At 45.8% G+C, this 71,373-nt stretch overlaps 2 protein-coding genes across 2 annotated transcripts in view; one reads left to right on the plus strand and one right to left on the minus strand.

Annotated features, from left to right (window-relative positions):
• The first annotated feature begins 1,009 nt into the window (after positions 1-1,009).
• On the plus strand, positions 1,010-34,068 carry Erich6 (glutamate rich 6). Its single transcript, XM_078043560.1, has 14 exons — positions 1,010-1,687; positions 2,536-2,593; positions 10,850-10,941; positions 15,726-15,788; positions 16,520-16,575; positions 16,667-16,783; positions 19,062-19,160; positions 20,283-20,440; positions 20,806-20,879; positions 21,804-21,949; positions 27,245-27,330; positions 29,466-29,621; positions 31,418-31,646; positions 33,798-34,068. Exons 1-14 carry the CDS (start codon positions 1,210-1,212, stop codon positions 34,059-34,061), a joined length of 2,076 nt encoding a protein of 691 aa, XP_077899686.1. The 5' UTR covers positions 1,010-1,209; the 3' UTR covers positions 34,062-34,068.
• Positions 34,069-60,900: 26,832 nt separating this feature from the next.
• Positions 60,901-71,373, minus strand: part of Selenot (selenoprotein T) — a 21,802-nt gene continuing 11,329 nt past the window's right edge. The window contains exons 2-6 of the mRNA XM_013365024.4: positions 68,542-68,652; positions 67,808-67,934; positions 65,436-65,523; positions 63,589-63,742; positions 60,901-63,094 (exon numbers count right to left, since the gene is read on the minus strand). Coding sequence (XP_013220478.3) covers positions 63,618-63,742; positions 65,436-65,523; positions 67,808-67,934; positions 68,542-68,652 — 451 coding nt within the window. The 3' untranslated portion in view covers positions 60,901-63,094; positions 63,589-63,617. The remainder of the gene's footprint in view (positions 63,095-63,588; positions 63,743-65,435; positions 65,524-67,807; positions 67,935-68,541; positions 68,653-71,373) is intronic.

Here is a 71,373-nt window from a genome sequence, read left to right on the forward strand (position 1 = left end):
ACAGAAGAAAAGACTTCTCCCGGAGGAAGAAGGGGACCCAGAAGGTGGAATCCAGTTAGCGGGCAATGTGTTCCCCTTTTTATAGGTTTGGTAATGGAATGTAGGTTGGAGGGCCAGAGGGATGGGACACTAGTGGGCCGAAAGGGCTTTTGGGATGGGCTTATCACTTCTCTGGAATGGGCTATCTCCAAATCTGTTGGGGGCTGTTCATTAACACTTCTTCCAGGTGGACTTTGGCCTAGGGCCTTTTCGGAACTTTATTAACATTCCATGAGTTGTCCTGTTTTCCCTGAGTCATTCCCAGCATGGCCTCCATCTTAGATTTCACTCGATGTTAGACCCGATTTACCTAACTACACTGACTACCTAACTTTAAATCTGGCTTCACTACCCTTATGCCATGATAAAAGGAAACAAAACACAGACCCTTTGTAGTTTTACCTAAATACAAACTGCGCCCACTAAATGGCACATTCTGGATGCGCCTGCTTTGGGGCAGAGTCCTGCAGCATTAGAGGACTCCAAAACCCTCCCTCAAAGCCTAAGTCCTCCGACAGGGTCTCCAGCACTCCCAGGGCTGCACCTGTGTTCCCAGGGCTCCAGCGGAAAGGCTGAAGGTCACAGACCACTCTGCATCCCTTAATAGCCACAGGCATCCTGGGCACATCAGTGTTCCCAGTTTACACCCGGGGTCGCTGAGGCCAAGGTGGTGCTGGCTAGCCAGTCCAGCCGCCTGGAGCCTTCTCCACCGCCAGGATGGATAGGCACAGGCCGTAAGCACGAGAAGTTCTCTGCAAAATATAAGGGACGCCAAAAATCTCACCAATCAACCTAATATTTCAGGCACTATTTTAAAATATCCAAAGCGCAAACTGCAGCCCGAGGGCCGGCCCCTGTCTTGTGAGCAGGGTTTCACTGGACCTTCCCCCCTGTATCTGGCTACTGGGCAACCCACGCAGCGGGCGACACCCGGGGCCTCATGCGCGCCCCCGGCGGACGCCACCTCCGCCACCCTCCGCAAAATAAAATGAAGTATGGAGGCCGCCGCGGCGGGAGCGAAGGACCGCGCGGGGTCACCGCCGCGCCACCGCGCTGCGGTCCTGCCGCTTCCAGCCGGGGGCTCGCGGACGGCGCGGCCGTTGCCCGGGCGACGCGCACAGCAGCGCCACCCGCCGGAGGCGGCCACCGCGGTCCGGTCTCCAACGCGACATGGCCGACTTGCGCTCGCGTCGCGGACAGCGAAAGACGAAGGAGGATCCGGGGTCCAAGAGGGCCTCGACGGAGGAGAAGAAGCCGGAGGAGAAGCAGCCGGAGGAGGAGGAGCAGGGGGAGGAGGAGCAGGGGGAGGAGGAATGGGGGGAGGAGGAGGAGGTGGAGGAAGAGGAGGAGGAGGAAGAGGAGGAGCGGGAGGAGGGGGAAGAGGAGCGGCGGGGCGACGAGAGCAAGTCCTCCGAGTTCTGTGACGAGGACCTCTGGAAGGTCGTGGACCTCCTAGACACCGATGACGGCTTCCTGGCCTCGCACCCCCGTCTGGCCAGCGTGGAGAGCCCCAGCCTGGACGCCACGTCCACTCGCACCCAGCAGTTGAGCACCTCTGAGAGCCTGCGGTCCCCCCACAGCCCGACGCCGCCCAGTGAGGTCCGGACGCCAAGCCAGATCACGCTCTCCAGCACCTCCTCCAGGAAAAGTAACGCCCGAGCCGCCCTGCCCTGCCCCTGTCCAGTCCTGCCCCGACCCTGGCCCTGGCCCTGGCCCTGCCCCAGCCCTGGCACTGCCCTGGTCCTGCCTCGACCCTTGGCCCTAACCCTGCCCCAGCCCCGGCCCTACCCTGGCCCTCTCTGGCCCTGCCCCAGGCCCTGGACCGCCCCTGCCTCTGTTCCTGGGCCGCCCCTGGCCCTGGCCCTGGCCCTGGCCCTGGCCCTGGCCCCCGCATTGGCCTTGCCCTGCCCCTGCCCCTGCCCCTGGCCCTGGGCCACTCCTGCACCTGGCCCTAGTCCTGCCCCTGGGTGGTTCCTGCCCTTGGCCCTGGCCCTGTCCCAGCCCCTGCCTCTGTCCCTAGCCTCCCTCTGGTCGGGCCCTTGTCCCTAGCCCTGGGCCTCCCCTGCCCTTGTCCCTGGCTCTGCCACTGCCCCTGGCTCACCGAGGCCTCAGCCTCCTCCCCAACCGCTCTGCTTTCAAGCCCAAGCAGCGTTCCACAAAGCCAGCCGGCCCACCTGGGCCACAGGCGCCACTGTGGTGGGGACTGTAGCTCAAGATGAATAGCCCTGGGGCCTCTCTTCCTGAACCGGAGCCCCTCCAGGCATTGCCTTTGACAGAGGCAGAGCAGTTAGAGCAGGGTTTGCAAACCCCAAACTTGGCCTTTGGCCTGGGGTGCTTTGCTGGACCAGTCTGGAGTTCCCGGATGTTCCTCGTCCACCCCTGCCCTTGCTTGGAACGGCCCAGATACTGCCACCTCCCCACCTCCGAGAGGGAGAGTAAAATTGCCCTTTCACTGATTTAGAGAGTGGCTAAATTTTTAAATGTTTCATTCAACAGGTTTTCCTAAAATATTTGAAACATTTAAGAAAGACACGAGTGAAAGCAATATAGATAGGTAAGAAAATGTTTTCAATTTTCATATTTTTTAAGTCGATAATGTTTATCTTTTGGATAAACAGGTTAAGTAGAATAAAATAATCCAAGACACTTACAACTTATTTATTCAAAACTTCTTTCTTTTAATCTATAAAATTCGACACTTTTAAAGAGAAAGACAGTCCCTGCCTATCTGCAGCCTATTACCCATCCCTAGAGATGCCTTGTTCACTTGCCATTGTCAACAAAGTAAATATGTAATGTGTTCAAGAGTAAGTACTTTGAAACTTAGAACATCGATAGATCTCTCTCTCTCTCTCTCTCTCTCTCTCTCTCTCTGTTAGAGGCAAGAGTGACCAGGGACACCTTTGGTGGAAGAAAGTGGAGTTTATGGCCTCGCTTGTTCTCTTTCTCTCTTAGACTCACAGTGATTTAACTATATTAGGAACACAGGGAAACATCTCTGGGACATCTAAATCCTAAATCCCTAAAATGTGGCACCGAGGCCAAAGTCTTCAACTACTGCTCACCTGAGCTTCGCTTTCATTAAGCAGCCTTGAAATTCTTAAGTGTAAGGAAAATTGTTCAGTCCCACTATGTGTTTTTACTTACCCTTTTAGTTCAGTTTTTAAATGAAAGATAATATGTGCCTGGTTAAGAAATTAAAGCATAAACTGGGTCCCGTGGTGTACTTCTGTAATCCCACTGACTCAGAAGGCTGAGGCAGGAGGATCACAAGTTTGAGGCCAGTCTCAGCAACTCTGGAAGGTGCTAAGCAACTTACTGAGATCCTGTCTCAAAATAGAACATTAAAAGGGCTGGGATATGGCTCAGTTGTTAAGCACCCGTGAGTTCAATCCCTAGTACCATACCAAAAAAAAATAAAGTACACAAAGAAACAAAATTGAGCCTCTTGACACCCTTTCCACCCCAGTTCCACTGCTCAGCGTTAACATACTGCTAACAGTTTCAGTTTTGTTTCAGTTACAATTTTGAATAACATTTTTATTCCTTAATTTATCAATTTCTTTTTTTGGTGGTGGTGGTGGGGCTGGGGGTAACCAGGGATTAAACTCAGGAGCACTTGACCATTGAGCCACATCCCCAGTCCTATTTTGTATTTTATTTAGAGATAAGGTCTTACTGAGTTGCTTAGCACCTCATTTTTACTGAGGCTGGCTTTGAACTTGCAATCCTCATGCCTCAGCCTCCCAAGATGCTGGGATTATAGGTGTGCACCAAAGTGCCCAGCTGATTTATCCATTTCTGATATAACTATTGGCTTCCTTCCTCTCCATGTTCAGCACTTATATTATTTTTAGTTTTTTAGCACTTAGGACTTTTAAGTATTTAAATTTCTATTACTTAATCAGTTTCATATCTATTGACTATTATAAAAATTAGATCATTAATGAATTTCTGTTTCCCTCCCATCTCTCACTTCTTTTCTTATAATTAACAAGTTAAATATTATATAACAGAGTATATTAAAATACAAATTTATATGAAATTATATTACTTTGAAATTGTATTACTTTATTATGTTTTGTTAATTACAATTAACCCTTAGAGTTTTGGGGAACACCTTTATTCAAAAATTGAAAACCAATGAATAACTAGGCTTGGTGGCACACACCTGTAATCCCAGTGACCAGTGATCCCAGGATCACAAGTTTGGGGCCCGCCTCAGCAATTTCATGAGACTCTGTCTCAAAAAAAAAATAAATAAAGGGCTTGGGGTGGAGCTCAATGGTAGAGTACCTCTGGGTTCAATCCCCAGTACCAATAAATAAATAAATAATAAGTGAAAAGAAAAATAAAAATGAACAATACTCAATTTTATATTTAGAAAGCAAAGTGATTAGATCTGTGCACAAGGAAATGTGATCCTATGTCTGTACAACTTGTCTCCTAAAAAGGGAAGATTTCTTTCTCTTTTCTTTGTTAGTGCATTGCAGTAGTACATAATGGTGGGATCTGCTGTGACGTGTTCATGCATGCACACAATACAACAAGATAATTTGGCCAATATCACTCTTTGCACTTGCCCCTCCCTCCTCTCCTCTTACCCTAAAGCGGGGATAGGGGTGTCCTTTCCTCCATTCTACTGATTTCCCTTTATAATAATAAATATTTCATAAGACTCTTTCCACGATCATTTTTCTTTTCCTTTTTCTTCTCTAGCTTCTACATATGAGAGAAAATACACAATCAAGACCCTCTGAGTTTGGCTTTTTCAACATAATGTCTCAAGTTCCATCCATTTTCCTGCAAATGATAATAGTTTCATTTTTCTTTATGGCTGAGTAAAACTCCATTGGGTATATACACATTTTCTTCATCCATTCATCCACTGATGGACACCTGGGCTGGTTTCATGTTTTGGCTGCTGTGCATGTGGGTGTGCGTGGGTGTGGGTGTGTCACTGTAGCACGATGACCTTAATCTTTTAGTATAAACTCCAAGGGATGCTATAGCTGGGTCATTCGGGGGTTCCATGCCTAGTCTTTGGAGGAACCTCCATGCTGATTTCCACAGTGGTTGTACTGATTTACAATCCCACCAACCAGTGTAAAGGTCTTCCTTTTTCTCCGCATCTTCTGCAGCATTTATTATTATTTGTTTTTTTAAGTATTATATGATTTTTTATACCTTTATTTTATTTTTATGTGGTGCTAAGGATTGAACACAGTTCTTCACGCATGCCTGGCAAGCGCTGTACCACTGAGCCCCAGTCCAGCCCTGTTATTTGTATTCTTGATGACTGCCATTGTGACTGTGGTGAGATGAACTCTCAATGTAGTGTTGTTCTGTATTTCCCTAATTGCTAATGATGTTGAACGCTTTTTCACATATTTTTCGGCCATCTGTATTTTTTCTTTTGAGAAGTGTCTGTTTAATTCCTATGTCCATGTATAAGTGGGGTACTTTTATGTTGGGTTTTTTAATTCCTTATATATTTCAGATAATAGCCCTCTGTCAGCAAAGTCCCTAGCAAGACGTTCCGCTATTTTGTAAGGCTCTCTCTTCACTTCTTTGTTTTCTTTGCTGTGTACCAACTTGAAAAGTGAAATTCTCAACTCAGTTGTTTCTGGTTTATCTTTGTTTTGTTGTTTTCTTTTGGATGCTGTTGATTAAGCCTGAGGGCACTTAACCACTGAGCCATATTCCCAGCCCTTTTTAATTTTTTTATTTAAGATAGGGTCTTGCTAAGTTGCTGAGGCTGGCCTTGAACTAGGGATCCGCCTGCTTCAGCCTCCTAAGGCATGCTCCTGCATGTAATGAAGTTATTTACCTTCGGTTTTTCTGTGTTGGGCTCAACTCCCAACTTTTCTTGATTCCCATCTTACTTTCTTTCTTTTACTCCATTTCCTTTGCTGGAGAGATTTTTCAGGTGACTTTTTTTGTGTAGGTCTCCTGGGTAGTCAAATTTCTGAGTTCCTGTCTGCCTGGAAGTGTCTTCATTTTGCCCTTTTACTTTATTTACTAATGATACATCTTACCAGAAAAGAATCGCTTTAAACTGCTCTCCCTCAAAGTTCTGAGGATACTGCCTCCTTCCCTCTTGGTACAGAGTTGCTGATTCTCAAACCCAGCTGACCGTCCACGATCCACTCCCCGTGTGTCTTCTTCTCCTCAGAGCTCCTGCAGGACGTCGACCATAGCTCCTCCATATTCCCTGCTTTTCCTTCACATTTTCAAGATTTTTGATGCTTGCATGCTACTACTGTATAGCCCTTGTGCAGAATTTTTTAATTTTGTGATTCATATTTTTCATTTCCGAGAACCAGTTGGCATTCACAATAGTTTTTTTAATCTCTCAAAGGGCGCTATTGCAGTGTAGTAAAGTGCTCCTTTATTCTGTGCATTTCCCCTGTCTTCTCAGGGTGGGTTGTCCTTCACCTCAGGGCTAGTCCTTGAATCACTGGCAATCCTGGTTATCTGTGTACTGGAATGACTGGGAGGTGGCTGAAAGGACTCCTCCTGCAGCTGGGCGGTTCTGTCCCCTCACAAGAGCCCCTGGGCAGCTGGGTGGAGCACATCAGAGCCCCATTCAGGGTGGAGTGTCTGGGCAGAAAGCAGTCAGGCTGAGGAGCCCCACCATTGCTAGAGTTAGGACAAGAACGCTCACTTTCTGGTGGAAGTCCTTCTTTCCCGAGCCCGTGGGGCATGTCCTGCATGACCTTCTCTTCCAGGGCTAACACCTCCCCAGGAGACTGCTCAGTATTTGAGAAAGCTGCTCTTGGGTTCCTCTGGAAATGAGGGCTGCCAGCCGTCCTGCTGAAGAGGGAAGAAGGGGCCTGCCTGGACAAGGGCTCCAGGGTCACTCCTTAGACTGCTCTGAGGGCTGCCAGACCCCTGTGCTCTGGTTTGGTCGAGTTGAGCTGGAGGCTTCCTGTGCCCTCTGGAAAGACCCTTCATCACTAGTCTTGAGCTGCATGATTCTCTTTTGTGGTTTCCGTCACTCTGTAGCCACTTATTGCCTTTCTCTTAAGTACTTCTTCCATATTAGTTACCTACCAAAAATATCTAGTTTTCGGGGCGGGGGGGGAGTATCTGTTATTTTGGTAAAATCTTGGGAGGTAACGAGAAGTGTGTCCTCAGCTGTCATCTTGACTTGGGAGTCCTGTGACATCATTTCAAGTCCATGAGCATCTCTCTTTCCTAGGTCAGAATTTCAATTTCTCCTCATAAATATTCCTAAGAAGATGCTTTAAAATATTTTTTTTTCTGGAAGAAATCAAACTATCTCTGTTTGCTGATGGCATGATTCTATATCTTGAAGACCAAAAAACTTCACCAGAAGATGCCTAGCACTTACAAATGAATTCAGCAAAGTAGCAGAAGATAAGATCAATACCTGTAAATCAATAGCTTTCATATACTACAACAGTGATTCAGCTGAAGAAGAAATCAGAAAAGTCATCCCATTCACAATAACCTAAACAAAACAAAACAAAACAAATTAATCTAACCAAGGAGGAAACGTGCTTTACAATGAAGACCTTAGAAGACGAAAATCCACCCCATGTTCTTGGATAGGCAGAATCAAATATTGTCAAAATGGCCATGCTACCAAAAGCAATATACAGATTCAAAGCAATCTCCTTCAAAATACCAATGACATACCTTAACAGAACTGAGAAAAAAGCAATTCTTAAATTCATTTGGAAGAATAAGAAACCCAGAATAGACAAAACAATGTTAAGCAAGAAAAGCAAAACCAGAGGCATCGAAATACCTGATCTGAAATGACACTGCAGACCTGTAGTAACTGAACAGCAGGGTGTTGTCACCAAAACAGACAAGAAGACAAATGGAATGGGATAAAAGATACTGAGACAAAACCAAAAATCTATAGCCACCTGACATTTGACAAAGGTGCCAAAAATATATCTTGGAGAAAAGATGGCCTTTTAACAAATGGATCTGGGAAAACTAGATAGCTATTGGTAGAAAAATAAAACTAGACTCCTATCTCTCACCCTTCATAAAACTCAAAATAGATCAAAGACAGGAATTAGACCAGAAATTTTGCAACTGCCAGAAGAAAAGTTAGGGTCAACACTCAATCACATAGGTGCAGGCACAGACTTCCTTAACAAGACACCCAAAGTGCAAGAAATAAAACCAAGAATCAAGATATGGGATGCCATCAAACTAAAAACTCTTGCACAACAAAGGAAATAATTAAGAGCATGAAGAGAAAATAAGAGCATGAAGAGAGAGCCTACAGAATGGGAGAAAATCTTAGCCAGTTACTATTAAGGTGATTGATATCCAGAATATATAAAGAACTCAAAAAACTGAACACCCAAAAGAAACAACCCAATCAAGAAATGGGCTAAAGAACTAAATAGAAACTTCTGAAAAGAAGAAACAGGAATGGCCAAAAAATATATGAAAAAAATGTCTCACATCCCTAGCAATCAGGGAAATGCAGGTGGACACTACACTGAGATGTCATCTCACTCCAGTCAGAATGGCAGCCTTCAAGAACACAGATAACAGTGAATGCTGGTGAGGTTGGGGGTGCGGGGTGGATAGCTGCACTTGTACCTGGTTGGTGGGACTGCAGACTTGTGCAACCCGCCTGCGACGCAGTGTGGGGGTTCCCCCAAAACTGGGGATGGAACCACCATATGACCCAGCTGTCCCTTCCCAAAAGACCTAAAATCAGCATACTGCAACGGCCCAGCCACCTCGATTCTTATAGCAGCTCAACTTACAATAGCTAAACCATGGAATCAACCCAGACACCTGTCAGCAGATGAATGGATTAAGAAATTGTGATTATATATGTGTGTGTGTGTGTGTGTGTGTATATATATATATATATACACATCTTCTACTCAGCCATTAAAAAATTTTAAAAAATTGCTGGTAAATGGATGAAAGCAGAGAATAAGTATCATGCTACATGAAATACGCCAAACTCATTCGAAGGTCAAATGTTTTGTCTCATATATGGAAGGCAGCTAGAGTAAAATAAAGGAGAGGAGGAGGAAGGAGGCAGCATCATAAATGGAATGTCCGTGACATGCTAAGAAAGAGGCTGAGGGTGGATTGGGGAGGCACCAGGAGGCACATGAAGTCTTAAAACTCATGTCATGTCTATAAATACACAACAGGGAATCTCACCCTGGGTACAAGTGAAAAGAACCACTCGGATATAAATAAACAGATGAGAAAGGGAGTGTAGCAGGAGGGAGCAGGCAGCTTGTGAATGGTGTCACGTGCGGGCTTGTTGGGAGGAACCCGCTACTAAGTGCACCATCAAGCTCTGATTTAAAAATCACATGTTTCCAAAGTATTCTCTGGTGAATTTGATGAGATTATGAGTGTTTTGTTGTTTTTTCTTTTGTTTTTTTAAAGAAACGTGTCTTAAAAGAGCAACCTCTGAGGCTCAACCCTCTGGCTATTGGGGTTGGAAATGGGGCCACACTCAGGAGGCAGATGCCTGTGGAGAAACAGGTTCTGGGTAAGGGAGGTTCTCTTGCTGCCACGAGCCTCAGTGTCCGTGTCTCACAAAGCAAGGACAAGCAGCTGCTTGGGTTCTGTGATCGTGAGAATCCTGAGTGGTGCCGCCATCATCCTCTGTCCCCCATCTTCAGCAGAGCTCCAAGGACAATCTGGGGAGCTGGCTTACTGAAGGGGAAGAGCTCTGGGTGGATGATTGTTGCTGTTGCTGACTGTTGGGCTGGAAGGTGACAGACTCCACGCTCACTGCCGTCTGGGGACTCTGTCCACTGTGGCTGTCACATCCCCAGAGCCTGTTGCTCAGGGAGGCTAGGTAAACAGGATGCCCCCAGAGACTGCGCACGCAGGTGGCCTCCGCAGAGGAGGGCTTTGCCTGGCTTTGCACAATCAGCTCAGAAGGGAACAACAGAGCTCCTCCGGATACCTGTGCCCTGGAGCAAGCCACCAAAAGGAAGCCAGAAACAGACACTCAGCTTGGAAAGGTACACAGGCCACAGGCCGAACCTGACTGAGTTGTCTGGGAAAATGTTGTCTGAGTACTTACAAAGACCCACCAGTTATCTTGTAAAACTGAAAGTCAGAGAACAAGGAACCCAAATGGAGTATTGACAGTAGTCCCCAGTAAGAGTCACTGTAGGGAGCGCAAGGCACACACACACCTGCCTCCCTGCCTCCCTCCTGCGGGGCTCAACCGCAGACCCCACTACACACACACCTTTGCCCCCACCTTCCCTCCCATGGGGCTCAACCTTGGATCCCACTACACGCACACCTTTTCCCCCACCTTCCCTCCCGCAGGCTCAACCTTGGACCACACTACACGCACACCTGCCTCCCTGCCCCCGTCCTGCAGGGCTCAACTTTGGACCCCACTACGTGGAAGCAGAGCCTGCTCCTTATAGCACATGGGCCAACATCAGCCCTGCAAGAGGAGCCTGGGCAGTTTTGAGGCTACTGAAAATGAACACTCTGTGCTCACTTAAATCTGAGTGTTCCATGCCCGCAGCGGCTGCACAGTGACACAGTGCCACGCTCCTGCAGCGTAGCGCTGGTGTCCACGGGGACGAGGCAGCTCTTGAAGCCTGCAGGGTTAGGAAGGAAGACCCTCCAGAGAGTGGGCCCAACGACCCTGCGCCTGGCTCTGTGGAAGAGACTGGGAATGAAGGGAAGTATTTCAAATAAAATGGGAATCAGGCTCTGGGGACGTGAGGAGAGCCACAGTAGACAGAGTCCCCCAGCAGCTTCCCAGCGACCAGGTAGGTCTGCTTATACCTGACGTCTTATCTGATTTCAGAAGTATCTATAAAGGGTTGTACCCAGGAGTTCCAATGTCGGTACAAACAGAAGAGAGCTGGCTTCAGGACATGTTTGGTGTCAAGGATGCAGGTGAGCAGCTGGGTCTTTTTGCGATTGCCGGGAGGTGGGACTCAGTGGGAGACGCTGCAGGTGAGGATGGCCCACAGCTGGCCTTGAATCCCCTCTGCAGCAAGGACTCACACTGAGACATTGGCAAGTGACTCCACCTCAGAGTCTGTTCTTCATCTCTTAGTGACCATAACACTGTCACCCGATTGTTTCCTTGACCAAAGTGAGGTTAGGTACTCAGACACCTTGGCACTTACATTCAGTACATGGTAGCATCTGTTCACCAAAAGACAGTCTGTCGCCATGGTTTGCATGCATGCCTTCATCTTATCATAGAAATGACACACCTATGGGAAAATAGACCATGTAAACCCTGAAGTCCTGACTCACCTCGGGAGGACCCTGGGGCTCTCCCTTCACCTTCATGTCCAAGTCTCTTGTTGGGTCACTTATTCATCCAAGGCCCCTGATCAGCTGCCTGTGGCCGAGCCCCCACCACAGGGAAACGACTGCAAGCAGGATGACCCAATCCCCAATCCCCAGCTCCTGCTAAAGTGTGGGAGGCGGAGGATGCTGAGATGAAGAATTCACAAAATAAACACACAGGGACACAGCCCACTAAGAAGACCAGGTGGAGAGGGACGGGAGAGGCAGGTGGGAGCCCGTGTGCTCAGGGAGCGTCCAATGGAAATAGGGGCTGAGACATCTGTACAAAAACCTGAAGGAGGTGAAAAGGCCCTGTGGCCCTCTCTGAAGGAAGATGTTCCAGGCGGAGGGAACAGCAGGCACCTCCTTTTGGGAGAGGGAGGCTACATAGAGCCAGGAGGACCTCAGGGAGGGAGGCAGGGAGAGTGAGCACACTGTCCCCTTGTCTTACACAGTTAATTCTGATAGGCTTTGAAAGTGAGCTTGTAGGGAAAGCCTCATTCTTCTAAGTGGTCACGCTAGGTGTCATTGGACAATGAAGGAAAAGCCACCCTTGTTATAAAGTGGAAAGAACTTGCCTGAGCTGGGCTTGTGTCCAAGTGTTCTGTGAAGGTCGAACTCGAGCTCAATAAGTCTCCAAGCCTGGGGCTAAAGGAGCCTCTTGGGGGCTTCCATTAAAGGGTGAGAAGGGCAGACGGACGTGGGCAGCAGAATGTAAAATTCAGGAAAATCTCAGCTTATTCATGTTGAGAAAAAAAAAATGAGAAACCTTATTCAGGAGAGAATGAGGGTGGCCAAATTTGACCAGGGACAGCTGGGCTAGGGCCTCCCACCCAAGCGTGGAGCTTCTCAACAGCAGAGCCCAGGCCTGTCCTGAGGCCTTCTGGAGACGGCCCAGAGTGAGTGGGTGCTTGGCCCAGGCTTGCCCTCCACACCCTACTGCCTGCCCCTCAGCCACCCTGGAGTGTCTTTGGTGGCAGGGGTGGTGCAGGCCCCAGTGGCTGACCTCTGGAGGCATAGGTAGAACCCTCAGTGCTGTCCTCATGAGCACCAGCTTGCAGGGCACAGAAGCAGTGGAGGTGGCTACTCTATCTGGGCCTCAGAGGCCGCAGCTATGGGAACCTCAGCTTCCTGACCCTAGCCAAGAACTGCAGGAGGCAAGGCCACTCCCACAGAGGGTCTGGAAGGTGGGAGCTCCGCCTCAGTGGGCCTAGGAGGCACCTGCCCCCCGCAGGGTGGTTTCTTGTGTACTCCATCCAAGGGGACAAGACTCCAAGACTCCTGAGACTACGGGCTGAGGCAGAAGGGAGACAGCTGGCCCTGGACGGGGAGAGAGCTCTGTAGGAAGGGGCTGCCTGCAGGGATGGGCTGGATTCTAGGGCTTTCAGTTGGCTCCTGGTCCTCTCTAAAGTATTCTCTTTGGGTCCACTGTGGGTGCCTCAATCTCGAGGGAAGGGCCTGGGTCTAGGACCACCTGCCCAGTTCTGCCTGCTGAGAAGGAGCAGCTGCCTGTTGAGAGCCCACAGGTGGGCACACACCCTGCAACGGCAGGTCATGGCCAGACCTGCTGTTTCCCTGTCATTTGTCGTGAAGAGTCCTGGTGGGGTGTCCCGGTTTTAATAGCACCCTAGTTTCTGAGGCTGAGAGTGTGAGTGGGTGAGGGGTAGGAAGGCCCCTGTGCTCTCAGTAGCTGACCAGCTTGCGTCAAGGCCCCTGGAGTACATGAGGTGGAGAGGGGCTGCCTGTCTCACGTCCAGCCAGAGAAGATTGCTCCTAAGCCTGACCCTAGTGTTGGCCTTTGTGGGCATCCGTCTTACAGGGGACCTGTCACTCTTTATTCCTTCCCAATTCTCCCTTTTGGACTGGGGACATCCTTCCAATGCCAGCCCACTGTCATGTTTGGAAACATGCATATCCGAATTCCTAGGTGCCCAGCTGGGGAGCAGGCGGCCACTGCAGGGGTTGTATTCAGGTAGCACTCAGGTGAGACTCTGTGCCTAGACTGTGACATCCATGCAGGGGAGTCAAGGCCTGCCAGGCTGTGGGCTGGACTGACTTTATTCTGCATGTGAGGGCACGAGCATTAGGGTCAGGGGAAGAGGCTGGCTACTTACGTCCTCCCCAAATCCATATGTGCAAGCCAGTGTGGTAGTGTTTGGAGATCAAGCCTTTGGGAAGCCACTTAGTTCTCCTGAATGGGATTAGTGCTCTTATAGAAGAGGCCCCGAGGGTCGGGGTGTGACTCAGTGAAGCACTTGCTTAACACACATGGGACCCTGGATTTGATCCCCAGCATGGTTGGGAGGGAAGCCAAAGAGCTTCCTTCCCTCCTGTACCATGTGAGCAGGCAGCTGGGGGGCACCATCCAGCAACCAGGAAACAGGCCCGCAGCAAGCACTGACTCTGCTGGCCCTTGACCTTGGACTTCCTGACCTCCAAAACCAACAGTGACACATTTCTGTGTCATGTGCTTTGCTATGGCAGCCCAGATGGCCTAAGATGGCAGTGCACCTCTCCACTTCAGGGCACAGCATTCCTCAAATAGTGCTGTCTGTTACTTAGGCGATAAACCTTGTTGCTAGACTTTTCTTTCCTTCCAGTACTGAGGATGGAACCCAGGGGCACTCTACAACTGAGTTGCATCCCCAGTCCTTTTATTTTATTTTGAGACAGACTCTTGCTAAATTGCCTCAAATTCATGATCCCCCTGCCTCAGCCTCCAGAGTCACTGGGATTTCAGGCATGTGCCCCACACCCAGCCAGTTGCTGAACATTTTAAGGCTGGGTTTTGTTGTTTTATTGTGTGTGTGTGCTTGTTGTTTAGTTCTTCCCTGTGGCAAGCTATGTTTTCTAGTGGGAATCTCTGTGCATGAGTATCTTACACTATGTGGCGTTTCTGTGGGACAAACTGCCTCAGAACATAGGTAACCTTGGATCAGATACTCTCCCTACCCCAACCCAGATAGATCACCGCTGAGCCCTCTCCCTCTGTCAGCATCCCTCTGTGTGGACTGCTGGGACAGGGGTCTTCATGCCCCATGCCCCCCCAATGCCTCTGCACCCCGTCCTGGCTGCACCCCATCCTGGCCACACCCCCATGCCTCTGCACACCCATCCTAGCTGCACCTCTATGCCTCTGTACCCCCATCCTGGCTGTACCCCATCCTGCCTGCACCCCATCCTGGCTGCATCCCTGTGCCTCTGCACCCCATCCTGGCTACACCCCGTCCTGGCCACACCCCCATGCCTCTGCACCCCATTCTGGCTGCACCCTGTCCTGGCTATATCCCTGTGCCTCTGCACCGCTGTTCTGGATGCACTCCCATCCTGGCTGCATCCCGTCCTGGCAAAACCCCTGTCCTGGCCACAACCCCATGCCTCTGCATACCCATCCTGGCTGCACCCCATCCTGGCTGCACCCCTGTGCCTCTGCATCCCTGTCTTGGCCGCACCCCCATCCTGGCTGCATCCCCGTGCCTCTGCACCCCATCCTGGCTGCACTGTGTGCCTCTGCACCACATCCTGGCTGCACCCCCATGCCTCTGCACCCCATCATGGCTGCACCCCTGTGCTTCTGCACCCCTGTCCTGGCTACACCCTGTCCTGGCCACACTCCGGTCCTAGCTGAACCCCGTGCCTCTGCACCCCATCCTGGCTGCACCCTCGTCCTGGCTGCACCCCCTTGCCTCTGCACCCCTGTCCTGGCTGCAACCTGTCCTGGATGCACCCAGTCTTGGCCACATCCCTGTCCTGGCTGCACTCCCGTGCCTCTGCACCCCGTCCTGGCTTCACCCCTGTGCCTCTGCACCCCATCCTGGCTGCTGCACCCCCGTCCTGGCTGCACCCCTAACCCTCTGCACCCCCATCCTGGCTGCACCCCCATCCTGGCTGCACCCCCGTGATGGCCGCCCTAGACCTTCCAGACACTTGCTCACATTGCAGGCAGGTTGGCACCTTCCCTCCCTTCCTGGGTGCTGCTCTTGGGTCTGCAGAGGGCCCTGGTGGTTGAGCTCACTGAATGGACTGCATGTCCCCCCTGCTCCCTCCTACCTGGAAAGGCCTCATAGGGACAGGCTAATGAGACAGGTGGCATTCAGGGAAGCAAGAAGCAATAGGACGTGCCACACCTGCTAAAAAATAGGAACACATTACTCCTGCAGTGTCCCAGGACTAGAGAGCAGGGAGTGTCCGAGTGTGCCACACAGGGATGAGCCCTCTCTGTCGTCCCTACTAGACACGGGTTACCTGGGAAGACCAGAGAAAGGACAAAACAAAAGCAGTGCAGGTCACTGGCTTGTGGTCCCCCAAGGAGCCTGTCCTCTGTCACATTCCGCTGTACCTACCCCGGGGGCTGATGGTAACCATGCTCTCTTTTGAAGGGACAATGACAGGCCTTACAGCAAAGGAAGTGGCCTTAGGGCTTCTGGCTTCCAAGATTAGAGGTAATGGACATTTAGGTCACCCCTGCTGACAAGGTAGGTCACCAGGAGGGTTGGCCTTACCTGCACAGCACCCACCCTTAGAAAGCATCCCCGGAGAGATGCAGGAAGGCAGGAGAAGGAAGGGTGTGTGAGAGTGTGTGTGTGTGTGACTATGGGTGTGTGTGTGACTATGTGAGGGTGTGTGTGTGTGCGGGATGTGTGACTATGGGTGTGAGGGTATGTGTGTGACTGGGTGTGTGTGTGACTCTGAGGGTGTATGGGTGTGAGGGTGTGTGAGGTTGTGTGTATGACTATGTGACTATGGGTTTGAGGGTGTGTGACTATGGGTATGTGTGTGTGTCACTGTGTATGAGGGTGTGTGAGTATGGGTGTGTGTATGTGACTGTGTATGAGGGTGTGTGACTATGGGTGTGAGGTGTGTGTGTGAGGGTGTGTGTGACTATGAGTGTGAGGGTGTGTGTGACTACGGGTATGAGGGGTGTGTGACTGGGTGTGAGGATGTGTGACTATGGGTGTGAGGGTGTGTGTGACTGTAGGTGTGAGGGGGTGTGTATGTGACTATAGGTGTGAGGGTGTGGGTATGACTAAGGGTGTGAAGGTGTGTGTGTGAGGGTGTGTGTGTGATGGCGTGTGTGCAAACGTGGAAGCAGTGGCCTGGGAGGATGGGTGTGGGGTCCCCTGGAGTCCCCTGCGCAGGCTCGGCCCTCCCTCCTGACTCTCTGCTCCTGCAGACAGATGGGTCATCAATCCTGAGGAGCCCAAACTCAGTGTGCTGTGTGAGCTGGAGGTAAGAAGAGGCCTCACACCAACCAGCGCACTGTTCTCCCCAGAAAAGCAGCTTACTGAGTCTCCCTTTGTTCTCTCTTCCTAAAATTCAGTTTAAAGAAGACTTCATTCAGCTCTTTGAGCCTTCCCAGACAACACTGCCCAGCGTCGGGCCGCCGTCCATTCTGGCACACAAAAAAGATCATTCTGACTTAGACATTTACTTCAAGGTAATTCCAATGTGTATTTTAAGACTATTACTGTTAAAAGTGACGTAAACAGCCACACTATCATCTGCACAATTGGCAGTGAGCACACTAAAAATGAAGAAAGGCAGGAGCTCGTCCCTGGAACGGTGCTCAGGGAGGCTCCTTCATCCCCAGGGCTGCTGCCACAGCGCACCAGGAATTGAGCAGCTGGACTTTGTTCTTTTTGGTGCCAGGGGTTGAACCCACTTAACCCCTGAACCACATCCCCAGTCTTTTTATTTTTTGAGACAGGGTCTCACAGAGTTGCTTAAGACCTCACTAAGTTGCTGAAGCTGGCTTTGAACCCAAGATCCTCCTGTCTCAGCCTCCTGAGCCGCTGGGATTACAGGTGTGTGCCATCCCACCTGGCAAAAGGGAGTGACTTCCAACAAAAGAAGCACGGCCTCACAGTTCTGGAGGCCATGGTCTAAGACCGGGGTCTGGCCGGGGCCAGCACTGCAGGGAGATCCTTCCTCGATCCTCCTGCTTGGGACGGTGGCGTTGGAGGAGCAGCACCCAGCCGCTCCCTGCCTCCTCGCTGGGTTCTCTGTGGGCCTGCACCCTACTCCAGCAACCCCACCTTCACCTCCGGGAAGACAGATGAGCCCTGTGCACAGGCACCAGGGGTGGGGACTTCAACACACTCTTGGGAGGACACGATCTCACCCACAGCAGTGGCCTCAGAGCCTGGAAATAGAAGTGAATGCCGCCGTGTTTTGTCTGTGAAGTGATTGTGGGGCACACAGAGGCCACCCCAGCGATCCACCAGGCCAGCGCACCACCCTCCACCAGAGCAGTGAAGGAAGGGCCGGGAGGCAAGACTCTTCTAGGGCCACAGAGCTGCAGGCTGTCTCACTGACGAGAAGAGAGACCACTCCTGCACAGTGACCCACAGAGGGATGGACAGACCCTCTGTGGGTGCCTAGGGGGTTCTCACAGCCATCCGGACAGCGCACTGAATCTCACACCAACAAGAGGATGCCACACTGTCACCCAGCAGTGACATCCGTGAGCACTGGCTGCATGGTCTACCCAGGCTCCTAAACCCCTGTCACCCCACACTGTCTGGGGCTGAGATTCTCCACCTAACAGAACACCTTTTAATTTGGAACCAGTCTTATACCCAGAGTCACTTGAGCTGGAGTCACCCTGACATCCCTGAATGTGGCCTCTCCTCCTGGGTTCCTCCTCCACTCCTCAGGCAGCCCTGCAAGGTCTGGCCTCAACCCTGGGCAGTTCAGGGGCCTCGTCCCCTGCCACAGCCACCTCGGGTGTGATTCTGCCCCACTTCTGGTCTTTGTAAGCACCACACCCTGCTTCACGCACAGGCGAAGGGGTGAGGGATGGTGGACTGAGGAGGTCCCCAGCCATCCCCTGCTGTGGAACAGGTCATCTCGGGGCCACCCGTGTGGCTGTCCTGCTCCTGGCTGGCAGTGCCACTGTCCCTGTTGCAAGCCCTGTCTCTGAGAGCTGCCTGCAGCAGCCGTGGTGCTCACTATGGGCAGTGCTGTGGCCGGGGGTATGGACGTTCCTCTGGGCAGGTGGAGAGTCTCCTGTGGCCCTGGTGACCTCCCTCACCGCCCGGCCTGCCTGGGCATTCTTGCCAGTCTTAGAGGATGGCCCCCATGGCCCACGAGGCAACTGCCCTGGAGCCTCTGGGAGCCAACTGGCTGCAGTGCACACACCCCTGGCGGAGCCACCCGAGCCTCTAATCCATCTCTCAAGGGCGTCTCATCTCCCTAACCCCTCACGGCTGGGCAGGGGCAGACCATCCCAGGCTCCTTGGAGAGAGCATGACCAGGTGTGGAGCCCATGTAGCCATGGTGGGCTTTTCTTGCTCAGCATTGAGTGGAAAAGTTCATGTTGTTCAAGTGCCTAAAACCATCGCCCGGCATGGTGTGTGTTGGCCCCGCCTCCTGCGTGTACTCAGGTCATACTCTGTGAATCCCCTGCCTGCAAGGGACTCAATTCCCAAGGCACTGTGCACGCGGCCCAAGTCCTCATCAGCCCTTCTATAGATGTCACTCTTTAGAACACACAGACCTTGCTGGCCCCGTCCCGCTGGTGTGGGATCTCAGCCCCTGGGATGTCCCCCATCAAATCTTCCTGGGAGCCCCAGGTGTCTGGCCTGAGTTCCCAGGTGAGTGTGCACACCCGTGTTCTCTGCTGGCCCCTGGACACCCGCTGGGCTGCCCAGGGCCCCCACTGCTCTGAGCCTCAGGTTTCCTGCACACACTTCCTCTTCTCCCTCTCTCTGCAGGAGGAAGAGGAAGATCTTGCCCCCAAGTGTGAATTCTGTAACAGTGACCTCCACTCATTCCTCTCCAATGTGGACATTTCCTCTAACATGGAAGGATCTGTAAGTCCTGAGGCAGGCATGCTGAGGAAGTGGTGTCAGCTTAAGCCTGTTTTTAGAATATGTGGCCCTTTCTTCTGCCTCTTTCCTCCACGTTGTCCCTGGTGCAGGGATGTTAGCTGCTGGGGAAGTTCGGGTCTCAGCACCATGGCCCACCCTGTCCTCTTCACAGGACAGCTGAGTAGAAAGACCCAGGGTAGCAAGCGTTGGCCAAGACACAGAGAAGCCAGAACCCACATACGCTGCTGGGGGGCCGGGCGGCAGGAAACTGTGCAGCCCCTTCAGAACGTGGTCTGGCCAGTCCTCGAGAGGTTGAACCCACAGTCACCACAGGACAGTGATTCAGATCCTGGTTATACCTAAGAAAATGGGCGACTAGGTTCACACTAAAACATGTACATAGACATTAACAGCAATCCCTTGTGTGTGTGTGTGTGTGTGTGGTGCTGGAGAACCCAAGGTTTTCACACATGCTAGACACGTGCTCTACCACTGAGCCACACCCAAGGCCTTCTCATTTTTTATTTTGAGACAAGGTCTGCTAAGTTGTGGAGGCTGGCCTCAAACTTGAGATTCTCCTGACTCAGCCTCCTAAGTAGCTAGGGTCACACTAAACCTAGTTGGCATGCTTCTTAATAGTCAAAAAGTAGAAACAACTCAACTGTCCATCAACTAGTGAATGAATACATGACATGTGGTATATCTATCCAATGAAATGTTATTTAGCCAGAAACAGAAATAGGAAATCCTGAAACATGCTTCAACACAAACAGGCCCTGACAATATGGTGGCAAGTGGAAGAAGTACCAGTAAGGCCTCACAGGCCGGACGGTTCCTCATACCAACAGTGAAAAACAGGGGAGTAGAGACAGCAAGAAGAGTGGCTGCTGGCTTTGGGAAGAGGGGGTGACTGTGGTGATGGGTGCTCCACTCTGAGGACATTGAAAGCCAGCTGGGCTGTGCCTTTTGGGGGACGGGGGTGGGACGTGCATTATATCCTGAGAAGTTGTTAACAGGAAGGAAAACCTGGGAGGCTGCCATGTCCGCCGGGTGGCTCTGCTTTCCTCCTCCCTGATCACCGTCATCGAGGGCTCAGGAGAAGAGAGTGATCTCTTTGCTTTCCAGGCCCCCTGTTGCCGTCATTTCCAAAATCTCATCGACTTCATCTATGAGGAAAACCAGAAATCCCAACACACTGCGACGGAGCTGATCAAGATTGCCCCTCACGCGGCCCACGGCAGCGAGGCAGAGCGGCTCAAGGCCAAGGAGAGGGCCCAGAGGAGGTAACGGGAGCCCAGGGGCCAGAGCTCAGGTGGGACAGCTGCTTTGATTTTTAAAATGTGTAAGTTTGAAGATGTGCTTCCTGAGAAGAACTAAAAATTGGCCAAAGAAAACCTATTATAATTATTCCTGATGGACATCAGGGGTTCAGAAGCTCCCAGAGACATAGTGAGCTCACTAGTTGAAGTTGGACTTACCAGCCCTACATGACTGGGCGACTCAGAGCTGCTCTGCAGGAGGAATCTGTTGGGGGGACAGGGCAGAGGCCAGGTCAGCGTGAGGAGGGACCTGGGCAGCTGATTGTTCCAGTGCACACGGAGCCCCAGCCCCCCCTCCCCATTCACACAGCACGGTTTTGATCTTGTAGGAAACAGGAGCGACTGGCGGCCAGGCATCTTGCAATACTGGCCAACACGGAGCAGATTAGTTCCATACCAGAAGGTGAGTTGACACCTCCAAGTTGCTCACAACATCAGAAAGCTCTGAGGCTGGGCCAAGTCCTAAAACTAGTGTATTTAAAGGTAATATTGATATTTTTTTCATTTTTGAGTATTGTAAAACCTTCACCCATCATAATCACTCAGGAAATCTGAGGTTTGGGCCATCTGGCTTTTGGAGTTCTTGGTCTCCATCTCATTGTTGTTATTGATTAAAATAAATCAGCGACATCTGCGGAGCCTTTGTACAGGCTGCAGAGAGCTCCAGGACCTCCTGGTGTCTTAGCACACAATCCTGTCTTGTTTTCAAGCTCAGGCAGGAACAGACTGTCACCTACCTGGGCTCTGTCGGAGACTGATGGATGGCGGAGGGAGCTGATGGCAGAACCTGAGCCCCGGGTTTATACCCTGCCTTCCCCCTACAAGCCATCTGGTTTGGGGTGCATTTCTTTCTTTCTTTCTTTTGAAAGTTTTTGTTTTATGTATTTGCATGTGGTGCTAAGAATGGAACCCAGTGCCTCCCACATGCTAGGCAAGCCGCTACCGCTACCTCTGAGCCACAGTCTAGCAGCATCAAGCAACTTCTCTATCACTTAGAGCTATTTAAAAGGCACCCTGAGAAGACATATCTTATTTATGTTTTAGTAATTAAATTCTTAATACTGTATAAAGTTTCTTGATATTCAACTGTTTCTTACTAAAATAAGGACCAGAAAATTTCACTTCATGTTTTTCTTTTTTTTAACACAGAAATATTCCTTTTTTTTTTTTAAACAAAAGTGCCCCCTCACTGAGCCTCATTTTTCTTCTTGAAAAAAATGTTCAATAAATCAGTGCATCTGTAATGGGACTGGGAATTTTATTTTAGAAGAATGGTCTTACAAAATTTAAAATATATAATTACTCTCATGTGATTTTTTCCCATTAGACCCAAGGCGCTTAAAAACAATTTCATATCAACTTTCGGTGGATGTTCCAAAACCAAAGCCAGTTGTAGAAAGGCTGTCTGACTTTTATCTGAAGTATACTAATATATCCATCCTTTGTTGTGATTCCAGGAGAGCATGTGGAAAGGTAATCGCCTTTTTTTTTTTCTATTTAAATATATTTCTATAATTTTAGTTTTACCTAAAATTATAAAAGCTCTCCTAAAGCTTGGCCACATTGACACATTTAACTGTTTGTCAAGAAGAATTGGTTCAAATTTGGCATTTCAGCTTCTACTAGACTTTAAAAAACACTGTCTTCAAAAGGTTTTAGACAAAGCCTTTTATCTTAAAACATGATGGTTCCACATTAATAAAATTGGAGCCCTTAGAAAATTAAAAAGAGAGGGAGAAAATCCCCAAACTTCCAGACCACGTCTCCAAAACATTACTACTATCTCAATGTTTTCTAGACTTATGCTGCACAGCGTGAACCAACTAGATAAAATCAGGCACAATTAAAATAAAACTCAAGTCACTGGAGCCAGATCTCCTGTCCCAGGTGCCCGGAGATAGTGCTGCCTCTCCAAAGGACACACGCAGAAAATCCTCACTCTGCTCAAAAGTTCTCTTGACAACGTTCCAGACTTTTCTTTCCTTGCATAGGTTTTTGTTAATGTGATTGTAATTGTATCATATATTCAATTTTTATCTCATTAAACTTAATTAAGAACATTTTTCCATTATATAGAGAACACGAACATGATTTGAAAAGCTAATGATTTTTCTTTTTTTTTTTTTTCCTTTGGGACCAGGGTTGAACTCAGTGGCTATTAACCACTGAGCCATATCCCCAGCCTTTTTTATGTTTTATTTTTTATATTTTATTGTTATGTTTCATTTATTTTGGATAAATTGCCTAGGACCAAGCTGAGTTGCTGAGGCTGGCTTTGAACTTGCAATCCTCCTGCCTCAGCCTCCTGAGCCACTGGCACTAGTGATTTTTCACACAACAATTTAACCATCCCCTGTTATTAGACATAGATGTTATTAACATTTTTTTGCTATTATAAATAGCATTGCTTTGAATAGTTTTGTATGTATTTGTATATCAGTATAGTTCCTCAGAATAAATTCTCAGAGATTAAATTACTGAGAGCAAGTTTGTTTTTCTTGAATGATATGGAATTTAAGAGGTGCCAGTGAGCTGACAAAAAGCACATCCAAATCCTGTCTGGAGGAAGGTCACTCCTTCAACCCTCAGATAGTTTTCAAGTTCAGTTACTAGCAGACAGTGAAAAATAACAAAGAACAAAAGAAACCTGATACCACAGCCCAAAATGCCTTCAATAAGAGAACTGCAAAGATCTCCAAAACGGAAGTAACTTCATATGTTTATGACAATGAAAGGTCAGGTCAAAGACCTGGAGGGAATAGAGAACTACATGGCAGGTTTGAAATGCAAAAAAAAAAAAAAAAAAAAAAAAAAAAAATAGAAAATATGACTGAAATAGAGGGTTAAGGGATAAGAGTTAAATAAAAAACAGGTTATACACAACTGAAGAAAGAATTATTAAAAGAAAGGTAAAAAAGAAAAAAATCAAAATTCACCATAAAAAAAAGGTAAGAGACACAAAAGAGAGTATAGGATGCAATATCTAAAATGGAAGGCCCAAATTTTGCTTATCAAAATGCCTTAGGGTGTAGGAAAAATATAATTATGCAGAGGTAATAGTTAAAGAAATGGTTAATGATAATTTTTCAGAACTGATTAAAAAAAAAGAGACCAATCCATTGATTAAGAAGCTCAGTGAATCCCAAGCAGTGTGTATGTGTGTGGTGTGTGTGTGTGTGTGTGTTTGTGTGTTTGTGTGTGTGTGTATATATATATATATAAAACCCAGACACATTATAGTAAAACTGCAGAAAACCAAAGACAAAAAGAAAATCTTAAAATAAGCAGAGGAATAAAATAAGTTCAGTTTACAGTTAAGGAAGAACAGACTAGCAGATGACCTCCCGAAGCAATCATGGAAGTTAGAAGATGGTGGAATGGTTTCATTATGTGAAAGAAAACAACAGCCAATCTAGAATTTTATATCCAGCTAAAATATTTCTCAATACAGCGTATCAGAAGCACATTTTCTGGCAAAACCAGAATTGAGTAGCTCCTCATTAAAGGAATTCTAAAGAATGTTCTGTGGTAGTTAGACAGCCTGAGATTCAATGAAGAGCAAAGAAAGTGGGACATGGTATATATGGATAAATGTAAAAGTTGGTTGATACAGCAATAATGAAGGCAGTGCAGAATTAACACACAAGACAATAGAATGTGAACTGGGAGGAAGGTCAAATGCAGTTACAGATGTTTCTCGATATCTAGGGGAAGACATTCCAGGATGCCCTGCAGATCGCAAAATCTGGGGATACTGGAGTCCCCTACAACACACTTCAGGTTAAATGTCCCTTATCTGAAATGTTTGAGACCAGAAGTGTTTCAGATTTGAGATTTTTAAAAAAATTTTGGAATATTTTCATATATATATAATGAGATACCTTGGGGTATCTCATTAGAGATAGAAACATGAAATTCATTTGTTTTTATATATACTTTACAACAATAGCCTAAAGGTAATTTTCTATCATATTTCTAGTGAACCTGAATTTTGACTGTAACCCACCACCTGAGGTCATATGGAAGTTTCCTCTTGTGGCATAATATTGGTGCTCAAAAAGCTTCAAACTGTGGAGCATTTCAGATTTCAAATCAGAGGTGCTCAGCTGGGTCTGCCTAGAACCCACACCCCATCCTGTGAACTTTATATACAGCTGGGTTGCTTGTCATACCTAACACAATGTAAAGCTGTTTCCATGGTTTTATGCTGCATTGGTCAGCAAATCATGACAAGGAAAAAAGTCTACATGTGTTAAGTATGGTCACAATTTCCCCCAAAAAATTTGATTCTGTACTTGGGTGACTGCAGGGATGTGGGCCAACTGTGCAGTGTCCTGAAGCCTTGTTCAGAAGTCAAGCTACAGAATACTCAACCGGTACGTCTAACAGGTCGGACCTCAAATTCATGGGTTGGAACAGAAAATAGTTTAAAGATGGCAGTCTTCCCTCAGTGATGCAACTCAACTCCATCAAATTCTAATGGGATTGCACATTTGTGGATGGGGGAAAGGGCAGTCTTGGTAACTTGACAGTAAAATTTGTGTGGAAATATGGAAAGGCTAGAGTTGTCAGGACACTCTTCAGGAAGATGGAGGGGAGGAGAACACTCTCTACCTGATATTAAGATCCATTACAAAATAGGCAGTTAGCACAGTGTGGTGTTGGGGCAGAAGGTAGGGTCTAAAACCAGACTCACATATGCACAGACACCTGACTTAGGAGAGCCATGGCACTGCCCCACGATGGGGAAAGGGTCATCTTTCATTCTGTGGTTCTGGAACAATTTAGTATCCATGTGTTTTACTAAGGAAATTAGAACCACTTACCTCACCCCACATGTAAAAACCAGTTTCAGGAGGATTCAAGACCTACATTGAAGTGCAAAGCTATAAGGATTTTTAAAATATTGAAGAATAGCCCTCTGACCTAAAAGCAGGATATAAAAGGATTCAACACATTAAAACTGAAAGACAAGCCCAGAACGGAGAAATATTTGAAGTACATATGACAAGCAAAAGGTCTTCTATCCTAAATGTATAAAGAATTTTTGTAAATCAACATGAAAAAGGTCAATCTTACAGAAAAATGGGCTAAAAAAAACCCAACCTTGAACACTTTTTAGAGGAGAAAATCCAGCTGACCAATTAGTATATGAAAAGGTGTTCAACCTCATTTGTGACTGGAGAAATGGAAATTGAAATCACAATGAGAATCTCAGCACATGCAAATAATATTGGCAAAAGTGTAAAATCTGACAGTACCAATTTTTGGAAAAGAGATAGAACAACGGTGGCTGTTATTTGCCTCTAATTGAATTGGGAAATCATTTTGACGTTATCGAGTGAAGTGGAAGATTGGTATACCTTGGGATCTGTCAGTTTTACCTCTGGTATCAAAATACATGCATAATAAAGCTGGGCATAGGGACACATGCCTGTAAGCCCATCTGACTTTGGAGGCTGAGGCATGAGGATTGAGAGTTCAAAGCCAACTTCAGCAACTTAGTGAGGTCCTAAGTATCAGTGAGACCCTGTCTCAAAATAATAATAATAATAATAATAATAATAATAATAATAATAATAATGGGTGGGGAATGTAGCTTGGTGGAAAGTGCCCCTGGGTTCAGTCCCTGATACCAAAAAAAAAAAAAAAACCCAAAACAAAAAAACAAAATGTGTAAGAATATCCCTAGGACCCTTGTTTGTAATAACCAATAACTGAGAATAACCTATATTTCTTTTAACAATAGAACAAATGAACAGTGATAAATTCATACAGTGGAATACTATACCTAGATTATAGTCATTGCATTACATCTGAACACTGGGATGAGTATGAATCTTAGAAACAATTTTGACAGAAGCAAGACAATACAAATACATAACATATGATCCCATTTATGTAAAATTCAAAAATGGGGAAAAATAAACTTCTGTATAGATAAAATGATAACAGTCACATCCTGGAAGGAAGTGTTGCTCTGGAGGACACTGAGATGGGCTGTCTGGGGCAGCAGCTCTGTGCTCTCTGTCCCCTGACCTGGGTGGCCACTGGGGGTGATTGCTTTGTAACAACTCGTTAATGCATGGCTTGCCTGGGTGCATTCCATGTCTCATTATGTTAAAAAGTGAAAACATGGACTTTATTTCCAGATGCGATAACGCTTTCTTAAAATAAATGGCAATGTTGATGCAAAAAACAGGTTGTTTCGTGGCTTAGCTCTAGGAATTCCTCCATCCATTTTGGTAAGATTCAAGGTTAGGAATAGATGGAGTTAAACCGAACCTTTGCTGTATGGTGAAATGTGGGTTCAACCCCTCCACGTGGAGTGTGACCTACAATAGCTGATGGAGCTTGGGACTGTTGCTGGGCTCCGTCAGAAGGCCACTCTCCACCAGAGGTGCCCGTAGCTTGGGACACTTGCTGCAGTCGCTTTCTCAGAACTGCTCTCCCCTGATGAAGTCAAATGTCATAGTGACACTCACCCTTTTTAAGTGTGCAGTCCTAACACACGATCAGGGTGTGAAAGGATGTCGTGGGGGACTGGTTTTGCCTTCTTTGGTTTTGTTTCATAGTAATATGTGTAGGACGTAACAAGGAAGAACGTCAGAGTCCCCCAGAGAGCTCTCCTCGAGTTGCACTGTGGGTTAGGGACATACTCTGAATGGCCGTTGGGGCGGCCCCTGCGGGTGGAGCAGGTCAACATGGCCGTGAGGAAGTGGCCTGTCACCAGGGCTGTGCTGTCTGGCACCCTCTCTCCCAGTGCAGGTGGTGACCAGCGAGCTCCTGGAGAGGCACTACAAGAACGGCCGCAAGTTCCTGACCTCGTTCCCAGATGGGACCACACAGATCTTGTATCCTTTCCATCAAGGAGAGAGATTGCCAGTTCATTCTCAAAGAAAGAAAGATGATGAAAATACTGGGAAGTATGAAGAAAAAATATCACCCCCCAAATTTTACTTCCCAGAGAAAAACTGGTGACATAAAATACATCTTTTTATACTTTTTTCTATCTACAAGCACCTATACAGTTCTTTAAAATAAGTTCCTCAACTGCTTATTGTAGTTTGTAACTGAGATGAGTATGAATCTGATGAAACTGTAGATCAATAACGTCCTGAATAGTGACATGCGAGGACGTGGAGAGGCGAGGCCACTGCTGTGACCATGCGACCTCATGGCATGGGCCTACTGTGCTTCCTCCAGCCTACTTCCTGCTGTCCTGGGGAGGTGGGCGCCACTTTGTTGTCATGCTCCACAGCTGCCGGGACAACTCTGGTGCACACTTACCACTTACTTCCTTGAATTTAGTTCCTAGGGGTAAATGAAATTCCTCACCACATCTCTTGCCCTCTTACTCTATAGCGTTGATAGGTCTTGCTCCCCAGAACATGTGTGCTGCTTACACACCCATGAGCAGCAGGTTACTTTTTAATGCCCCAATCCAGTATCCATTCCCTGGAACACTAAGTCACTGACCACTTGGGCTGGTGCCTGACCGCCAGGCCACTGGATATTCTGACATAAAAGCCACTCCCTACCTCTTGCTAACTCTAGGAAGGTTTTCTTTTTCTTTTTTTTTGTGGGGAGGAGGGGGGACCAGGGATTGAACTCAGGGCCACTCCACCACTGAACCACATCCCTGCCCTATTTTGTAGTTTATTTAGAGACAGGGTCTCACTGAGTTGCTGAATGCCTCGCCGTTGCTGAGGCTGGCTTTGAACTCGCGATCCTCTTGTCTCAGCCTCCCGAGCTGCTGAGAGAAAGTTTTCTTTTTCATGAGGACTTTTTCATGAACTAAGGAGTCTCCCTTTATAAAAGACAATCATTTTTAGTCATAATTTCCCAAATGTTTAGCCAAACCCTAATGATAAACCAGAACTTTCACAGCAGAGGAGTCCTAATGCAGTCTTAGTTCCCTAGGTTCTATGAGAAAAAGAGCAGGTTTCATTTCAATTACATCAGTACATATAACTTATCCAACTTTTATTATTGTCATTTAGTGTCCTGATTTTAATTCTTCCTAGCCCTCTTGAAGGCTGTGTCTGATTTTCAAAACGATTCAGCCTCCATCCAGTGTCTTCTTGGTCTTATGACTGGCCTCCATGTGGACCCAGCATTGACATTAAGTGAATTTTCCTCAGCATACCTTATCCTTTTTGATGTTATCTAAATGGAATGGTTTCCTTTATTTCACTTTCAGAATGTTCACTGCTAACTTACAGAAGTGCAGTTATTTTTGTATATTGAACTGGCAGCCTGCGACCTGGCTTACCTTGTTCATCAGTGCTGACCCTTCCACTGTGTGGATTCCTTGGGATTCTCTGTGCACAACATCATGTCATCTGCAAACACAGCTTTATTTCCCTTTCTAATTTAGGGGCCTTCATTTCTTTTTCTTTCCAAACACTCTGTGGCCAGACTCTCTGGTACCACTGAGTGGAGCAGAGCAACAGGGTCCATGTTAGTTCTGACCATAAGGAAAGCAAGCAGCATCTCGTGGTGAAGCACGACTTCAGCTGCAGTGTTTCTATAGGTGCCTTTATCAGGTGGAAGGTGTTCCCTTCTATTTGAAGACTGTTGTTGAGTCTTGCTATCATGAAAAGGTGTTGAAGTTAATAGAAGGTATTTTCCTGTCCTCTGTGAGATGCTCATGTGTTTCTTGCTTTTTTTCTGTTAATGTAGTATATATTACATTGATTGATTTTTTTCAGATGTTAAACCAACCTTGCCTTCCTGGGATAAGCCCCATTTTATCATGGTGCATAAATTTTACATATATAAATTCTGTTTGCTAGGGTTTTGTTGAGGAATTTTACATCTCATAAATATATTTTGATCCACATAAAAGACATAAATTATTTGGTATTAACAGCAACTCCCATGCAAGAATGCTTTATAATTTTAAACAGTTCTCTCATAAATTGAACTTATTCCCAGTAGAGTCACAGACCATTAGAACAACTCATATGACCTTATCTGATCTCAGCTATCCATCTGGAAACCTAGCCATCATCCAAGTGCCCAACAAGATAAATGGCTTCACGTGTATAATCCAAGAAGACGTGCCCATGAACCCTGCCATCCTGGCGCTGCTGGACTCCTCGGGCAGAAGCTCCTGCTACCACCCCAATGGAAATGTCTGGTAGGCCTCTGTGTTCTTTCTGCTGTTGTTTGTCCGTTTGATTTTGTGACTTTTTAAAAAGGACAGGAATGGCTTTAGGATGATCTCAGTTAGTGGTCTTTAGGTGACGATGCCCAGCACAGAGCTGTTTTTGGTGTATGCTATTCCATAAGCTTTTTAGCAGGAAAATTCCACCAACTATACAAAACCAAGCTTGTCACATTCTTTCTACTCGAAGTAAGAACATGTGAACCACACAGTGTGGTCCCTCTAGGGACTGAGGACTGGAGCCTGGACAGTCTCAGGAGCCTGTGCTTCATGGTGGGGTGATGCCCATCTGTGGAAGCAGCTGTTCAGGGACAGTCACTGAGGGCACTGCCACAGCTCACCAGGAGCGTCTGATGGCACAACCAGAAGAGGAGTGTGCCAGCAGTCCCCTGAAGGACCAGGACCCTGACCCCGGGCTGACCAACTGAGCACGAAGTTCATGACATCCTTGTGCTTCATTTAGCCTGACAAAGTGAAATCTGGCTTCCAACTTCAGATACAAGTTTAACATCCCGAGATTTTCAGAAAGAAATATTTCTCTTTATTTCTAGGCATAATGATCTCACCTGGGAAACTTGGAGACTGCCCTTCTTGAGGAAGCTCAGGATGAATTATTTGTGTTTTCAGTCCAAAGCAGCACCACGCACACTGGATATGATTGGCAGTCATTCTATGTCACCTCTGGTGGGGTGCTTTAGTAACGCACACCACAGTGGCTGCTTCCTGCTGGCTGTGTGCAGCCCCTATCCTGAGAGGGGGCTCCCATGGGTGTGGTGGTCCTGGGTGCTCCCAGAGCCCCTTCTGAGCAAGTGGCTTGCTGGAAGTTCCTCGAGGCACACTCTGAATCTTTGCCATTATATAGCAACATATCTGTTCAGGGTAAAGACTCAAAGAATGTTTGCTAAAAAAGTAAAAAAGGGCTAATTTATTCAGGGATTTTCAGCCAGATATTATTTTCACTCACATTTCAAGGTAAAACTAAATCTCCCCCTTTCCAGATCAAACAAGAGAATCACCTTAGTTTTTAATTAGTGCTTGGTTAGATGACTACCAGCCATAAATCCTGGGAATATGAGACATTAGCTACCTTGTCTTGGGAGACCTCATGGGCAGTTCATAATAGTTTTGAAAAAAAAATAATTCATTATCAAATTAAGCCAACTTTCTCAGTGCCCAGATGCTCTCTAGTTCAGGATGGTGATCCTGGTTGGAAGAAGGTGACTGAGTAGGATGGATGGTAACTAGTGCCACCAGATCTGAGTCAGCACAGGGAAGCTGACATGTAACATGGTAAAACGTGAGGCGCTCCGAGACTGGAGAGGTGAAGCCCACCTCTGCCTTCTCCACTGCAGAGATCTCTGGGTGTTCCCTGAGCCTCTCCTGTCCACTCAGGCAAGAATCAGTTCCCCAGAGGGGCACCTGGCTCTTAGTTGTTGGACACTGTGAGACCAGTTGGGGCTTCCCCAGAATCTCCCCACTGGTCTTCATTTTGACCTGATGGAGATCAGGTGCTGGTCTGTGCTCCTTCAGGATGGGCCTTCTCTCCTATAGCCGCTCTCTCTAGACCAAACTCCCTGCTCCATCTCCACCCCTCCAGCCCCTCTTTGGACCCACCATCAGACCACAACTGGTGATTAGTGGGCAAGTCAGTCAGAGTGGGACAGCTCCCGGGATGACCTGAGGTCCCATCACCTGTGCTCTGGCCAGGACAGGCGAATTCCAGTCCTGTACAGCGGTGTCACTATCTGTAGTTTCTGATTTCCTTCCAGGGTGTTCATCAATCTCCTGGGAGGTCAATATTCAGATCAAGCTGGCAATAGAATAAGAGTCTGGAATTGGTCCCGTTCTGTGACGTCCTCGCCTTTGGCTTCGTTTAAGCCTGTCTTCTTGGCTCTGAACCACCACGTTGGAATTCGAATCTTAGGGCAGGACAAAGTTTCCATCACTTTCCTAGCAATGGGACAACAGGCAAGAATCAGCGTTGGGACCAAAGTGAAGGTAGGCACATCTCTAAAATGGGCTAAGCGTTTCAGCTTCCAAGAGTAAAGCAACGTGCTAGGTGCCATTACTGTGGGCTGCACTGTGCCTGATCCCCCAGGGGCCGGGGAGCTCAGTGACAGCCACAGCAATTGTCTCAGGTGGACTGAGGCAGCCTCACTGTGTCTCCTGAACCCCTCCATCAGACCTGGTCCAGGGAGCACGGCTGGAGCCTTGTGACTGCTGGAGCTTGGGCTTTAGGGTTCCTGTCTGCTTCTCGCCCTGCTATGGCATAAGCCCTGAGCTTGGCCAGGGGACTTGGTCTGGCTGCACTCAAGACCAAGCACCTCCTTGGAGACACACGCCAGACCTCCTGGGCCTTCACCCGCACTGAGCACGTCCTTCTTGGGGCTTTCTGTGACCTTGCCTCTGCCCACCGTGTTGATCGGGCTGCCCTTCCCACTGGATGGTGGGCTCCCTGAGGTGGACCTCCACACTATTCTCCTCTTGCCCTGCTATCTTGCTCAGGGCACAGCCCAGAGTGCACCCCTGGATGGCAGTGGTGCCTGTGGTTAAGGACACAGACTGCAAGTTCCACAGTCTTGAGTTCCAAACTCCAGTGCTGCTGTTTGGCTGAGTGAAAATGAACTTCACGCTCTCTTCCATAAGCTAGTTGACCCTACCCACAGCCACTGCGAGGATTAGTATGCAGAGTGCCAGGGGTGGTTCTTGGCACCCACCAGCCCTCAGTCCTATTTTGTATTTATTTAGAGACGGGGTCTCACTGAATTGCTTAGGGCTTTGCCATTACTGAGCCTGGCTTTGAACTCACGATCCTCCTGCCTCAGCCTCCTGAGCTGCTGGGATTACAGGCCTGTGCCACTGTGCCTGGTTTCATAGAATTTGTGTCTTTCTTTGACGATAATATTCTCTCAAATCCCTGGGGAATTACATATTTTATATATATGCTTATATACATTGGATGAGAGCTCCACGTGTCTGCATAAAGGAGAGTGTGCTGTCCTGGGCTCCTGTGCAGCGTGCCCACTGCTGTCTTTCCTTGGCACAGTGGGTCCATGCACACATGCACACTGTGCCCATCGTGGACAGGCACAAGCTGTGTGCACATTTCCGCCACTGCCTGCGAGCCCTTCTCTGTGGGCTCTGGTGTCTCCACAGGAGGGCCTGATGCCCTTCATACTGGCCGGCTCTCAGTTGCGGGCTCCTTTTTGCCTTTGAGACCTGTTTTCCTGCGTGCTCTGCCACCGGCTGCAATCTGAGCAGGGGGCTGCTGTTGGGGGCACAGAGCCCAGTGCAGCGCCAGCTGTGGCCACCAGTGGCCCGCACAAGGGGCCTACACGAGGGGCACGGAGAGGGCTGCCTCCCATGACCATCCCAGGGTCCCCATCCTTGAGGATCCCCATCCTCGAGGGTCCCCCTACCTCTTACTCGGCGGAGCTCAGGGCGTGTGTGTGCTGGGTTAGGGTCTCTGGCCATGAATCCCTACAGAGAGTTGCCTCTGTGTTTTGATTTTCAATAATTCCTTAAAATCATCTCTGGGGACGAGATCTCATCAGAACCATCCCTGACGTGACCTCCGAGTGGCCTTCCTGGTTTGGGGGCTGGACGGTGGACAGGAGGTTGGGACTTCTCCATTCCCCTTTGTCCAGTCGTCCTCTCCTCCCTGGTTTCCTTTCTGTGGAGGGAGGGCCAATGCAGAAAGATGCCACAGTCCTGCCTTCTGCAGGTAAGCAGTCCCTCTGCTCACGGTGACAAGCTTCTACCCACATTTAGAGTCCCTGCTGAGGCCCCAGAGTGGGAGAGCAGAGGCCACACAGGCTAAAGAGAGGTTCACTTGTCACCGCCTGCAGAGGTGGGGACACACTACGAGAAGGCAGGGAGGCTGGGCAGCCCCAGGTCGGCCTTCTCTGGGGCAGGACCCCCCTCTGCCCCCAGGCCGGCCTGGCACGGCCCGGGGGCACTCCCCAGGCAGGTCTGCCCCAGCACCTCTGCGCTCCCTTCCCTGTGACCTGGTTAAGATGCTCGAGTAACTGGCAAGCGCTGGTTGCTCTCTAGCCCCAAGCGGGTCCTAGGGACACCACTGTCCCGCTCAGGGGTGACCACAGCGCCACTCCACACTCTGACCCTCCTTTTCTCCCTGCTGCTCGGAAGGTGGCCCTGCCTGAGGAGATCCCAGTGCTGTGGTACGTGAGTGGAGAGGACCTCTTCCTGCTGGCCAGCTTAATCAAGATCCGCAGGCTGTTCCACAGGCTGCAAGGTGGCGCAGCCTTCCCCTCGAGCCAGGTTTGGGGAAGACTGAAGCAGCCTTCCTACCTTTCTTCACTCTGTCTAAAACTACTTGCCCTCTGTCACAACTCAGGGGCAAAGAAAGATATCCTGACAACTGTCAGAGACAGAATAAAGGAAAACATTTAAACAAGGGGGAGATGCTCTCCTTGTTTGCTATTTTCATATTCTTACTTTGCATTTACTTATGTATTTTCTTTTTTCCATATCATTGTTTTGTTAAGGTTTTTTTTTGTGGGGGGGGGTCTGATTGGGAAGTCTCAAAGTCAGGGTACTACATGACTAGGAAATCCCAAGGTCCACACTCTTCTCTGCACTCTGAGTCCAGACACTTCCTGGTGGGGACCACTCACTGCCCAGTACCAGACAGCAGCAGAGCACCCTGGGGTCACAGCAGCCAGGAAGGCGGGGACAGGGAGGGGCACTGTGGCTCACTACCTTGGGGAAATCCAGAGGTGACTCCCGCCACCCGCCATGCAAGAGAGGCTGCAGGACGTCTCCAGGAGGCCGTCACAGCATCACACCAGGCGTAGGAGCCTGGGAGCCACAGGAGCAGCCTGACTTGCTCCTCTCCTGCACCCTCAGGCAGAGGCGCTGGGCGTCACAACACATAGGCAAAGTGGCAGGAATCCCGAGGGGCCTGCTGAACCTGCAGTGGCCATCTGGCAGTGCCCTCAGCCATCAGCGAGAGCTGGATGTGGGGGAGCCTGATGGCCTGCTAGCAGCACCTGGACCCCACTGCGCCTGGAATCCCCCAACTTGGTGCTCTGGTCTTTGAGGGGCGGAGGAATGCAGCTCGGGGGCCCACTCCTCAATTCCGAATTTGGCATTAATGTGTGACGTGAGGGGTTAGACTACCCACCATTCAGGGCTCAACAAAACACCAAATTCTTCCCCCAATAGCCAACAGAAGGGGAAGGATAAACAGGAGCAGGGACTGCCGCAGCCCTGAGAGGGGGCTGGGTTCACTCGTCCCCATTTACCGCCTCGGGTTTCCCTTGCTGTCCAGGAACTTGGCTAACACTGAGGATTGTTATATTATTTCTTAATTTCTACTCTTGGAATCCCCATTGCTGCCTTTATGAAAAATAAGTTTCTAGACTCATCTCTTAATCGATGCTAAGTGTCCTTTTTATTTTTGCTTCAGCCTCTTCCTTTTGATTGCTGAGTGAACTTTTAATTTACATGAAGTGAAACGGAAATATTAATTAAGCTTGAATGTATTGTGTAGCTCTAAAAAATAGCATATCATATCAAAGCCCTCACTGAAATTGGATTTCGCACATCATTAAAAACTACTTTAGGTTCAAGGACCATAGAAGGTGTTATGAGTCTTGATTGATTGAGATTAGCAGAATAATGGACAACATCTTTCACCGAGTTACTTCACGTCAATGCCAGAATGTTATTTTGAATTACTTTTAATACGTTATAAACATTGCAAATAATAAGTGTTGCTTCTTTAAAATTCACTAAAAATGAAAAGGTTCCCCAGGTGAAAAGCACTCTCAGGTAGTCCCGACGTTCGGTCTCTTGTCCTAGGAAGACAGGAAAGCCCTTCACCTTTGGGGTTGCTCCTTCCCTGGGCTGCAGCAAACAGCAGGATACCCTCCCGGGGTGCCAGTCAGCTGACCTCGAGGGAGACAGCAGATGGTCTGCCACTGCCTTTTGGCAGGTCCGTCAGGCCTGTGAAATGCCCACTCGGGTGCACACGCGACTGTAAAACAGGCCTTGCCCAGACGATTTTGCCCAAGTAGTCTGACGTGTATCCAGAGCACACATTAGAGGCATTTTGACTTACAGTGGTGTTTCCGGCTCAGGGTATCTTTAATTTACCATGGGCTCACTGAGATATAACATCATCATAAATCAAAAAGTCTCATATATCTACATATGCCAATTAGTGTCATATTTCAAGACAGTTCTATTTTTTGAGGGCTTAATTATTAAAAATAACGATAAATCTTATACTGAACATCTATCTAAACCAAAATGTATTGGGTATGCCTTAAAGTTGCCATATGGTAATATCGTATTAATTGAGGGAAAAGAAAACACTTTAGCTGGGTGGATTTTTCAGATGTCATGTTAAATGTGGGAGCTGCTCTGAAGAAACGCGCCTTCCAGTCCTGACGCAGGGGTCTCTGATCCACTACTGCACTTCATAGTGACTTGGGCGTCGTCCCAGCTCTGATACCAAGACGTGGCTTCAGGTACCTATCCCTTGTAATCCTTCCCCTTCTGCCTTATTTGGGTAGAACTTTCTAAGAAACAGCAAGGTGAGTGGAACTTGGTTGTTTGAATTGGGCCTTTGGGTGGTCACTAGGACCAGGGAAGATCATCTGTGTGGTGCCTCTGACTGGATACTTGTGAGCAGATGAGCCCCCTCACAACACGTGTGTGCACCCCGTCTCCAGCCCCGGGACACCCTGAGCTGCCCCAGACCTTGCCAGGGAGAAGGCCATGTGGCTCCTGGACCTCAGACTGGAGGATAGCCACAATAGACCTCCTTCTTGGTAACAGGCCAGTCTGTGGCGCTGTGTCATTAGCACACAGCCGGCCTGCAGTCTGAAGCAGGCCAGGGAAAGGGTGTGTGTCTAGGCCACGTGGAGAACCCCCCAGGGTTCCTACTGCTCCTAGAGCTGCGGTGGTCCAGCAGCAGGCCGCTTGCAGAGGCAAGGGAGAGGAAGTCTCTGTTCACTCCGCTCCTCATATCCCAGCTCTTAGGTGTGGCACTGGAAAAGGAATGACGAGCTGACATCCACCAGACTCTTCAGCAGTGGCACCCTGAGGTGCCATTTCCAACAGGTCTCTGTTAAGAAGAGGGACAACACACCAGAAAAATCTCGGCCTCTCGATCTCCTGTTCACAGAGAAACAGTGCAGCACCTGCCAGGCTCTGAATGGAGCAAGGTGTCCACCAGAGGCAACCATGCTCCGGAGCAACGCTGGGCGTGTGTGCGACAGCGTGGGCTGCAGGTAGACCACCTGGATCTGCCTGGAGCACCTGGCTCTCTGGAGTGGAGCAGGCACTCCATAGGAACAGGAGGTCCCCACATGCCAAGTTTTCACTCCAGGTCTGGATTCCATCCCATGTGTCCAGTGTCTATCTGTTTAATGGTCACTTACTCAGTGGCAACGTTGTACCAAGGACTAGTGAAACAAGCTAGAAACCACAGGTCCTTGACCTCGGCCAAAAAGAGACTCAAAAAAAGCCATAACAAAATAGTCAAATAAGTCACAGAAAGAAGTATAGAGACAGCACTTGCCCAACTGGGACAGAGGTCATGTGGAGGCCAAGGGGGGAGGGTCAGAGAAGGCCACAAGTCCTGATTTTAGAAGAACCTTAGACCTTGCCCAGGAACAGCGGCTGACCCTGGGGCATGCTGGCATTGTGCAGGACACCAGCGCCTGCAACAACCCCTCAGCACCCAGGGGCTGTCCTTGACTGGGCCTCAGGAGGAGGAGAGAAGGCCTGGAGGCCCAGGCCTCCCAGGCTGGGGGAGGGGGCGCCTGGCCTAACCCAGAGAGCAAGGGTCAGCCACGGGCGAGCCAAGGTGGGCGCTCCTGGGCCCCTCAGGACACGGCCCTGCGGAGGCTCTGCTCAGGATGCTCTAGGGTCCTCTGCTCTCTCCCGTGTTTTCACACAAGCTGGCAGCCCAGCACTGGGCTCTGACTCTTCGACACTCAGAGAAGCCTCCTAGGGCAGCAGCCTTGCATGCCCGCGAGGGCAGGCAAGGAGCTATTCGGAGGAGCAGGCTGCACTAGTCATGGAGGCGGGAAGCAGGTGGGAGGCCCAACCCCACCTGCACAAAATCAGATGACGCTTAGGGAACTACTCCATGACCACAAAGTAGTGTCAGGATTTTCTGCAGATCTATAACAAAATAAGAGCCAGGAGGTAGGACAAAATAACCCTCCTTCATCCGCACCATGCTTCCAGCCAAGTCTCACCAAAACCCTGCTCACTTCCAACAAATACATCAAGCCTAGAAGATGGCAGCTACAGGTAGCTCTGTGCTAGGGTGCGTGTCTAGCACTGGCGAGGCCCCGGACTCCATCCCAGCAAGGCATACAATTATGGGAAGTGCCTGAGGTCTCCCCTTTAACCAGGAAAGGGAGTCAGTGAGTCCAGGTCTCAAAGGTCCTTCCCTCGGTTCTTTGCCCAGGGCCTCCACCACCCGCTGTGTGCCCCATGGCAAGCCAATCTCCAGGAGCCCTAGTGCCTTCACTTCTCCTGGTTGCAGCACCTGACTTAGTTGGAGCTGCTCTAGTGAACCACCATGAGTGGCTGTGATCATTTCTAGTCCTGGAGACTGCAAGTCAGGTCAGAGGGCAGGAGGCGCAGGCTCCAGGCTCTTCTGAGCCACAGACTGCCACCTTCCCACTGCATCCTCACAAACTGGCTTTGTAAGACGCACCACACTACGAATGGAAGACAGTACACAACACAAATTACCGGAGAGGTTTTGCTTTATTACAAAAGGCTGTGGGTTTATATAGACCTAAGGAGAAGTGGCAGGGCTGAGGTAGATAACGGGTAACCCATTTATTGGCAAGCTCTTCCCTATGTCAGTTCCAGAGCCCAAGAAGTTAATTCTTATTGAGGCTAAGGTTCCTACCCACAGGATTTGAACATTGGCGCCGGCGGGAACGTTTCGCGCCAGTGAAAGAAAAAAGAGGAGAAAGAGGGTCGTTAGGCGCCATGTTGGGGTTTTTCTCTGGGGTGCTGCTGCCGTTATATGTTTTTATAGGAATATGTTATATTCCTCCCTTTTTGTTTTCTTAGGAATTGGAGCATCATTGGTCAGATCTGGCTACTTCCGGCTGTGCGGGGGCGGCGTAGGGCCTAGAAGGGGAAGTGGAGGAATGTTCGGGGGGCAGGTCTGGGGATATCATGGCAACCAGAAATAAAACCCAGTGGTTATAGACAGCTACTTCCGTAGGGATGAAGTCTATGAAAGTTCCCTGAAACCACAAGTCGTCGATGGCATCGAACCAGTCCTAGATGGAGGAGATAGTTGGTATCAGCCACTGGTCCTGTAGCAGAGACTCTAGGAAATACTGGAAGCGTTGCCTTGACATGGCGTCACCAGCACCTGAAGAAGATCAGAGCGAACAAAAACAGGATGAAGATAAAAATTAAAGCAAAGGTCAGTTTTTGGCAGAAGTTCCATGTTGGGGGACTGACAGAGAAGAGACCAAGGGCCATGAGGAGGCTTAAAAGGACATAAAGACTCAAGAATCCAGGCTGGCAGATTAAGAGGTTCTCCGGGCTCGTTGTCTCCCACTGTCCGTTGCAATCCATCGTGCCTGGTAGTGAGCTTCAGCAATGAGTGAGCTGTTCTCTTGAAGATGTTGGGGGTTCATTGGTCATCAGAGGCTGGTAGTACTTAAGCAGAAGCTGGTTGAAAGTTTGGTTAGAGATCTTCCGTAATTGGCCCTGTAGGAAGCAAAGCAGACAGGGCAGGAACAGACACATCAGGAAAAGGAGACATATGGGCCCTAAAAGAGGCAATAGCCACGATTGGAAGTGTGTAAAAAGAAGGTGGCAAATGGGTTTTGGTTTGGTGGATTTTTCAAAGCGGTAGCCAAGTCAGTGAGCTTGACTACATTAGTTTCCACAAGGCCTGATTCACTGATGTAGTAATAGCATTCTTCCCTCAAGAAGAGACAGCTTCCACCTTTTTCAGCTATAAGTTTATAGCTCGTCGATTTCGAAGAGTAACTTGAGCCAAGGATGTGACCTGCCTTTGTAAAGATGCTAGAGATTCTGCTGTAGAAGTGAGTGCTTGTTCAAGTTTAGAACTTAAGTCCTGTACAGCCCATAAAAAGTGTCCTAGAGCTCCACCAGAAATTCCTGCTCCCGCTGCAGATGCAGCCAGTGAGAGACCCACCAGTATTGGAAGGAAAGAAGCCCGCTTATTCCGCACTGGGGGAGACAAGAGGGTCTGCACTTCAGCTGGGGTATAGAGAGTCAATTGCAGGACAAGCGTCACCAGTATACATAGGGTAGAGGTGTTGGTGAATAAGATAGTGATGAGAGAACCATTACACCAGAAAAATGAGCCAGGTGGTGCATAGTGGGTGAAGCTAAAGTGATGTTAGAGTGGCAAAACTTAGACTGGGAGACACCCAAGCACAGGAGGCAGTGCTGGGGAATCACAGTATGGTTAGACTCCTCGGGCTCCCATAATGGAGTGTCGGGTGAAAGGGTTCGGAGAGAATGGCGAGCAGATGGAGTGGAGAAATTTGAGAGATCAGAAGCCGAGAAGTTCAAGGGAACCGCTGCAAGCAAAGGTCGAGTCAGAGATGCACATAAGTAGCAATCAGTTGGTGTAATGGCGGGGAGGGTTAGATTTAAGAAGGTTATAGTTTCAGTAAGTAGTCGTAGCCATGAATACTGTGGTGAACTCCCGACATTAGGCTTATATGGATTCTGTATGGAGTCTAACAACTGCTGTTCGGAATGCTTTATGTCAGTAGAGATTATAGCTACTAAGGGCTGGGAGGGTTGAAGCTCTTGGGAGATGGAGATGGAGCCACAGGGGGTGGAAGAGGATATGTCACAGTAGAAGGAAGCATTTACCCTAGAGGTCCAGCATGGATGGTTAGGGTCAGTGATAATCAATTGATAGCCCCCCAAGATCAATCTGAAATTTCCAACGCAGGAATCCCTGATGCATGCACATGGGTTATGAATGTTGCATGGCCAGTAGGGGCACCATTTGCAGTAATCCTCTGTCTGATCATATAAGAAGCAAAGGTAAGGCCTAGTGGCTGTTTTTAAAAGTTCAGAATTCTGGGAGGAGAGGGGAAGGAAGATAGATGCATTACATCCCATAGGGGCACAATCAACTGAAGAAACTAGGCCAGTGTAACGAGTGCTGCCTTGGACATGTCTCTCTGACTTTGAATCTCCAAGTATAAGAGAAGGACGATGATGTCCCCGGGAGAAGGGTGATGACTGTGAAAATACCAATTAGAAGAGTGGGAGTCATGGTGGAGTATGGGCGGTTACGCGAGACAGGCGAAGCTTTAGAGGACAGTTAGGATGTGGAGAGCAGGAGTAAAGGGGAGGTCTAGGAGGTGACTCTTGAGGCTCCTCTGGGGTAGTCTTGTCGTCAGCAGATGGGGCCTCCTGGTAATATGGCTTCAACCTAGAAATGTGAATCAAGGGGGTGAGATGGTTGCCTGGTAAGGAAAGTTTGGCGGCAGTGGGGGTACAGAGAATGACAGGATAGGGGCCTTCCCATTTTGGGGCAAGAGGCCCTTTCTCCTCTGGGGTGTTATAATAGGCTAAACTCCCAGGTGTTAAGGGAGGGGTGTTTGGAGAGGAGTCTGGGTCTGGAAGAAGCCAGTCTTGATATTTCCAGAGTTCTGACGGAGATGAAACAAGAGAGGTAAAGACACATCTCGTGTGAGAGGTCCTTGTGAAATGACCAACCCAGAGGGTATAAGAGGTCTTCCATACATTATCTCAAAGGGAGACAGTAAAGATGGTTTCTTAGGGAGAGCTCTGATCCGAAGCAAAGCCAAGGGAAGAAGTTTGACCCAGTCTAAGTTTAATTCCATTGTTAATTTGGTAAGGACTTCCTTCAGAGTCCGATTTACCCTTTCCACTTTCCCTGAAGCCTGGGAGCGATATGGACAGTGGAAATGTCACTTGAAGGAGAGGGCTTGAGAGATCTTTTGTGTGATCCTAGAAATAAACTCAGGGCCATTGTCGGATTGTAGGGAAGTGGGCATACCAAACCTGGGGATGATGTCTGTCAGTAAGATTGAAGCTACAGTGGAAGCCTTTTCATTAGAAGTGGGAAATGCCTCAACCCAACCAGAGAAAGTGTCCACAAAGACAAGGAGGTATTTAGTGCGCCATACTGCAGGCATGTTGGTGAAATCTACCTGCAGTCAGCAGCAGGAATATGTCCCAGGGCCTGGTGGGAGGGAAATGGTTTAGGCCTTAAAGGAGTATGAGGGTTGGTCCGCTGACAGATCTGACAATTAGAGGCTATATTCTGTAGCATGGCTTTGTCAGAGGGGGTGAGGGAGAAGAAGCTCTGTAAAAAGAGGGTCAAAGACTGAGAATTGGAATGGAATAGAGTATGGAGGAACTTGAAAAGATCCTTGTTCTTACTGCAAGAAGTAGGGACTTCAGATGGACAGTTTAAAGCAGCCATTATAGGTCCCCCAGGGGGGTCATAATTGGAAGTGGTAGCAGCCATTCGTGTCGCCTGGTCAGATTTGGCGTTGCCCTCAGTGATAAGACAGCCGTCCTTCTGATGGGACCTACAATGGACAACTCCCAACTGGGTGGGTAAGTGGGAGGCCTCTATCAAATTGGTTATAAGACCCGAATTGGTGATCGCATTACCTTTAGTGGTAAGTAGGCCTCGCTCCTTCCATACTGCAGCATGGGATAACAGAATATGGAACACATATTTTGAGTCAGTATAAAGGGTGATTTGCCCCGTGCTAGGAGGCAGGCACGAGTGGCCACTACAAATTCAGCCTGCTGGTTGGTAGTTCCTGAAGGCAGAGCTTTGGCCTCTATAATCTCAGTGGCCGAAACTACGGCGTATCCAGAGTAATGAGTGCTGTTCTACCTAAAGGAACTGCCATCAGTGAACCAGATAAGGTCAGGCTTGGTGAGTGGTCCCTTAGAAATGGAAGAATGACAGGGGAGGAAATCATCCAAGGTTTCCAAGCAATTATGAGCTGGTGTGTCAGATGTGGGGGTCATTGGGAGCAGTGAGGCAGGGTTCAGTGCAGAGCAGGGGAGGAACGTAATATTAGGGTTTTCCAGAAAGGAAGCGAGAAGCGACAGGACTCTGGATGGAGGAAGGGTTTGAAGGCCCCTATAAGCTAAAAGATCCTTCAAGTGATGTGGGAGTGGATAATTAAAGGGGCCCCGAAAGTCAGCTTAGAGGTTTGTTTGTGTAAAATTTGTCCAGCAGCCAGAGCTCTTAAGCAAGGGGCCCACCCAAGGATGGTAGGGTCTAATTGTTTGGTCAAATATGCCACAGGTGCAAATGTAGGTCCATAATTTTGACCCAAGACCCCAAGTGCTTGCCCCCCTTTTTCATGGACATACAGATGAAACAGTCTTGAAAGATTGGGAGGGTGAAGGGCAGGTGCCTTTAAGAGGAATTGCTGAAGTCTGCGAAAGTGGTAGCGGGGGGAGGAGGCAAGAGATTCACCAGGGGGTCCCTTTGCTAGGTCATACAGGGGTTTGGCTAGAAGAGAGTAATTTGGGATCCAGGCCCTAAAATAACCTGCTAGTCCTAGGAATGATAGTATTTCGGCTTTTGTATGAGGCACCAGAAGATTAGAGAGGAGTTGCCTCCTATCCAGTGTTATTTCCTTTTTTTTCCGGTGTAAGGCAAAAACCAAGGTAGGTGACAGAAGACTGGGAAACCTGGGCCTTGTGGGGAGACACCCTATATCCCTTATTTGCTAGGAAATTGAGAAGCTGGGCGGTGTGGGATTGAGAGTGTTCCCAAGAGGGACTACATAGAAGAAGGTCATCGACATATTGAAGGAGAGTAGAGTCAGGGCAGGTGGGATGAAAGGATGTGAGGTCCTGGGCAAGAATCTGGCCAAAGAGATAGGGACTGTCCCTGAATCCCTGCGGGAGGACGGTCCAGATAAGCTGACGAGAATGGCGGGTGTGAGGGTCAGTCCACATAAAAGCAAAGATATCCTGAGATTCTGAGGACAAGGGAATAGAAAAGAAGGCATCTTTTAAATCTAGGACCGAGAAGTGGGTGGTGGTAGCAGGGATCTGAGAGAGGAGGGTGTAGGGGTTGGGCACTAGTGGGTGGATGGGGACCACAAAGGAGTTGATGAGGCGAAGGTGTTGAACCAGCCTGTAGGACACGTTAGGTTTCTTAACTGCCAGAATGAGGGTGTTGAAAGGAGAGTGTGTAGGCCTAAGATACCCCTTCCATAATAAATCCTGGATGATGGGTTCTAATCCAAGGAAGGCTGTGGTTGTGAGTGGATACTGTGGTTGACCAATATATCTTGAAGGGTCCTGTAAGATAATATGAATAGGACTGTATTTAGCCATAGAGGGTGTAGTTGTGTCCCAACCTCAGGATTAACTGGTTTAGATAGTTGTGGGAGAGTGTATGATGGAGGTGTATCTGTCCCTAGGATTATCATGAGGAAATGAAAGGCGGGGGAGATGGAGGGTTATATGTGGATGGTGACCTTCAATAATGAGAGTATGTCCCTTCCCAGAAGGGGAATGGGGCAATGGCTCATAATGAGAAAGGAGTGTGTGAAGGACAAAGGGATCCCTGCATATAACATGATAAGGGGGGTGTTTTTTGAGGGAAAATCTGTTTACCTCCTACCCGACAATAGTTTTTTGAGGGTGTGTTAGGACCCCAATATTCCCTCAAGACCGAAAATGTGGCACCAGTGTCTGAGAGGAAGGTAATGAAGCGTCCATCCACTAGAAATGTGACCCTAGGCTCTTGCTTCTTGATGGTAATAGTCGGGAGGGAAGGCCCAGGGCTGTCAATCCTCCTTTGCCAAGCCGGGTTGTTGGGCAGTCCGCCCCCCAGTGTCCCCTTTGGTGGCATTTTGGGCAGGGGGTGGAGGGTATCCTTGGCGAAGGACAATCCCGGCCCAATGTCCCTCCTTACCACACTTGAAGCAAGCTCCAGGGTATGTCTTATTGGGACGGTGTGGTGATGACCTTCTCTGAATGACCTGGGCCAACATTTGGAATTTGGTATTTTCAGCCCTCTGCCTACGACGTTCGCTTTCATCCTCTCTACTATGGAACACCTTGAAAGCGACCCCGAGGATTTCGGTCTGAGGAGTAGCAGGGCCCTGTTCAAGCTTCTTAAGCTTGGCTTTAATGTCAGGGTAGCTTTGGGCCAGGAAATATGTCATTAAGACATGACGGCCATCAGGGCTTTCTGGGTCGAGGTTTGTATACTGTTGGAGGGCCTTGGTTAGTCTATCCAGGAATTCTGAAGGTGTTTCTTCCTTCTTTTGAATGACCTCCTGCACCTTTTGAAAATTAACAGCCTTGCGGGTGGCCTTTTTTAGGCCCGCCAACAGGCAGGATGCAAAAAAGTCATGAGACTGTAAGCCTCCAGGGGTATTGTAATCCCATAGAGGATCCTGCTCTGGGATAGCATGAGGGCCCGTGGGGTGGTTGGGATTGGTCCTATGATTTTCATCAGCATGGGCTTGGGCTAGTTCCCAGACCTGTCGCCTTTCCTCAGGGAGAAGTGTATTGGCCAGGAGCATGTAGATGTCCTGATGGGTAAGGCTGTATGCCTGCAGGACCCATTGGAACTCCCAAATGTAAGTGGTGGAATCAGTGGTAAATGAGCCTAACTTCCTCTCTAACTGATAATGTCCGACATGGAGAAGGGCACATGTACTCTAATAACACCCTCAGGACCAGCTACCTCACGAAGGGGTGCAATCATCATGGGAGTAGGAGGGGGTCCCTTAGACCTGGTGACAGGAGGACTGAAAGAGGCAGTCAGCGGTGGACAGGAAGGAAAGGGAGGGGAGGGGGAGGTCTCAGCGGAGGAGGAGATGGGACCGGCGGAAGAGGGGGGGGAGGGGGATGAGACGGAAGGCTGAGGATCAGTGGAATCAGGCAGAAGAAGCGGAGGGTGTAGCGGGAGAGCGGATGGGGCTGGGGGATAAGGTGGAGGTTCATCTGCTGGGTCAAATGAGGAAGAATCTGCGGAGTCAGGGGAAGAAGTAGGGGAAGGGAGGGGTTTACAAGCAAGGAGGACCTGAGAGGGAGAGCAGGAAGTGCAGAGGGCGGGGTGTTGGGCGAGAAGGCTAAAACCTTCAATGTATGGGACCTCTCTCCATTTTTTTAGGCGCAGGCAGTAGTTAAGAAGATCCTGAAGAAGGTTTGGATCTAACAAGCCTTCTGGAGGCCAATGATTGTCATTATCTAATGGATATGTGGGCCAATCTTGGGTACAGAATCTGATAAGAATTTTGGGCTTGAGCTCTGGGGAGAGAGAGAGTAGCCAAATACTTAAGGAGACACTTGAGTGGTGAGGTTTCGGGTATAGACAAGGAGGCGCCCGTAGTTAAAGAGTGGAGGAAGGGACAGCAAAGGGAGAAAAAGAATTAACCCGGGCCGTAGGGGCTTCCTGGAAGCGTAGAGCAGATGGAGGGTCACGTGGGCATCCCTGAAGTGACCAGTCCACTGCGAGTAGGCACAGAGGGCACAGCTCGGTTGTCACCGACGAAGTGCAGTCTGTGTGACTCTGTAGGGTCGAGGCCGTGGGCAACCTGACGTCAGGAAAGTTTTTCAACCGGAATGAGAGACAGTCAAGGAAGGAAGGGACAGAGCTCCAGCAGAACACAGCTCCAGGACGGAAGTTCAGCTCTGGGCTGAACACAGCTCCGGCGGGGCGAGTTCCAGAGGGAAGCGGCTTCCACGGAGGAGGAAGAGACCAGGGAGCCTCTTGTATAAACCCAGAAGCCTCACGCCCCAAAGGGAAGTGGGTCGCCAGAGGGTCCACTGTGACCAGTGAAGGTCTTAGTGGGGTGCATTCCCTCCTCCCTACTGGGCGTCAGGAGCGTTGCGGATGATCACAGTCGCGTTTCCTGCTGCTAGCCCAAAGAAAGTTGGCGAGCTGAGGAGGGGGAACTTACCTAAACCCAATCAGTGGTGAGTGCAGGGAGCCAGCGCCCAAAAAGACAGACAAGGGCAAAATGTGTCGTTGGTGACAGCGGTGGCGGAGACGGGGCTTGGTTTGTTGAGCACACCATCTCCCGGGTTTTGGCACCACTGTTAGATGCCGCACCACACTACGAATGGAAGACACCACACGACACAAATCACTGGAAAGGTTCCGCTTTATTACAAAAGGCTATGGGTTTATATAGACCTAAGGAGAGGTGGCAGAGCTGAGGTAGATAACAGGTCACCCATTTATTGGCAAGCTCCTCCATATGTCAGTTCTGGAGCCCAAGAAGTTAATTCTTATTGGGGCTAAGGTTTCCCACCTGCAGGATTTGAACATTGGCGCCAGGGGGAACGTTTCGCGCCAGTGAAAGAAAAAAAAGAAGAGGGTCTTTAGGCGCCATGTTGGGGTTTTTCTCTGGGGTGCTGCTTCCATTATATGTTTTCCCAACAGGCTTCTTTCCACAAACCCACCAATCTCCAGGGACCACTGGGCCCCTAGGCCCCACCTCCAAATAACCACCACATCAGGGACTAAGATTTCAACTTATGAATTTGGGGGATGCAAATGCTCCAGCCACAATATGGAGTGCCCACTAGAGAGGACATGGTGTGGTGCCTGGCCTGATGTCACTGAGCTCAGGGATGGGACAACTCACTAGCAGGCACAGTCCTCAACAAAGCAGGGGATGACCCTGCCCCTCCTGAGGGTTACTAGAAGCAGAGGTAGATGACTGAGGTTGGATAATTAGATGAAAGTGTTAACTGAAACTAAAAAGTGACATCAGAATGGAATGATTTAATTACTTGTATTAAAAGTATTAAGAATAGTAGAGGTAACTATTCCTGACTAGGACATTGGCTTCCCTTTACCAACAGAGAGCGGATAGCAAACACAGTGGCACAACTGCTGTAAGCACAGTAAATGTCTGCAGTGTACATCAATCTCAAAACATGAAATTGGAAAGTATGGGTCAATATCTGCTTTTCTTATTACAGTTGTCCAGGAAAACAGAGACTTAGGTTAAAACAAGTTACATGCCAGGGGATGGTCCTTGGCCCCCCACCGCCCCCTAAGGAACCAAACTGCCCATCCAGACCAGTGACCTGCAAACTATGTCTTTCTCCTGTCCTTCCCTCTGTTAAAAAAAACTGATGAGCGCTGACCTCCCTCACCCATTTTTCAGGTTTATCTGCAACTCATCATAACAGGAGGGGGGGGAGGGGCGGCGCCTGTGTGCCTGGCTCTGCTAAGTGAGTCCCCATGGAAGAGGGTTCACCTTCTCTCTACAATGTGGAGATGAGCCCCTGGGCAGAGAAGGCATGCTCAGTCTCGGCTGGCTTTTAGAGAACCCACAGCAATCTATCATGAGGAACCAATGCCCAGGGCTTCACGCCCGAGGCTCCTGGGACCCACGGGACCCAGAAAGATCACTAAATAAGAACCTCCTTAGGGGCAGCTTTGGCTGAACCTCCAGGGTGAAGTTCATGCCCAAATACGATGGCAGGCCTGACACCCCGCATGGTGAGGGGCTCCAAGGGAGTTCTTTTTGATCAGGGAGCAGGTACCAGGACTCATTCACTCTCTCTCTCTCACACACACACACACACACACAGATAACCCAGCTTCACCACTGGGATGGAAACAGACTTCCTTGCTATTTTGGGCCCCAGGCTTTCTGAGTTGACACTAAAAAACTGCGTGCATGTAAGAGTACAAAGCATCGCGTAGACACACACAGTGAAAGAGCTATGATCTACAACAAACACATCTGTCCTCTCAGAGTTACAGTGTCGCAGTCTTGCTCACTAGCCACCTTATACTTGAGCGTCGGCAGGCTCGGGGGCACATCTCCCATTCCGCCAGCCCCAGAACACTGGCAATCACCAGTCTACTCCGTTTCCATTGGTTGGATTCTTTTGGGCTCAGCAAGTAATACAAAGCATACACTATTTGTCTTTTCTGAGTTATTTCACTTAGCAGAAGATCCTTAAGTTTCATCCATGTTGTTGGAAATGGCAGAACCCCTTTCTTGTTCGTGGCTGAATAATATCTGATTTTATTTTCTCTATCCTCTTGCCTTTGAAGATGGACTGTTTCCGTGTCTTGGTTATTGCAAAAAATGCTGCAATGAACATTCCTCTTCGGGATTTTTTAAATTTTTAAATATTTTGGGGGTATGGGGAATTGAACTCGGGCACTTGGGGCACTCAACTACTGAACCACATCCCCAGGTATATTTTGTTTTTACTTAGAGACAGAGTCTCACTGAGTTGCTTAGCACCTAACCATTGCTGAGGCTGGCTTTGAACTTGCGATCCCCCTGCCTCAGACTCCCAAGCTACTGGGATTACAGGCATGCACCATCGCGCCCAGCCCTCTTTGGGATACTTATTTCATTTTGAAGCCATATTTACAGATAGGTAGTTAGCGTAGTTAGGTAAATCGGGTCTAATATCGAGTAAAAATCAAGAATGAAGTCCAGGAAAAGGGGAATTGAAAAAGTTCCCAAGGCCCAGAGCCCATCCCAAGGAAATTTTAATGAAGCAGCTCCCAACAAAAGAGATGCTAATCTAAAAGCCCTTCCTGCCCTGATTACTCCTCCAGGTCATCAGTCCCCCACCTTTTGGGCCTTCCCACCTACATTCCATCACTGCAAGATAACAGAACAAAGGACAGGAATGCAAGTAAAGGGAATGTGGGAAATCTGAAAGTAAACCTTAGCTATAATAAAGGGAAGACCTCCCCCCTTCCATGGATTCCACCACTTGGGTCCCCTTCTTCCTCTGGGGAGAAGTCTTTTCTACTGTCCTTCAATAAAGCTTCAACTTTCCACTCTAAACTTGCCTTGGCGTGCTTCTCTGGTGTTATACTTCAGCATCGGGGAAGTAAGGACTCGTCATCAGTAAACAGAGGTGCTAATTTCTCTCAGATATATTCTCTGATTCTGGGTTACTGGATCAAATGGTAGTTCTATTTAAAAAAATTTAAGGAAACTCAATACTGTTGGCTAAAATAGCTACACCTTTCCATTCTCATCAGTAGTGCACAGGGGTTCCTCTCCCAGACCCACTCCAACACTTAGCTCATCTCTTTGTTGCTAAACCATCCAAGATTAGAGGCACCGAGTATCTTTTCATGTATCTGTTGGTCATTTGTATATCTTTGCAAAAAATCCCCCAAAATTTATTCAAGTCCTTTGCAAATTTTATTTTTCAAGTGCTGGGGATCAAACCCAGGACCTCACACATGCTAGGCAAGCACTCGACCACTGAGCCACATCCCCAGCTCTGTTTTGTATTTTTATTTAGAGACAGGGTCTCACTGGTTGCTTAGCACCTCGCCATTGCTGAGGCTAGCTTTGAACTCATGATCCTCCTGCTTCAGCCTCCTGAGCCGCTGGGACTACAGGCGTGCACTGACTCTTTGTCACATGTATAGTTTGCAGATACTTCCCACGGCTTGTCTTTTCCTAAGGTTGGCTGTTCCCTTTGCTGTGTGGAAGCCTTTCAGTTTCATGAGGTTACACTTTATGTCAGTCAGCTCTTTGTCACTGTGGTCAAAATATCTGGCAAGAACAACTCAGCCAGGCACAGTGGCTCACGCCTGTGATCTCAGTGACTGGGAAGTTGAGGCAGGAGGATTGCAAGTTTGAGGCCAGCCTCAGAAACTGAGCAAGTCCCTAAGCAACTTAGTGAAATCCTGTCTCAAAATAAAAGGGACTGGGGATGTAGTTGCTCAATCCCCAGCACACAAAAAAGAAAAAAGAAAAAAAAAAAAACTAAGAAGGAAAAAGTTTCTCTGGAGCTTGGGCTCCAAATGGCAGAGAGGAAGCAAAGAGAAAGTGAAGGTGACTACAATGAGCCAGGGACACACTGTGATATCAAGGCATGGCCCAGTGACCTCCCTCCTGCAGCCACACTCTACCTAAGACCCACTTAAATCATGATCCACTAATGAGGTCACCACCCTCATGATCTGATCTGATCCCTTCCCCTCTGAAGACTCCTGAATCTTCCAACATGCAGCCTTTCAGAGACTCCTCATACCGGAACCGAACTGGAACACACCTGTTTATTTTTGTTGTCTTTGCTTTCTGTGTCAATCAAAAATGTCACTTTCGAGACCAACATCTTGGAGCTTCTTCCTTCAGTTTCTGGGTTTTGCATCCAGGTCTTCAGTGCGTCTCAATGTTGTGGATGGTCTAAGACAGGAGCTGATTTTCCTTCCTTCGCATGTGGCTCTCTGCTCTTGCCAGCAGTGGTCACTGAAGAGCCTCTTACCCACTGTGTACTCCGGGTGCCACCAAACCCTAGTTGACCACATGTGTTCACTTCTGGCCCAGGTCTGTCACTGGTCTCTCTGTGTGCTTTCACCCAGCACCACACTGTTCCCTTTGTGGAAGTCAGGAAAGGTGCTACCTGCAGCTTTGTTCTCCTTTCTCATGATTGCTTTGGGTCTCTGGACTCTTTTATGGCTCCATATATATTTGAGGATTGTTTGTTTTCTATTTCCTTGAAAAAGCCAATAAAATTTTGCCAAGAACTTTTGGTAATATTGTATCTACAGGTCTTTGTGTAGCATGACATTTTAAGACTATTAATTCTTTCAGCCCAGCATGAGGGCACACGCCTATAATCCCAGCAGCTTGGCAGGCTAACAGGAGGATCACAAGTTCAAGGCTAGCCTCAGCAACTTAGCAAGACCCTAAACAACTTAGCAAAACCCTGTCTCAAAATGAAAATAAAAAAGGCTTGGGATTGTCTCAGTGGTTAAGTACCCCTGGGAAACCTTTCCATATTTTGCATTTTCCTTAAAGTCTTCTAGTCTTTAGATCTTTCACTTTCATTAAGTTTATTCCTACTTTATGAGTTTTGATACTATTATGAGGGATTGGTATCTTAATTTCTTTTTCAAATCGTTTGTTGTATGCGTACAGAAAGGCTACTGATTTTTGCATGTTGATTTATTTATACTGCAACTTCACTGAATTTATTACTTTTCAGCTTTTTGGTGGAGTATTAAGGGTTTCTACATATAAAATTGTTATGGCTTACATGAGGTATTCCCCAAAAGTTCATGTGTGAAACAATGCAATAATTTCCAGAAGTTCTCTTACATGACTATGGAGAGGTGTGACCTAATCAGTGGATCAATCTACTGATATGGATTAATTGGGCAGTAAGTTTATTGCTAGAGTATGGGGGTCACTGGGGGTGTGGCACTGGGGTTTGTATTTCGTCCGTGGCAAGCAGACTTTGCCCTCTGCTTCCTGGTGCAATGCCCTGAGCTGCTCTCTTCAGCCACACCCCTTCACCATGCTGTTCTGCTTCACCTTGGACTCAAGAGTACAGAATCAGCCAAGCATGGACTGAGCCTCTGAAACTGAGTCAAAATAAACTTCCTCCTCTGCATTCCTCTTGTAGCTCTTTTGGTCACAGGGGTGAAAAAGCTGACTAAAACAGAAATGGTACCTACCATCTGGAAACAGAGACAATTTGACTTATTCCTCACTAGAGTCTTTTGTCTTTTCCTTGCCTAATTGCTGTGTCTGGGAATACAGTGTTGTTTAGAATGGTGCGAGTGGTCTTGTCCATGAAATCAGAGGAAAGTTTTCAGTTTTCCATCACTGAGAACCATGTTGCTACGGCCTTGTCATATATGTGTGGACTTCATTATGTCACAGTGCATTCCTTGTGCACCCAAATTAGTGAAAGAAAGCGTTTACCTTGAAAGGATGTCGAATTTGGTCAAATGCTTCTTCTTCATCTATTGAGATTATTTTATGATTTCTTAAACCTTCATTCTATTAATGTAGTACATCATATTTATTGATATGCATGTTGAACCAATCTGGCATCCCAGAGAATCTCACTTGATCATGATGAAGAGCCATTTTAATTGGCTATTGAATTTGGCTTGCTCCCACCCCCTCCCCCGCAGGATTTTTTAATCATGTTCCATTAGGGATATTAGTTTAGAATGTGTTCTGGTTTGTTTTTTCCTTGTAGCATCCCTGGTTTTGGTAAGCGAGTAATGTTGGCCTTTGAAAATATTCCCTCATCTTCATTTTTTTCTTCTTTTTTTGTAAGCGTTTTAGAAGGATCCATGTTGATTCTTTGATGTTTGGCTAAATTCACCAATAGAGCCCTCCGGACTTTTCCTAGTCAGCACTGGTTCCAGAGTCAGTCTCCCCCATGAGCTGAACTATTTGGGTATTCCATTTTGTTATGACTTGGCCCTGGCAGAGTATGTTTCTAGGAATTTGTTTCTTCCAGGTAATCCAATTTGTTGGCAGGTGATTGTTCAGAGTAATCCTTCATTGATCCTTTGTATTTCTGTAGTATTATGTGTCTTCTCTCACTTCTGATTTTCTTAGGTCTTGCTAAACATTTTTCAATTTTTTAAACTTTTTTTTAAAAAAATCAACTCAATCTTTTTTTTTTTTTAAGATAGAGAGAGGAGAGGGGGGGGAGAGAGAGAGAGAGAGAGAGAGAGAGAGAGAGAGAGAGAGAGAGAGAGAGAGAATTTTTTTTTAATATTTATTTTTTAGTTTTCGGCGGACACAACATCTTTGTTTGTATGTGGTGCTGAGGGTCGAACCCGGGCCACACGCATGCCAGGCAAGCGCGCTACCGCTTGAGCCACATCCCCAGCCCCCTCTTAATCTTTTGTATTTTTTTCCAGGTTATTTCATAGCTTTATTAGGTCTTTCTATTTCCTTCTTTCTACCAACTTTGGGCTTTCATGGTGCTTCTCCTAGGCACTAGAGTTGCTTGAGATCTTTTTGTTAGGCAGGTGTTATTGTCTGAATATCATCCCTGAGCCCAAATTCCTGTGTTGAAACCTAGTCAGCAATGGGATGTTGTTGGGAGACCTTTGGAAAGTGATGAGGTCCCCAGGGCACAGCCCTCATGAATGGGACTCTTTATGAAAGAGACCCCAGAGAGCTGCCCTACCACTCCCACCATGTGAGGACACAGAACAAAGCTGTCATCCATGAATCCGAAAGTGGGTTTTGGAGTCACCAGACACCAAACTTGCTGGCTTCCACACTTTGGACTTCCCAGCCTCAGAACTATGATACCAGTCTATGATGTTTCATTGTAGTAAACCAAACAGACTAAGACAGTAGGCACTTACCACTACAAATTCCCTCTTAGAATTGCTTTCCCTACAACCCACAAAGTTTTGGTATGTTGTATTTAAATTTCCATTTGTCGTGAGATTTTCTAAAATGTCCTCTTTGATCCACTGGTTGTTCAGGAGGAGGAGGTTGTTTAATATCTACATAATTGTGAATTTTCCTGTTTTCTTTTATTATTGACTTCTAGTTTCATACCATGTGGTCTAAAAAGGTACTTGATATGATTTCAACCTTCTTTAATTTGTTAAGATTGTTTTGTGGCCTTATATAATCTATCCTGGAGAAAGTTCCAGTACACATGAAAAGAATGTGTTTCTGTTGTTGCTGGAGGTGGGGTTGTATATATTGGTCAGCTCCAAGTATAGTTCAAGTCCAATGTTTCCCTTCTGATTTTCTATCTGGATCCATTAATGAAAATGAGGGTATTTAAGTTCCCTATTATTACTGTACACACCTCCAAACTGAACTAGAGAGTCAACACAAGCCCTTTCAAAATTATGTATAGTGTTTTTACAGAAACTGACAAGCTGATCTTAAAGTTCATACAGAAATATAAGGAACCAGAATAAATTAATCTTAAAAAGAAGGAACAAAGTTGAGGGTGTATACTGACTACAAAGTTACACTTCTCAAGGACAGTATCATACTGGCATAAAACTAGGCATATAGAAAAATCGAATAAGGTTAAGAATCCAGAGCTGGGGATGTAGCTCAATAGTACAGTGCTTGCCTAGCATACATGAGGTCCTAGGTCAATCCCCAGCAGAGAAAACATAACTTAAAGAAAAATAAATCTTAAACTTATTTTGTTTTTATTTTTTAATTTTTTTGGTACCAGAAGATTGAACCCAGGGGTACTTAACCACTGAGCCACATCCCTAGCCCTTTTTAATATTTTGTTTGGAGACAGGGTCTCAATGAGTTGTCTCACTGAGTTGCTTAGGATCTTACTAAGTTATTGAGTCTGGCTTTCAATTCGTGATCCTCCTGCCTCAGCCAGCCCTCCAAGTTACTGGTACAGGTATACAACACTGTGTCAAGCAGAAAAATTTTTTTTTCAAAAATTCCAGATATAAATCCTTATTACACTTAAGGCAGTTAAGTTTTTGTAAGGGTGACAGGATAATTCAATTGGGGAAACAATAGTATTTTCAACAAATGTTGCTGGTACAACTGGATATTTATACGCAAAAAAAAATGAAATTGGACCCTCATTACATATACCAAAAGTAATATAAATGGGTCAAAGATGTAACTTTGAGAGCAAAATCCATAAACTGCTTAGAAAGGACACTGGCATAAATCTCTGCAACCTTGTCTCAGATAAGTTACACATAAAAGACAAACTGGGCTTCGTCAAAGTTAGAAACTTCGTAGTTGGGAGTGCAACTCAGTGGTAGAGCACTTGCCTAGCAGATACAAGGTCCTGGGTGCAATGTCCCGCTCTGGGGGGGTGAGGGGGGGGGAAACTTCTGTGCTTCAAAGGATACCACTAAGAAAGTGAAAAGAATCCACAGAATAGGAGAAAATATCTGCAAGTCACACAGTTGATAAAAACACAGTCTACTGTCCTTAGGGTTTAAAGTCTGGAGTCACTGGGCCAAAGGGCAAGGATGATTTCTCAGAAAAAGCAAGAAATCACTGGGCATTTTAATTGCAGTGAATTTCAGGTTCTCAGACCAAGAAGGCAGGCTCCTTAGCCAATGAGCAGAAAATAGACAACAAGAGGAATTTCAATGACACTCAAGTTACAAGCTAACTTGCAGGCATGAGACTTCAGATCTGAGGGGGACAATTCCAAGGGAGTACACACTTGAGTATGACACTGAAGCCTAGGGTAAAAGAAACCTCAAGGAGAATACGAAGGAAATATGAGACCACAAAAGCTAATACTGATCAGTAAAAACCAAGCAAAAACAAAAACAGTAACAACAAAATCCGCCTTAATAAACAACTTGTGAATCACACACCTGAGGCCTGAGATGTCCTGAACAGAGCTTCTGCAGGGAACTGTGGTCCCTGGAGGAGGGCACACCGTGTTTCCTAGCAACCTTCTGAACACAAGAACTGCTACCCCAACGCTCCCACTGTATTTAGCACACAGAAATCCCTCTGAAAATGCTAAGTGTTTCTGAAGTTGGAAAATTCAGAGGATTGACTCTCAAGTCGTGCAACTACTTGGCCCCCAGTGCAGATTCCAAAGCTTCCCCCATCGGCCCAGACAGCCTGAGAACAGGAAAGGGACCACAGCTGCTCTGAACTCTGGAATGTCACCACCTCTTTTGCCATCCAACTCACTAATACAAATGCCTTAGACAACAATCTTTTCCCATTGTTAGCCTGTCATCCTTACAGTCTCTCCCACTAACATGACTGTCACCTCCAGTTAGTCTCTTATTTCACTACTGGAATGAACAGCTTCCTGTTAAACTAGTATGAAGCACAAATATGGAAAAACTACTTGGGAGGCAAAGGAGACCCTCTGAAAGTACAGACACTCCTTAATACCCAATCCCCACCCTGGGACTGATCAGGCCAAGGTCATTCCACTCCAGCTCCCAGCTAGAGGATGCAGTTTAGAGGATCCAATGCAGGACCTGAAGCCACACCACCAAACTTAACTGGCCTCCGTCTCCATCTTTTCCTTTTCCTTTTCCAGCCCTGTCCAGTATCTCTCCAGACTTTAACGGGTGGGTTCTCTAAGGCAGCCGCAGATTCTGGAATGCTGTCTTGTGCTCTACCTGCCACATACTGGCAGCAATGAACCCTCACTCCCAGGCTCAACCTTTGGCCCCCAGTGCAGATTCCAAAGCTCCTGCAGTCAACTGCCAGTGAACCAGCTGAGAACCACTGCCCCACAGGGAATTCTAGACCATGCTGTTGGCCTTACTCAAGGCCCTTAGGAGCCTGTCTGTAGTGAGCTTGTCATGACTTTTCCTTATGCTTTACGCCTCGTACCTGAAGCCTCCCAGATGGCCTTCCGCTGCACATCTGGAAATGCCATCGCTGGAACACACAATTCCCTTCTGGTGCTACAGAGGATTGAACCTGGAGAGGAGTGCTGTATCACCTATCTTTTCACTTTTTATTTTGAGACAGGATTTCACTAAGTTGCCCAGGCTGGTGGAGAACGGTGGTACTCCTGCCTCAGCCCCCTGCCCCAGGTGCTGGACTGACTGCCTGAGGCTACTGGCAGATTAGGAAGTCCATGTCCACACACAGCAACTGCAGTGGGGCAGGGATTGTGGAGCCTCACGAGAAACACGTTACCCAGAGGATCAATTTTTCTTATTTAAGGGCTTAAGAACAGTAAAACAAATTCTAATGTTAAAACCAACAACGGACATTTGAAATGAAAAAGTTTTTGAACTTACTTACAATTAAGACATGAACAAAATGATGTTCTGCCTCGATACCAGGCAGACCAGTCCTGCAGCAGCAACACTGCGAAGTCCCATTGAACAGAGCATTTCCACAGAGCCAAGGCTGCCAGAAGTCTAAGGGGACACAAGAGCCAGCCTCCTGCTCAGAGGCAGGTTCTACCCTCCTTGTGCGTGAGGTAAGACTTTGAGAACCTGGCCTACAGCACACAGCTGGTCATCTCAGAATGTCCTTGCAGTTGTCATCATAAGAAGATCTGTCAGTGCACTTTTGGGGGAGGATCTTTCCAGGTGGGAAAAAAGGCCCAGATAGCCCGTAGCAGCTGTAGCAGGAACTTAGTTACATTAGGTCAACAAATTGTCATGTTAACTTGCCTTCCCTTCCTCTGGTGCCCCATTTGTGCCCTTCCCTTTAATATAGTTAAGCTGATGTTAAAAAATCCAGGACATTTTTAGCAAAATAGTAAGTGTAAAATGAAATTAGACCATAGTTCTAAGCTGCTCTGTTACGTCTCCTCTCTTACCTCCTAGTGTAACTTCTGACAAAGTCCTCTAGGTTTTTACTCTGCCTCTCCAAAGCCCCACCAAGGGTGGGCTTTCCTGTTTGTCATAAACTATATAACCAGGGCAAAATGCTTAATCTTTCTTATTCAAAATTGGAGTACTGAAGTAGAACTCAAAGTCTTTCATAATGCCATTATACAGAATTTTACTGAAGAATACTTGTAAGTAACCTATAGTTTATATAATTACATATTTTTAATATCACAAAACCACTTCTTATCCCCAGATTTTACAGGGGATAAGAGTATCTTGGATTAAAAAATAAAATTCTGCAACACTAATTTTTTAAGCATTTAGGGGAAAATATACAGCATAATTTCCTGCAAACACACTTGCTCTTAGTAACTCAAGTGTGATAAACAGAGGAACTTGGTTATTTTTAATTGGCTAATAAGAGTTGCTAGCACACAGAACAGCTGTGTACAGCCATCGGCCCAAGGGAGTGATGGCAGCAACCTGCCTGCCAGGCTCTAATTCCTTCTTCTTAACCGAGCAATTGGGCGGGCTTTCCCCATTCTAGACACTGCCCAGTCAGGTCAGCTCATATCTACAAACATCATGACCCTGAAAAGGAAGTCTGCTAGGAGGGATAATCAGTAATGAGAGGAAAAGAAGGATCAACAGATGTCAAAATAATTGGGGAGTGACTACCCAGTGAGGCAGAGAAAGAACCCCAAGATAGGAAGCGTTGGGGCTCAAAATAGAGCCCAGTGGTACAGCCGGTGCTCAGCATGCGTCAGGCCCTGGGTCCCATCCCTAGCATTGAAAAACAATCCAAACCCACGAAGACAGGAAATGTGACACAAACTGGACCCTAACACACGTCTGAGACTTCACCTACTGTCCCTCCTTGCTCTTCCCCAGCCACAGTGGTGGTTCATGCGCAGAATAAGCCCAACTCCCAGGAGCACCTGACAATCCCATCTGAACCCCTGGGGCTAAGGCCAAGTCTAGAAGGAACTTTTCTGTTCCTTTGTTTTGCGGGTTATAAAATAGTTCCGCTTGGGTTTCCCTAGCAATTCAAAAAGTGCTTTATTACAGTTACTCGAATAAAACTAAAAGTACACATTTTCTCTAGTTATAAATTTAAGAATCATTCTTGTTTAATGTGAAAATCAAGGTCTGATGCCACTGTAAAGTGAATGGAACATGGTCATACTGTCTGTCACCTGCTTTGCTCTAAGAAAACCTAGCTACTCAAACCAGTTACTGTAAATTATACTCAGAGACTTAATATTTCCTTTAAAAACATTCTGAAATTTTTAAAATACCAACCCAGCAAGAGAGGACAAGAGATTAATTGGGACAATTATGCTGTTCTCTTAGAAACAACCCCATCATTGCGTTCATCTCCTGAGTTTCCACTGTACAGAATTTGTGTTCTTATGAGGTCATTCTGCAACCATGAAGCAAATGAGCAAACTTCTCTAGGCTGAGTCTGAGTCTTGCATTCTGCTATGGTACAATGCTGCTCAGGGTGGCCCACAGACAGACAGAGCTGGCATTATGCAAAGTATCATGTTCTATTTTAGACTGTCTGAATCAGAACCTCTAAGGATGGGGCCCAAAAATTTGTCCCCATGATTCTTAAGCACATTCAAGTTTTAAACTCCCTGATGCAGCATGTTTGCATCATTACCTTGTGGCATGAATGACATCATAGTCTTCCCACTGATTTTGGAACTGATTCATATTTTTCTTCAAGGTACAGTTTGAAGCTGGGTACACTGTACACACCTGTGAATCCAGCAACTCAGGAGACTGAGGCAGGAGGATCACAAGTTCAAAGCCAGCCTCCGCAATTTAGTGAGGCCCTAAGCAACTTAGCAAGACTCAAAATTTTAAAAAGGGCTGTGGTTCAAAAAAAAAAAAAAAATTTAAGGGATGTGGCTCAGTGGTTAAGCACCCCTGGATTTAAGAAAAAGATACAGTTTGAAGGTAGGTCAATGTATTTATAAAGTGAATGCTTATTTATTGATTACTATTTGCTTTTCTGAAGCCTGGGGGGCTGAGACAGGGATTATCACAATTCCTGGAAAAGGCTCAGCTAAATTTTTAAAAAAGTATCTAGTTCTTATTCTTTCTTCTGAGATTGTCAAACTGGTCATACTGGAAACAAAGGAAAAGGACTTTTCTGTTTCTCCCCAGATCTGGGGAAGTCAGTGTGAATTTCTCTGGAACTCTGGAGGATGGGAGCAACACTGGACAGAGCCACAGATGACACCACAGAGTCTCACAGGACCGAGCAGCGTGGAGGCATCAGTGGGCCAGGGTGTGAGGAGTCTGTCCCAGCACTGGCAAGACCTGAGCGATGGCTGGAGCGTGGGGTTGCCTGTGAACACTGGTTGGGTTAAGAAGCCACCATTAAAAAGCAAACATTGGGGCTGGGGTTGTGGCTCAGTGGTAGAGTGCTCACCTTGCATGTGCAAGGCCCTGGGTTCAATCCTAAGCACCTCATAAAAATAAAGAAGTTACTATGTACAACTACGAAAAAAAAAAAAAAAAATAAATAAATAAAAGCAAACACTGCAGCACAACGACTTTTACAATGCAAAATTTACTAAATATAGTTACCAAATAATTTCTCTACTTTAGATTTAATTCCACAAAATATGGGTCTCTTTCACACTGCTTGATTATTTTCACAACACCAGAGATAATTCCCAAACTTTACAGTTCTTTACCTGTTTCTCTGGAGACTTGTCTTTATTTTGGGGGTTGCGGGAAGGCCACTGGGGATCAAACTCAGGGGCACTGGACCACTGAACCATATCCCCAGCCCTATTGTGTATTTTATTTAGAGACAGGCTATCACTGAGTTGCTTAGCACCTCGATATTGCTGAGGCTGGCTTTGAACTTGGGATACTCCTGCCTCGGCCTCATGAGCCGCTGGGATTACAGGCATGTGCTACAGCGCCTGGCAGACTCTTCTTTTTAAAATATCAAACCATGTCTAAAAATCCTGTAGACTTTTTTTAAAATCTGAATTATTTTACATGATGACAAAAGGATCTTGCCAACCATCAGGGCAAGCTGGCTAACACTGAAAGTAAGAAACAACTACCACTGGGAACCCATTAGGTTTAACAGTTGTACAAGCTGATCAACTGCTACCATCCATAATGCTAGTGCCCCAAGCAAATAAGGCCATTTATATTCTGAAAGCTCATTTGTCTGTACATCTTACACAGTGAGGTATAAAGTCACGTTTTATTAACTTTTTTTATTATTAATGTAACAAATAATTTCTTCCACAATGGCAACTGTGGTAAAAAATGCCAACATCAGTCAACCTGCCAACATATCCTATGGTCTTTTAATTAATATAGTGCATAGACATTTATAAACTACACAGCCATACCAATTTATAAGCAACTAATAATTTTGAAATGTTAGAATATAATAAAGTTACACTGCAAATAGTTTATTTTCCTCACATTATTTTTTCATATTCACATGACCCACATTTTTTTTTATCAGACTCCATTAAATTCTAGATTTAAATAGAACTAAGCATAAAACAAAATAGCTCTTATCAGTATCTAAGCCACTTAAAGTTATTCTCGAAAAAACAAGTTATTCAACCCAAGGCAAACATGGAGAAAGTTGGAGCTGAAGCTTTGGTTCCCCATAGTTTGATCTGTTAAACCCACGGGAACTTTCAAGATTCAGTTTTTTAGCAGCTTCATGCCATAAAGGTAACTGTCACTAGTGGAATGTCCATTAGCCAAAGAAAGACCCCCAGACACATTCGACAGGGTGTTCAACTTGCAGAAAATGGGGAGTTTGGAGTGGTATGCAATCAGATTAACACGTTTTTAATCCTTAGTCAAACATAAATATTATACCTAAATAACAATCTCAAAGGAGCTTGAAACTTAAATCATGAACTAACTAACCTGAAGAACGTAAAGGTTCTACTCGGAATGGAAGTAAAGGTTCTACTCGGAATGGAAATGATAACCGCTTGGCCAGTTTTCTGCAGTGAATCACAGACTGACATTGTGCAGTCAGTTCAGAGACTGCAGTGCTCCTCCCTGAGGCTGTAACAGTTAGGCCATTACCTGACATGTGCTTCAGAACACCCAGTGACAGCAAATCAGGTCAGTCCTATGACACACAGGGTTAGGTCTTGTAACTCTGAAGTGTTAGATAAAACCAATGTTGGGTTTTCCTCATAACTTTTCCTTGAATCCTTTTATTTACATGAGTAAATCCAGGCCTACTTTGGGCTCTCCATGTTAAGCCTGTGGAAGCTGCGGCTGCTGCTGCTGCTGCTCAATGGCTCTTTTTGTACATTATGGTCTTATTTCTGCTAAATTGTCCTTCAAGTCTTAGTCAATTTTAGTTTTCTAAAAACTCTTCTTTTTAGAATACTGAAACTATCAGTAAATTTAAATTAATCTTATTTTTCAAATACAACAGAATTCTGATATCTGATGCTGGGTGATTTCTGTTCACTTAGTATCAATGTTGTAAAGAGATTCAACTGAACTTTTATTTAATGAGGTGAGTTTCAACTCTAAAAATGGTAAATTAACCTCGTTTTTTTTTTGTGGGAATCTAAAGTGTAACCCTTAGGAGATTATCTTTAAGTTAAAAACACAAAATTAGGCCGACGATGATTAAATACAATGTTAACAAGTACACTGAGCAATAAACTGAAACTTTTTCATTTAACTGACATCTGCTAGTTTTTTATTAAGTATAAAGGCCAGTTAATCAATTCATTAGATTGGTCAAGGCAAGACACCTGAACTACACAACAGAATTTAAAAAGCAGTTGGTTTTGTAGTAGTTCTCTGGTAATCACACACGCACGCACACATACAAACAAATTGGTAGAGTACTCTGGATATTAGATTCCCCCATAATCTTGTATAATGCACTGTTCACAATCTGCAGTTTTTTGATAACGATATAAATTGGACATGACCAAATTAGAGATGACTGATAAACTCTTTTGGGAATTTTAGCTGTATTCCCCCAAAGATTGACTTTAAACAAACAAACAAACAAAAAAAAATCATATAAAACCACAAGATTTAACAGACACTTTGAAAAAAATCAAATTGTAACTCAATTTTCTACTTTTTAAATATGACTAAGAAAAAAGTTTTAAGTAGTAATGTCTACATTTAAAAAAATGACAAACTATTAACTGGGTGAATCTGGGTTGGGGGAAAGCTATACAGTATTATTGCACTCCACGAATGTGCAGAATTCCAGAACGTGCCAGCACAGAAAAACTATTTTGCATTGAGGTTTTCCAAGAGGTACAACGAGCCTGCCAAAAAAGCATCTGGTCTGTACTAACAGCTGGCTGTCTTCAGTACAGGCCTTCATAGTGTCAGTCACGCTGCTCTTGCAAAGATCCCTTAATGTCTGAAAGATATACAGAAAGGAATACTCCAATTACCACCCTGCAAAAACTCTTATTAGAATGTCAACTAACTGATCAGAAAAGAACCGAAAACAACTCTGCTGAGAAAAAGTTAATCAAAACTCCTCTTTCCATATTCACACATTTGCTTATAAGTTTCCTATCTTGAACATGCTAAAAAATTTGTGTACTCTTAGAAACTAATTAGCTGAAGGTATGGAGAGGGTACGTATACTCTACTGTATCAATTCTGGCTAACCGCAGTTCAGAGTTTAAAGAATTACATAAAAAGGCCTTCAAGATAAAATTACTAACACAACCTTACTTAACTTTGGCAGGTTCAAACTCTGTTGATATATAAATCTTAATGTAGGATATATCCATCTGTTTAACCTTAAACTGGAAACTTAAGTGATAATATGTGTAATATCTACTAACACTCATGATAAGAATTTACAGAAACCCATACAAAACTAGTATATTTTTAAGTACTTACAAAAGAGTTTTCAGTGCTGATAGGTGGGGCTATGATCGATGATGTGGAATTGAATCCATGTGCACGTTGAGTTTCATTTCATTGTCAAGAATTTGAACAAGTTGTTGCATGGATGGAAGATGACCAGATTCCAGCTTAGACCATACAGGCACGTCTGTAAAACATAAATAGTACCCCCATGCCAAAATTAAAGATAGTTCTATAAGAAACATTCATTCCACAAATATTTCAAGTGTCTATATACTCAACTGGGAATACAAAGGTGAGCAGAAGCTCCTGTTCTTAGGGAGTTTACACTCTAGAAGAGGAAATACCAAGAACTACATAAATAGCTACACCATTAAAATTGTGTACTAAAAGTAAAACTAGAAAGTGCTCTAGTGCTCCACTGCTGACTAGTCAGAGAAGCAATATCATTTAAACTGAGATCTAAAAAGTAAAGAAAAGTTACCAAAATAAGAGTGAGGCTTGGGGCTGGGGCTCAGTGGTAGAGCACTTGCATGGCATTTGTGAGGCACTGGGTTCAATTCTCAGCACCACATATAAATAAATAAAAATAAAGGTCTATTGACAACTAAAAAATATTTTAAAAAGGAGTGAGGCTTCACGAGAGCAGGAAACCTCTATCTAAGAGAAGTGTAAAAACTAGATGGAAACCCTGCGCAGTGAATGACCAAAGGGTAGCTGGAATGAGGCGGCGGGAGACAGATGGGTGGGGAGAGTTAGACTGGGGTTAACAAACTGCACGGAAACAAGAAACAAACATTTTTTCTAGGAATACAGTTTCTGTCACAGCCATTCAACTCTCATGGCAGCCTGAAGAATGTGCACACTGTGTTTGGGTGAAACTTTATTTATAACACCGGCAGCAAAAAGAGTATGAAACACAGGACACAGTTTACAGACCCTTAACTAGATCTCGCACAGCCTTTTGGCCATATTAAATATTCTGGTCTTTATCTTGGAAAAAGTAGTAAAGCCATTTAATGAATTTGACATACTCAAGTGACAAGATGAAAACTGCATTAAAAAACAAACAAAAAAAAACCCCTCTTTTAGAGCAGATATTGGCAATCTTTTTCTGTAAAAAGCCAGATAGAAAATATTTTAGCTTTATGGACTAAGAAATAAAATCAAGGGTATTATAGAGGTATAATTATGTAACTAGAAAGAAAAATTTCCATGATTTTTCACTGATGAATCTAAGACCATCAGTTATGAACACAGCTTTGAATTTCATATGATTTCTATATGTCATATTCTTTTGTTGTTGCTTTTTAACTATTTAATTATGTAAACATGGTTGTTAGCTAATGGCCCCTATCTGCAGAGGGCAACAAGTTAACTGCAGCACAAACTAGCATGATGGCAGTGAAGTGAACAGAAGGAGATTCCTGAGCCATTTAGAGAACAGAACTTCTTGAGAAGACCTGGTGATTGACCAAACATGGGTAGTAAAGGAGAAGTTGAAAGAATCAAATATGCCAGAGGAGAAGCAAATTAACAGCATACAGGAATTGTAGGGAGCAAAAGTAATCAAGAGTTTACTTTGGAGCAGGTTATGTTTAAGGTTCCTGAGTACTACACCGAGAAAAGATAAGGACCAGACAGATAATGTAACACAAGAAGAGGGCCAACCCTTCAAGAAATTCTAAAAATTCAAGTAGAGGTAAAGACAAGAGAATAAATTAAAATTTTCTAAATTCTGTTTCCGGATCTTTAATTTTTATCAAATAAACCTCTCATATCAACTTTAAAGAAGTATCTCTTTTGAAAAACAGAAAAGGCTTTTGCTCACTAGAAATCACTTAAAATGTAGCACAACATGCAAACTATTCAAAACCTACCATTTAAAGTTATCTCAAATGCACCTGTTGACATACACTGGTTCTCAATCATGTTGCTTAAGAAGAAAACCATCATACATGCATAGACCTAAAAGAAAATATAATCAAGCACAACAGGCAACAAAGTCATTTCAAAGTTAAAACATGACAACTTAAGACACAGTAATTTTTTAAATAAATGGTATCATTCTTTATTTGTTCAATACTCTTTTAAAATCTGCTTTAAAAGTTTCCACACGACTACTTCTGTTATTCCATAGGTTCAGACAACACCCAGAGAGCAAGGAAACTGGAGCACCAATTTATAGCTCTACAGATGTTAAAGAACTTACAGAGGATGCTCACACTATACATAGAATTTCTATGAGACAGCATAATAACCAGTTTACAAAAGAATGCCAGTATAAGTAGGGTTCATTTGACCATTTTTATAATGCAATATATGAATTGACAAGAGACTAGTGACGCAATAATCAGTAACTTCAAGCATCCAATACAATCTTTTATGTTTCAAACAAATCATTTTAAGTCAAAATAAAAAAGAGGTGGGTGAGAGCGCACTGGCATATTAGTCATTCACTGTGAGAAGGCAAGTCTATGCTCTCCCCAAAGAGGCTAGAAGCTCTTCCTTATGGACAAAAAGGTTTTTTTCTTTTTCTTTTTTAGTTTTAGTTTTTATTTTTATGTAGTGGCCTCATGCACACTAGGCAAGTGCTCTACCATTGAACCACAACCCTGGCTCCCACAGAAGAGTTTTCATTTAGCAAAATCACCAAACTAAAAGATGGATATAGTGAGAAAGCCAATTCACAGCAAGCTGTTTCAGAAAAATGTCTACAGCAGACAAGAAAGAGCTTTCCCTCTGCTCCACTTGAGTTAGGTGGATTTTGATTTCCTAACATTTGGGAACACGAGTCTATCTTCATACAAATAAAACACAAGGAACTGTCATAAAAGTTACAGCTTGTTGCCGGGCACAGTAGTGCACACCTGTAACCATAGCAGCTTGGGAGGCTGAGGCAGGAGAATCACGAGTTCAAAGCAAACCTCAGCAAAAGCGAGGCACTGGGCTGGGGTTGTGGCTAGTGCTTGCCCAGCATGCATGAGGCACTGGATTTGATCCTCAGCACCACATAAAAATAAAATTGTGTCCATCTACAACTAAAACAAACATTTAAAAAAAAAAAAAGTGAGTGCTTAACAACTCAGTGAAACCCCTGCTCTAAAGAAAAACAAAATAGGGCCGGAGATGTGGCTAAGTGGTTGCAGGCCTATGAGTTCAATCCCCAGAACCAAAAAAAGCTACAGCTTGTAAGAATATTTTTCATAGCAGAACAACAATGGTGTACAGATCTACAGAGGTAAAATGTACAAAGGACAATTTGGAATCAATTAAGTATATCATAAAACATTATCAGCAGTAAGTGCTCAGCTTCCCATTCTTAATCCTTTGAAAATTAACATTTTGTTAATGACAGGGCAGACATACTTCCAATTAGAGATAACAAACACTTGAGGGGTTTATGCTAAGAGTCTTGCCTATTCCTGGAACCAAGTGGTTCCCTAGGAGAAGTACAACTGTGTAAGGAGTCTGGTAAAGGAATTAAGCCTAGAGCTAAAGGACAAACTGTACAGAGGGCTCCACAAGAGAACCTGCCCCAGGGGAAAGCATCTAAGTGATTCCCCACACAGAGATACATAAAATTAGATCCATTTCTGATAATGGTAGAAAATTCAGGGAAACAATGACTTTAAGTAAAATGGATGAAAATAAACATACTCTAGAAAGAATATATACTGTAAGACTCTACAAAGGAAAAGAAAAATAGCAAAGGAAACTCAAGATTCTTAAGTACATTTACATTTATTCTTTCTGGCAATTTGCCAAACAGACCCCTATAAATGGGAAGTTGAAGAACAAACAATTGAAAACAAAAAGGAGTTTTAATAAAAACCAATTAACAGAAACATTTTTTTTAATATGAATCAATCCACTAATGGCACATTAGTTGAGATAAAAGGTCAATTATATATATATTGTATTCTGATGACTATGACATGACCTAAATTATATCAAAAATCAGGTTATAAATTATTTTGTGTCCAGGTTCTTCTAAAACAATATCTCCCTTTATGCCCCTAAATAAAAGGGTAAGACCATTACCCTTAAATATATTATTTTTAAGGCATAATGGAAACTGAAGCCAAGCGAAGTTAAGTCCTTGCCCAGAAATAAAGTGACAAAACTGAAATAACGCACATTTATTAATGTAAATCAGTGACAGCACCCCATGCCCAAAAGAAAAATCCATTACAGCCTTATAACTGACAACCTAAGAACCTACAGTAGCCACAGTTATTGAGTCACATACCTTATTCTCCTGGCCCCACTGCCAGATGCTAGGAGCTTGCATGCCAAAGAAAGCAAAAGGGTCCTTGCCAACAATGATCAAGCCTATTAATACGAGTTTGAAGATTGACAGGAAAGAGGCTATGTGTCTATCAAAAGAAAAAAAAAAAAAGAAGCCATAATTTCTCTTTAAAGTTTAATATTCAAGTACATATAAACATTTTCTACAAATCTAAAAGTTACTAATCATTAAAAAGCAACTAAAGTTTATTGTACAGTTTTAAAACAAAATGTTTAATCTTTTAAGTCAATCTAAAAATAAAATTGAAATATATAAATTGGCCTTTAAAAACATTATCATTTTAAGACAGTTCAGAACTTAATATCACTGATCCTCTATAAAATTTTGGGAAGGTGGGGGTATAATTCAGTATTAAAGAATATGCATAGCATGTGTGAAGTCCTGGGTTCAACCTCTAGTATCAGTAAAAGAGGGGATTCTTAGCCTATTTTCCACATTAAAACTACATAAGCAAACACCTCTTTAAAAGGGTTGTCATCTCTGAAACAACTCATTCCTTCTTCTTATATAGAAAAAGTCTATATAAGCTTGCTACTTATAAAGTAGCATTCTCTGCATACTACTGTAACCAATTAAGAAATTACAATAATCAAAGAAAAGTAATTGAAACAATTCACAAAAGCTTGTAAAGTCAACTAAATTGTTTCCCTTTTAAGTTTCTGAAGTTTACTTACCTATAAATTGGTTGAGGGAGGTAATTCTCTCCTTCGATTCGGATGTCTGGGTACCGCTGACTAATAACCCGCATGTACTCCTCAAACACCCGCCTGTAACCTCAGGAAACACTGCAGAAAAATAAGTGTTTCCATTAGGGTTGAGAATACACCTAGATTTATTCTGCAGTCAGAAAAAGGCTAAAAAGTATTACTAAGATTAAATTTCTTTCTCAAGATCCATTGTAAATTAATGACTGAATCCATATGATGAATACAGGGAGTTTTCTTCCTTTTTACAAATTTCACAAATTTAAGTTACTTTACCTTCAAATAACTGCTCCCCCATTATAAAAATTAAACTTTTATAACTTTGGACTATTGTTAGACAACAGCAAATACCTATTCTCTCTCACACACATACATATACATACACATATTCAGTATAACTCAAATATCACTTTGGCCTTTAAAAAAAATCAGTGATATGAAAACAACTCTCATTCATCTGAAATAGAACTTTCAAATATGGGTTACAAAAGTTTATAAAGAACATCAAGGTATGAGACATGAAACTGGCTTTCATTCTACTCTGTCCCAACCTGGGTAAGTTAGTTTTGCACAATCATAAGAGAAACTTAGGCTGGACTATTAGATTCCTTCTTATGCTAAAATTTAAATCTACATTGTGAAGGAAAACAAAGACTGGGAAGGTAATTCTCAGCAACATGACATGACTCTGGAAATTAAGTCAACAGCATCTAATCTTCTCCACGACAAAAGTCTCTAAATAATTTACTTTCAGATGCAAGCTGTCCCAGCAAGAATAGGAAAATATGCTACCAAGAGCATATCTGAAGAAAAGGAGAAAAAGAGCTTGCAAATTCAGGTAAATTGTCAAGCACTTAAACTTACTAGGTTCTCAATTAAGGAATACATAAATACCATAAAGTGACAATGTCACCACTTAGTACAGAGGAAGCAGGGTCAGTAAGTTAAAGTGGAGTAAAACCTAAGAAAAAAACCCCAACAACCACCATTACCAACCCAAGTTGGAAAAGCACAGAGTTTACACTGTGATAGGGTGAAACAATATGTTAGTAGATCCCATGTAAGAAAACCTGCTTTAAAAAAAAAGCTACGCATAGTGGTGCACACCTGTTAATTCCAAATCCCAGCAACTTGGAGGCTAAGGCAAGAGGATAGCAAGTCTGAGGTCAGCCTTGGTGACTCAGTGACACCTTGTCTCAAAATAAAACAAAAAGAGTAAGGTTGGGGATGTAGCTCAGTGGCAGAGTGCTGGCTTACCATGTCCAAATCCCTGGGTTGATTCCTAGCACTACCAAAAGAACGAAACAAGGCGGGGTGTGTGTGTGTGGGGGGGCTCAGTGGTAGAGGGCCTCTCAGTTCAATCCCCAGCATCAAAAAAAAGAGTGAAAGAGGACTGGGGTTATAGATCAGCAGTAGAATGCTCACCTAGCATGTGGGAGGCCCTGGGATCGATCCCCAGTACCACATAAAAATAAATAAATAAAGGTATTATGTCCAAATACAACTAAAAAATAAGTATTTAAAAAAAAAGAGTGTAAGACAAATTTGACTGTCATTCTTTAGAGAAAATATTTTCTTTACTGTTAGAATGAATTTTTTTCAAGAGTAAATCTCTAAAAACATATGAATTTTTTTCAGAGATAAACCTCTACAGCTAAATATTTAAACAAACTTACAAATCTCCAGATGCCTTTTCTTTTTTTTTCTTTTGAGAGAGAGAGAGAGAGAGAGAGAGAGAGAGAGAATTTTTTAATATTTTTTTTTTTTTAGTTTTTGGCGTATACAACATCTTTGTATGTGGCGCTGAGGATCGAAGCCGGACCACACGCATGCCAGGTGAGCGCGCTACCACTTGAGCCACATCCCCAGCCCTCCAGATGCCTTTTCTAACATCCACCTAGCCTAATATTATTATTACATTATATTTTTTATTCTTTTTAATCAATATCCTGAGCTTTTTTCTGAGTTCATATTATTAATCTGATGTAATTCCAAATTTATAGAAGAGTTATAAGAATGGTGCAAAGATCCTAGGTAAATCCTATACCAGATCACCAGGTATTAGTATTCTGCCATAAGTTTCTATAATAAAAGTTTAATGTTTCTTTTGTTCTGAAGCTATTTACAAAAATAACCTAGACAACCTTAAGCCTAACCATCTTAAAACCAAGAAATGCCACCTGATTTCAATGCCCAAATTGGCACTGGTGTCTACAATGGAGCTGATTATCTAAAATAATAGTATTTAACTTTTATATGTGTGTGTGTGTGTGTGTGTGTACCAGGATTGAACCCAGAGGCAGCTTAACTACTGAGCCCCATTCCCAGACCCTTTTTTAATTTTAAATTTTGATACAGGGTTTCACTAATTTGCTTTGGGCCTCACTAAGTTGCTGAACTTGTAACCCTCCTACCTCAGCCTCCTGAGCCCCTGCAATTACAGGTGTACACCAAAGTATTTAACTTTTAATGCAATATTTGAGAATGAGACTTGGTTAATTTAGTTGAAACTTCTTTTTCATAGATGAAAGGGGAGAAAATGAAGCCCAGAGAGATCAAGTAACTTTTCCAAGTATACATTCATCTAAGATTTCACTTGTTCAGTGATCTATGGAACGCCTATCACGCATCAAGCACTGTAGTTAGGCAGTGGTTTTAGCAGTTGACACTGATAGATGTGGCCCTTTTATCAGGACTGAAATATAGCCGGATTTTATGATTTGGGATCCTGGGCCTTTTCTACCTGACACCAAATACAACAGCTACATGAAGAAGAGCCATCCTTTCCTGTATCTGGGAAGT

The sequence above is a fragment of the Ictidomys tridecemlineatus genome, chromosome 3, assembly GCF_052094955.1.
Source record: "Ictidomys tridecemlineatus isolate mIctTri1 chromosome 3, mIctTri1.hap1, whole genome shotgun sequence".
NCBI classification, from domain to species: domain Eukaryota; kingdom Metazoa; phylum Chordata; class Mammalia; order Rodentia; family Sciuridae; genus Ictidomys; species Ictidomys tridecemlineatus.

Bases quoted from the DNA above. Each gene is read 5' to 3' on its own strand.
- Erich6 (XM_078043560.1), top strand. From the start codon at position 1,210: ATGGCCGACTTGCGCTCGCGTCGCGGACAGCGAAAGACGAAGGAGGAT. The intron at 15,789-16,519 runs GTAATGGACATT...CTGCTCCTGCAG, and splicing joins TCTGGCTTCCAAGATTAGAG to ACAGATGGGTCATCAATCCT. The intron at 20,880-21,803 runs GTGAGTTGACAC...TTTTCCCATTAG, and splicing joins GATTAGTTCCATACCAGAAG to ACCCAAGGCGCTTAAAAACA.